This window comes from Odocoileus virginianus, chromosome 30 (assembly GCF_023699985.2).
Source record: "Odocoileus virginianus isolate 20LAN1187 ecotype Illinois chromosome 30, Ovbor_1.2, whole genome shotgun sequence".
NCBI classification, from domain to species: Eukaryota; Metazoa; Chordata; class Mammalia; order Artiodactyla; family Cervidae; genus Odocoileus; species Odocoileus virginianus.
The window spans coordinates 42115774-42176721 of NC_069703.1; the positions used below are offsets into that span (position 1 = coordinate 42115774).

The following is a 60948-nucleotide window of genomic DNA, read 5'->3' on the forward strand; positions in this document are numbered from 1 at the left end:
AGCTTTTCTCCTTCTGGTGGTGTGATGGCCGTCCCTGGCTCCAGCTTTTCTTCTTAGCCTGTCAGTGCCATCCCTCCTCTAACCCCCGCCCCTGAAAAAGAATCTTTCCCATTTGTTCCAGAGAAAACCCTAAGATTGGCTCTGATCAACTACCTTGATTCCATGCCTAACACTGACCCAGTTATGGAGCTTAAGGATGGAATATGACAACTAGCCAGGCCTGAGGGACAGACACACCCTTCCGTGCAGCCCTACCCAGACCACACAGACCGAGGACGGAGGGATGGCTCCCAGGGAAGATTGGAGTACTAACTAAGAAGCGGGGGATGGATGCTGAGTAGGCAAGAACAACAGCCGGCTGATCCAGGGGTTCAGGCAATGATCCTGGTGATTACAACAGCGTGTGATAAATGACATGTGGAAGGAAGTGACTGGAGGAGCACATAGGAAACACCTAACCCAGAGGAAGTAACTGTAAGCTGAGACCTGAGGAGGTCTCAGGACAAGCAGGGGCATGGAAGGGGTAAGAAGGAAACGGGTTGTGAAGGTTTCTTGAGATATGTGAAACTGCGTGTTGTTTGTTAAAGTCACTTCAGTCGTGTTCGACTCTTTGTGACCCTACAGACGGTGTACCCCACCAGGCTCCTCTGTCCATGGGATTCTCTAGGCAAGAATACTGGAGCGGATTGTAATGTCGTCCTCCAGCAGATCTTTTGGACCCAGGTACTAAACCTGCGTCTCTTACATCTCCTGCGTTGGCAGGCAGGTTCTTTACTGCTAGCGCCACTTGGGAAGCCCACGTGAAACTGTGGTCTGAGCATTAAGAGGGACAGTGCAAGTGAAGATGATTGTCTGGATCATGAACTTGGCTAGAGCAGAAAGGAAGGCAAACTGATTTGGGCCTAAGAAGAGATGAAGATGTCAGTTTGGGATGTTGTTTTTGAGGGGCATGAGGGTCATCCTGTTAGAGAGATCAAAGAGTCGGTTGGACATGTGAATGTAGGGTTTAGGAGCAGAATCTCTGCAGGCAGCTCCAGGATGGTCACTGAAGTGTGGGTGAGACACTTCTGGCTGAGAAGATCAAGGTTGAACAGACTCATTGAAACAGACAATGAAAGACTTCCTGGTGGCCAAGCGGTTAAGACTCTGCCTGCCAATGCATAGGACATAGTTTCAATCCCTGGTCCAGAAACTAAGATTCCACATGCCGAGGAGCAACTAAGCCTGTGCTCCCCAACAAGAGAAACCCGAGAACTGCAATTAGCATAGCCTCCACTCACTGCAACTAAAGAAAGCCCACACATTGCAATGAAGACCCAGCTCAGTCAAAAATAATTTTTTTTAATTTTAAAAGTGCGGCCAAAAATAAAAAAAGGACATCCAAATGGCCAATAAGTACATGAAATCAGCATATGAAAACAATATCAATACTTACTAGAGAAACACATGAAAAAAAATGAGATATCATTACATACCTACCAAAATGGATGAAATTAAAGGGACTGAAACTATCAGCAAGAATGCCAAACTAACAGAACTGCCAATGGGAGTGCAAACTGGCACAACCATTTTGGAAAACTGGCAGTAATTTATTAAAGCAAAACATATGTATCTGCTTTGACCTAACGAGTCTACTCACATATATATAGCCAAGAGAAATAAGCGCTTAAGGCCATCCAAAAATTTGTAAGAGAACATTTGTAACAGCTTTATTCAGAAGAACAAACCAAATGTCCTTTGTTATATGTTCATTGAATACAATACTATACCACACATAAGCAAGAACTTAGTACTGACACAGATGAATCTTAACAGTTATGTTGAGTGAAAGAAGTCAGACTCTGTGATTTTATTTATAAAAAGCTCAAAAACAGATATAACTAGTTGATGGTGATGGAGGTCATAAAGAGTAGCTTCTATTGTGGAAGGGCATTCACCTGAAAGGGGGCCATAGGAGGCTTTCTGGGGTGCTGAAAATGGTTTGTATTTTGATCTGGATGGTGATTATAAAGGTGTTTACAGTATAAACATTTATCCAGCTGTTCATTTAAGATTTTTAAGATCTGCACATTTCTACAACATGGAAAACATAGCTAATATTTTATAATAACTCTAAATGGAGTATAACCTTTAAAATTGTGAATCACTATATTATACACATGTAATTTATAATAATATCACACCACAACTATGCTTCAGGGACTTCCCTGGTGGTCCAGAGGTTAAGACTCTGTGCCTCCAATGCAGGGGGGTGCAGGTTTGATCCCTGGTGGTGGAATTAAGATCCCACATGCTGTGAGGTGCGGCTGAAAAATAAAAAATTATACTTCAATTAAAATAAATACTTTAAAGTTTTTTATTTATTTTTAATTGAAGGATAATTACAATAGTGTGTTGGTTTCTGCCATACACCATGAAAAGTTTTTTAAAAAGAGATTAGTGCACATTACTGTTTCTGTTTCAGGCCTAAAAAACCAGGAGGGAAGCTTAGCCCCACCTCCAAAAGACAAAAGAAATGATGATAGCACTGATCTGGAGACTATCGATATTTTACAGTTTGTGCTATGAGATGATGTTTCCTAAGACCCAACTTGATGATGAGATCCCCCAGGGCCAGAAGTCTTTCATTCTGAGCTCCAGTGTTCCAAAGCATCTATATCAGGCCCACAGCATCCAGGACTCGGCGTCTGCTCAGAGCAGCACACTCCAGCCCCTGAGTGCTCAGCTCAACACTTATTTCTGGCATGTCTGCTCTGTGCCAGGCCCTGTGCTGAGAGATGGGAGCTTGAAGATGAATAAAACACCATCCCTGCACACTTAAAAACTGCCAACCAAGAGATGAGTGCTCCAGGATGAAGGGTTCTTGCTGCCGCCAACTTATCCATCAGCACGTGTAAAATAATAATAGTAACAAACAACCACCGTTTATGAACTGCCAGGTGCTTTATGTAACAGATTTCACGCCCCCCCCCCCTCTTAATTGCTATTTAAAACCACAACTGCCTGCAGCTACTTTTGTCTGTTAGGGGAGTGGCATAATTTTTCTCTGGGTATACAGGATCTTTGTTTAGAAAATACTTAATAAGTTGCTTTGGCATGAAGAATGAAACTCCCTGGGGCTAGGCAAGACAAAGGAGCTGAACTGCTTTGCAAATTAGAGTGGGGAAAACGTGGCAGCCGGGCAAGGGAGGGAGGTCTGAAAACAGGAGGAAGGGAGATGTTAGGAAGTATAGTTAGGGAGATCTATGTTGTTTTTGTTTTCCCAGATTCCGTTCCTTAGGGTACCACCCCCTTGCCTTCCTAACCTCATACATTCTTCAGCTTTTATCTTTCAAAAATTACTTCCTCATACCACACGCAGCCTTCAAAAGGAATGCGGCAAATCTCTATAGACATGGGAAAAGGCACAGGATGTATTGTGAAGTAAGAAAAAGTAACCAGCAGAACAGACGCTTAGTAGAGTCTCATTTTTAAAAAGGAGTTCCAAAGACATATTTACAACTGGCTACACATGGAAAATTCCTACAAAACTACATAACACTGTATTAACAGTTGTTACTACTAGGGATAGTGGTAGGGAATATTCAGAAACTTTTATTTTCAGTTTTTACCCTTTTTACCTTCAAGCATTTTATCAAGAGATTTTATCCCGTTTTCAAAAGCCTCTTCCTCCAAGCAGCCTTCCCTGACTGCTATAGTCCATCAGGTCCCCAAGGTGTCCTGTCCTCCTCTGTTGTGACATTCAGATCTTTATAATTCCTGCTCCCGACCTCTCCCCCTCCTCTGCCTCCAGCACCCACTGTACTCTGCCCAGCTCCAAACTGACAGGCACCAGGAACTCCTAGCAGAGTGCCTGGCATAGCTGTTAACCGAATGAATAAATTCTTCCATCTCCCAAAGAGCTTTTCTCCAACCTGGCTTTGGATCTTCCAGAGAGAGGAAGCACACACAGCCCAGCCCCTGTGTATGCTGCTCAGGCTCCGCTCATGGTATTCCAGCTATTCTCTGCCCCGAGCAGGGTGAGATGCCCTCTTTCTTTGTTCTAGAGATAAGTGGAAAGGCAGCAGCTCCTGCCCTCTTCAGAGCCTCAGCCTTGAGTGACACTGAAACTCCCGAGACCAGGGCAAACTGTGAGAAGTGTGAGCAGGTGAGGGAGCCAATTACCGGAACTGGCCAGGGCAGCCTGGCTGACCTCAGCAGGAGCAGGGACGGCTTCCCTTTCCATCTTCCTTTTCTTTCCGGCAGCAGGGGAGGAGGAGACCAAGGCCTAATTGCTTTCACCTTGAGAAAAATCTGCTGCTGACCGTGTGCGGAGAGAATCACTCAGTTATACAGCGGGGGCTCCAGATGATACCAGATCAGGAAGGCTGACATTTTCCCTGAGGCCCTCGCTAACGACTAAGGGGAAGAGACATCCTTGGCCTATTGCCCCCCTCCTTGCTCAGGCCCACCAATCACAGTGTCAGCCCATCTCTGACTTTCTTTCTGCCCAGAACCCTGCAGGGAAATTTCTGAGTCTGCCTCCTCCCCACCAAGGCTGCTGTCACTAAGATGGTGCTTTTGCTGGGTTTTGCCCAGGCCAGAGCGAAAGTTCTGGGAGAGAATTAGAGCTGTCTCACAGGCTCCAGTGGCCAGGTGGACACGCCTATCAATCTAGCCAGGCTTTACCCACCAAGTTCAGACAGGAAAAGTGATGCCGGCCACTGGGACTGCCCGGGAGCGCCACTGGCCAGCCATGGGTGCCGATTCTGCCCAGACACTCCTAACAATTAAGGCAAAGGATGAACTCTCAAGGCTTCCTCCATCCCTGAGGAAAAGCAAATTCAAAAGCCACACAGTGCTCTCAACACCTGCAGTGAAGCAAGGAATGTGATAAAGAGAAAGCACTGTGGCTCAGGCCAGCAGTCTTGAAGTGATGCTATGCAGGGAGTCTGCCACCAGAAGCTCAGCATTTGAGTCACTGAAAATCACCCAGGACGCATGTGATGCTGCATATGATACAATGAACAACATAAGGTCTAGGAGCACTAGCTAGTCACCTATTGGGGCCCAAGTAGAAGTTTCCTTTAGGAAATTCCCTTTTTTAAGTTTTGTTTATTTATTTATGGCTTTGCTGGGTCTTCATTGGGCTTCCCTGATAGCTCAGTTGGTAAAGAATCTGCCTGCAATGCAGGAGACCCCGGTTCAATTCCTGGGTCAGAAAGATTCCGTGGAGAAGGGATAGGCTACCCACTCCAGTATTCTTGGGCTTTCCCTGGCGGCTCAGCTGGTAAAGAATCTGCCTGCAATGTGGGAGACCTGGGTTTGAACCCTGGGTTGGGAAGATCCCCTGGAGAAGGGAAAGGCTACCCACTCCAGTACTCTAGCCTGGAGAATTCCATGGACTGTATATAGTCCATGGGGTAGCAAAAAGTCGGACACGACTGAGCGACTTTCACTTTCACTTTGGGTCTTCATTGCTTTGCTTGGGCTTTCTCTAGTTGCAGTGAGCAGGGGCTACTCTTCGCTGTGGTGCATGGGCTTCTCATTGCGGAGGCTTCTTTTGTTGCGGAGCACAAGCTCCAGAGCGCAGGTTTCAGTAGTTGTGGCACACAGGCTTAGTTGCTCCACAGCATGTGGAATCTTCCCAGACCAAGGATTGAACCTGAGTCTCCTGCAAAAGAAGGCAGGTTCTTAACCACTGGTCCACCAGGGAAGTCCTCCTTTAAGAAATTCTCAAGGGACTTACCTGGTGGTCCAGTGGTTAAGACTCCTCGCCTCCACTGCAGGGTTCAATCCCTGGTTGGGGAACTAAGATCCCACATGCCAGGTGATGTAGCCAAAAGAAAGAAATTTTTGAGAGGCAACAGAAGACCACTGCTCCACATGTAGGCCACTTAAACCACTCTCTAGCTGTGTGACTCTGGTCATGCTGCTTAACCTCTTTGAGCTTCAATCTCCCCAGCTGTAAAATAGGGTTAATAACACCTACTTTAAAGGGTGTCACAAAATAAAATTAATATACATGATAGTGCCAGAAAGTGCTCACTAAATGGTAGGTGTTCATATTATTATTATGGTACCATCATCACACATTCCAGCACAGACACTGCTGAGGTGGAAAGTGGGAAGGTCTTTTAGAAACACACAGACCTGGTTGGAGATCTAGTTCCGTTACTTCCAATGTAAGGCCTTGGAAGAGTTAATTCACTTCTTTGAGCTTCAGTCTCCCTCCATAGGTGGCTCAGATGGTAAAGAATCTGCCTGCAATGCAGGAGACCTAAATTTGATCCCTGGGTCAGGAAAGGATCCCTAGAGAAGGGAATGGCAACCCACTCCAGTATTCTTGCCCGGAAAATTCCATGGACAGAAGAGCCTGGTGGGCTACAGTCCACTGAGTTGACACAACCGAGTGACTTTCACTTTCACTTTCAAGGCCTTGGGAGAATTAATTCACTTCTTTGAGCTTCAGTCTCTCTCTATAAGAAAGCATGAATAATACAGCCTTGTCAATGGGATGGATGGAGCTCAGCCATCACCTGAGACTGAGCATATAGGTGCTCAAGGAACATTACCTGCATTGGTACAGGGTCATCATCCTCTTTCCAGCATCCTCTGTCTAGCTTGTTTGGTAGTTTTTACTGAAAGACAAAAACCTGCATATGGTAATTTAGTCACTAAGTCGTGTCCGACTCTTGCGACCCTATGGACTGTAGCCTTCCAGGCTTCTCTGTCCATGGGATTCCCCAGGCAGGAATACTGGAGTTGGTTGCCATTTTCTTCTCCAAGGGATCTTCCCGATCCAGGAATCAAACCCAGGTTTCCTGCATTGCAGGCAGATTCTTTCCCAACTGAGCTACAAGGGAAGCCTGCATATGGATTTTATGGAAGCCAGTGGTCTTTTTCCTGTTGATTCTTCTAGACATCTCTATACTGTTTGACCCTGGTGGTCACTTCTGAAGTTTTTGAGACCTCCTGCCTGCCCTCTTAGTTTTCTTGACTCTGACCCCCTGATACTTCTCTCTCTCTCTTTCTTCCCAGGCTCTTCACCCTCCTTAGCTTACTCCTTACTCGTCTGTCCTTTGCTTTCCACATTCTACCTTCTCTCCCCCAAGAAAGGCCACAACACAGTCACCAAAGCAAGCTCAGTCTATCCTTGATCCTGATCTCAAAGGTATCATTATTCTTCCAGCAACCACAAGTCAAATCCTAGATTCTTTTGTGTTTCCTTTCCTGTCTTTCTGAATCCACTCAGTTGCCAAGCATCTCTATTTTTCCCTTAAAACATTTCTCACATGTACCTCCTTCTTTTCCATCTTTCCTCTTGCCATTCAAAGACTAATACCAACCCAGATCTTATCTAGTTTAAGTGGCTAATTCCAATCTATCCTGAGTATTACAGCTGACCAGAAAAGATCACTTTAATCATACCAGATAGTCTCTTTTCACCACTCTTTCATCTCCACTCAAAATTCTGTTAAGGCTGTTTCCTTCCTCCAAAGGCACTCAAGGGCTTTCATATCTGATTTTCTACATTTGACTTTCCTTCAGGCCCCAACCCAGATTCTCCACCACATGCATGCCTTCTCTGTGTCTATTTTCTCTCCTTTGCATCTCCAGCCTCCTTGGTCTGGACTGCCATTTCCTGCCCTATTAAAATTCGATCCATTCTTTAAGGCCTAGCTCAAACCTCCACTCCCAGAGGCCTTCTCTGCCCACTCCAGGGTGTAGTTATCACCTTCTCTGAGTTTTTCTGATGATGTTGGTGTGGTCCTTGCGATAGAGCTCTGCCTGTTTGAGGAGTTGGTTGATGCCTACTGGGACACCTGCCTGTGCCTTCAACTCACCCTGCAGGGCAGAGTTGGTATCTTGTACATCCACCTGGATGACACAGCATAGTTCATAGCAATTTGGAGTTGGACAGACATGTTCTCATCCTGACACGTCACTTTACCACTGGTTGCAAGACCAACCTCTCCCAGACTTCCTCATTTGAAAAATGGCTGTCATGATGGCCTCATAGATTTGTTGTGAAGATTAAATGATAATGTATGCAAATAACTCTGCACAGTGCCTGGCACCCAGGCTACATTCAATAAAAGGTAGAGATTATTATAGTTCCTGGCATCTTTCAGTCTAAGCATTACTTATGCATTCCTACTCATTTGCATAGCCAAATAGTAATTTACATAGACTGTGATATTTTACTATAGGTATTTCTGCTTTCAAAACAGCTCTCCTTTCCCAACTTTCCATTTTTATAAATGGCACCACTGTTCCAAGGCTCCCAGGCTGAAACCTTGGCAGTGTACTCAGCTTTTTCTGCTCTTTCATGGGCCAAACTCATTGGCACTTAACCATGGGCTGTCTCTAACTGTTCTGAGAATGTCTTAACTCCCTGTTGAAACTGTAAATGCTTTAAGAGCAAGAACTCTGACTTATACTGCCTTGGTATCTATTACACTGGCATAGAGCAGGAACTCAATACATATTTGCTTTCTGACAAGATTCTATCAACAAATTAATTTACAGGGACAGGTGTGAAGGAGATACTACACCAATCTGAAACACCGATCAGATATTCTGTGATTATGTTTTATCCAACACCCCTTCTCCACTCCATGAATTCCTCCTACTCATTAAGGCCCAAGTCAATATTCTTCTTGCTGTTAAGGTCTCCTTGCTGATATCTTCCATAAATATTATCTCCTTTCTTTCTTTCATTTAAACTACTTATTTAATTGAATGAAGTTTTAACCATTTTTTAAAGTAAAAACTGAAAAAAATTGGAGTTCCTTGATGGTCCAGCGGTTAGGACTTGGGGCTTTCACTGCCGTGGTGGGCTCTATCTGTGGATGGGGAACTAAGACCTCCCACACACAAAGAAAGAACCTGAAAATGATACAGGTATAAAGTGATGATGAAATTTTTTCCTCTTAGTTTTACTTCTCAGAGATAACAACTACGAACACTTCGGTGGCTATCCCTCCAGATCTTCTTCTGTTGCATTAGAAATTAATATCCGCTGCTGCTGCTGCTGCTGCTGAGTCGCTTCAGTCGTGTCCGACTCTATGCGACCCCATAGACGGCAGCCCACCAGGCTCCCCCGTCCCTGGGATTCTCCAGGCAAGAATACTGGAGTGGGCTGCCATTTCTGTCTCCAATGCATGAAAGAGAAAAGTGAAAGTGAAGCCGCTCAGTCGTGTCCGACTCTTCGCGACCCCATGGACTGCAGCCCACCAGGCTCCTCTGCCCATGGGATTTTCCAGGCAAGAGTACTGGAGCGGGTTGCCACTGCCTTCTCCATATCCTCTACTAAGACGGGATAAAAATTAAACTTTTAAAAATGATTGTGTTTCTCTGAGATTTTACATGCCCCCCGAAAATGACCATTTTCTAGGCCATGGGTGAATGGGATTAAAATAAATCCAAGTCATGAAATAAATGAGTAAAATTCAAATTTATTCCATGGCAATTTGACAGTGCCTATCACACTGTACAGTTTGTATACACCTCTGCCTCCCAGCTAGATTCATACCAGAGCAGTAACTGACATCCATTTTTATACTCCCAACACCTATTTTGCACATAGTAAGGATCCAATACATGTTTAGTGAAGAATGACTTAACTGGGGTGAGGGGGCGGTGGGCCCAGCCACAGGCACCACCCTGGGGGCCAGCGTGGCCTGCAGGATGTGCCAGAGCACAAGGACACAGAGAAAGGCAACAGCATCCTGGACAGTCCAGACTCGGCTTCTCCCCAGCCCCAGTCACTGGTCTTTCTCAGGGCCCGGGGCAGTGAGGAGCGTGAACCAGCCGGCGGGGCTCTGGCCCAATGCAGGATCCCCCCACGGCCCTGAATCCAGCTTCTCTCCACCCCCCTGGTCTCTGGCTGCTCACCAAGGTTACGCCCCCTGGCCTTTGGCGAAGGAGTGGTGTTTGACCCCTTACCACCAGCAGAAGTAAGGTGCACATCCTCCATCAAGTATGACTCAGACTAGCACTTCATTGACAACATCCACCTGTCCCTGGGCTTGGCAGTGGCCTCCTGCAGCCAGACCATCTCCTGAATTCCCAGTTGCACATGGCACATCTACAAGGCGGAGGTGAACTTCCAGCCCCGCTCAAGCCCGCCTGCTGCCTCAGCACCACCATCCTCTATCTCAAGTACCCAAGGCGGTCTACACCACCACCCCAGATGACAACTGCCCCAACACCCTGAAGAGGCACCTGTCCAGCGTGGAGCTCGAAGTCAGGGAGCTCCTGGGCGGTGTTTACCTGTTGGAGGAGAGCTGACTCGAGCACGCTGAGAGGCCGGCCAGCCTTCTGGTCCAAGTAGGGTTGGGCAAGGCTGCCCTCGGGTGTCACTCCAGCCCTAGAAGAGTCTAACCCAGAAAGTGTGTGTTAGTCGCTCAATCGTGTCCGACTCTTTGCGACCCCATGGACTGTAACCCACCAGGCTCCTCTATCCATGGGGAGTCTCCAGGCAAGGATACTGGAGTGGGTTGCCGTTCCCTTCTCACCTCTAAGCCCAGCCTGAGGAATAAAAACAAATGTCACAATAGCTTCTAATTATTGAGGGAATTTGGTTTTTGCAATTTTTCCAATTATTTTTAAAAGGAATGTATTTCCTAGTTTGCTATTAACATAGCTTCCCCCAAGATGTATTAGTCACTTAGTCATGTCCAACTCGTTGCTACCCCATGGACTATACAGTCCATGGAATTCTCTAGGCCAGAATACTGGAGTGGGTAGCCGTTCCCTTCTTCAGGGGATCGTCCCAACCCAGGGTTTGAACCTGGGTCTCCTGCACTGCAGGCGTATGCTTTACTGTCTGAGCTATCAGGGAAGCCCTAACCTTCATGACGAAAAATACAAAAATAGCTAGAGCAAAAGGAAAATGGCCACACTTCGAAATAGGGAGAAGGGGAGAGCTCTTTTTCCATTGGTCAGTTTGTCAGAGAAAGAGCAGAAAAATTATCTGAGATGGAAAAAATGAACTTGAAGAAATTTCAACCTCTGGTGTCTTTGCTTCTACAAAAGTGGTGCTAATTCAGTGAGCTGTGACACCCATGTGGATTCTGTCTGTGGAGAGCTGAGTTCCTTTCAGGTTTGTTTTGTTTTTTAATTTCCATTTGCATTTCCTGTTAACCAAACCACCTGGAATCCTCTAAATCTTGTTCACCCTGTTCACAGTGGGGTCAGATCAGCTGGTGGCTGAGTTTGGGGGCAACAGTTTGGTTTCGGCTCCTTCCACAGGTGGGTTCCAAGCTCAGGCTCTGGGGTCATACCTTGAACTCTTGGCATCTGGTAATGTCCCCACAGGCTTGTGTAACTCTCCTGATACGTATTTTGGGGTTTCCAAATACTTCCCTAATTTTCTCATAAGGCAAAATATAGCAGAGGCCCCTTTGGAGAAAAACAGCATTTTTGAAAAAATCCTTAGGGAAAACACTTTCTGGGGCATCCATGAGGAGGGTTTCACTCACAGTGGGAGCTGTCAGCCACACCTAGGACTTGATGCCTCCTGGGAGGAGGTGGACACAGATGTTTCTGATAATCTAGTTCATCAAGGTGAATGTACTTTCCAGTGACCTTGGGTCAACACTGCAGAGGAATTCTGCTGGTGCCTGAAGTCTAAGCAAAAAAAAAAAAAAACAGAAAATTTTCACCCCAAACCCAAACCCAAGTGAATGATGTCACAAGTCAAACACCAAAGCCTGGGTACTGTGATGACTGTGCATATGCATTTATGCGTTCATTTTAGTGCAACAGTCATGGCATTGGGTGTGAACAGAAGAAACTTTGTGAATTCAGGTGATGGGGCCACAGAAGCAGGGACACAGGCTGGGCCAGGCCAGGAAGTCACAGAAGTCAGGCTGCCTCTGGCTTTCAGCAGCTTGCCTGTCCTGCTTCACACTCCATCCCACCCTGCCTCAGCCAACCCTTACTTCTTCCTCCTGCCAATCCTTGTGGATGTCTTTTTTAAACTTTAAACTTTTTGTTTTGTATTGGAGCCAACTAACAATGCTGTGGTAGTTTCAGGTGAATAGCAAAGGGACTCAGTCATACATATACACCTCTGTGGATTTTGAGTAAAGAAAGTGGCAGATGGCTTTTGCTATTCTGATATCAGAGAGAACAAAACTGTGGGTATTTCCTTTGAAGGCATCCAAATGATGTCAGGTGCTTGGGGCTTGCAGAGTCCTGGAAGCTCGGACTCCCGCTAGATCACTGGATTTCTGCTGATAGCTTCCATCTGTCCTAAAAGCTGAATTGAGAGCTCTGTGAGTACCCTGGAGCCACAGCAGGGACTTTTGTTACAAGGAGGGCAGGTGTGATGATAATCAGTGTCATTTAAAGCCATCAGAAGCCTGGAGGGCTAAATGGTCTGCTGTCTTCCTCAGATTGGATAGTGTTTAGCTCATCATGCACCTGATTGAAAGCATCCCTTCTGTGGAGCCTGTGATCGGCTCCATGGTCCCAAGTTTGCCAGCATGAAGCTTAGCAGGGGGACTGCTCAAGGGGGCACTCCAGGACCCCATAGTTTCCTGTCATCATGCAGAGCAGCAAATGCCTTCTGCATTTGCAAGAGTAAATTACACAGCATTTATTGATAAAAATGGGGGTTTTCCCTCTGACTTCATAATCTTGTCATTTAAAACAAATGTTAAATGTAATTTTTAAACTATGGTAAGAGAATTCCCAAGGTTTTGCTCTGACCCAAATGAGACCCTTGATGAGCTCAGGACAATGTCGTGGGTAGTACGGCTGGAGAGACGTCGGGGAGAGAACAGGGTTTTTTAATATGGCACTGTGTTGAGATGCACATATGAGATTTTTTTTAATATGAAATACATAATTGAGGTAAGTAGAAGTGAGCAACTGTGGATGTGTCATGTGAATGGAAAAGCAGATTCTGTTTTGTTAGGTTATTCACTAGAGACCCACCTGTAGTTCTCTTAAATCCTTCCTTTTTCTCCAAATCTGATTTTCTGAAATTGCAGAAAAGGAAGCATGTGAAGATGTGGATCAAATGTCATAGATCAGTGGTGGATTCATGTTGGTTTGGAAGGTGGAAGAGATGATTTTTATTTTTATTTTTTTTTCCTTTATTTTTATTAGTTGGAGGCTAATTACTTTACATCATTGCAGTGGTTTTTGTCATATATTGAAATGAATTAGCCATGGATTTACATGTATTCCCCATCCCGGTCCCCCCTCCCACCTCTCTCTCCACCTGATCCCTCTGGGTCTTCCCAGTGCACCAGGCCCGAGCACTTGTCTCATGCAAGAGATGATTTTTAAACCCACTGATTAAAGACAAACATTCCTAAAAGTGACTGGGAAATACTGCTTGCTTGTGAGTTAAGAAGTCTCTTTTCTCAGACTCTTAAATTATATCTTTTATGTAATAAGGATGATTTGTATTTTCAGAGAATAGTTTTCTTTTGAAATTACAGACCTTTGAAAAAGAATAAGTACCTTCTCATTTGATATGCTTCCCGTTTCTAACCTTAGGGGGAGTATTCAACAAAAATGCCTTTTTAAATTTATCTTTGACATCTATACCACTTCACTTTGCTTCATGACTTCTTTATTTAATAATAAATTATCTTTAGCGGCTTCCCTGGTGGCTCAGTAGTAAAGAATCCACCTGCCAATGCAGGAGACACTGCATTGATTCAAGAAGTGCCTGATTCAAGAAGATCCCACACACCTCAAAGCAACTAAGCTCACGCGCCACAACTACTGAACCTGTGTGCCCTAGAACCTGTGCTCCACAACAAGAGAAGCCAGCACAATGAGAAGCCTGCACACGGCAACCAGAGAGTAACTAAGAAAAGCCCCAAAAGCAACAAAGACCCAGCACAGTCAAAAATAAAAATAAGTAAATGAATAAAATTATAAAAAAGAAACCAGGGACTTCCCTGATGGTCCAATGGCTGAGACTCCATGCTCCCAGTGCAGGCGGCCTCAGTTCTCTCCCTGGTCAGGGAACTAGATCCCACAGGCTGCAACTAAGATCTGGTGCAGCCAAATAAATGTTTTTTTTTAAAAAGAAAGAAACCAATATTACAATTAAAAATAACTTATGTTTTAAAAAAGAACGACTTTCATCTCCCACCCTTTTAAAAAAGATTTATGGCTTGATTTATTTTTTAATAACAAACAGATTTACTTTGAGAATTCTGCATCTCACCTTTAAATGGTTCAGCTATCAGTCAGAGCCTTAGTAGGAAACTGAACTAATTAAAATTTTTCAAGAAACTTTAATGAAGGGACTTTTCAAAAAGTGTGAGCACCAAAAAGGGAGGTTGAGGTAGCCAGAGGCCAGCAATAGCAGGAAATTATTACCATGCTTGCTTGAAAAGGCAAGGGGAAGGACGTGGAGTTTCCTGAGACTGGTGAGACCCTGAGCCATAGATGAGGGATTGCTGATAGGAGCTGATGTCTTGGAAGGATGCAGCCACTCCCAGAAAATAAGAAAGTGTGGCACAGAGCAGGAGGAAACCCGCCAGAGCTCTCTACTCCTGCATGCCACGCTCTTACCAGTGCCTTCCACTGACGGAACTCTCAAGTGAGCAATGAGCCTGCATGATACACTCCTTGGAGATTAGCTTCCTGGGGCAGAGGGCAAACAGGGCAAGGAATGGATGGGGGTGGGTAACACAGAGAGGCACACAGTCCACCAGTTATCAACTGCATTGTTGCTGAGTGATGTCAGCTCAGTTATTCTTCCATCTGGAGCCTAAGCTGCAAAGTTAGCCACTAGTGTTTTTCATGCCAGACAGTAGGAAAGTGCAGAAGGAAAAATAATCAAGATATAAGATACAGTAGTTAGAGACCTTTCTTCAGTAGGCAGCCAGGAGGGTAAGCTGGTACTCATAGCTGCCTTCTTCCACCATCTATTCCATGTTCCCCTTACCTTCTGCCAGCACCTTGGCTGGAGGGGATTCTTTGTTTGGTAGGATGACCCAAACCTTCATTTCCACAGGATTCATGCCCTTTGTGGTTCTGCCTTTATTGTTTTGCTATGGTTTTACATTGATGGCTATTGGCTATGGGAATATTAAGAGGTAACCTGGTTAAGCCACTGGGAGCAGACAGAATTCTCCTTACTGCTATTAGGGTCAGCAACCTAATTTCCACTAGATAATCAGAATCAGTTGCCCTGTCTAATGTAAGCCCCTTTTCTGCCATTGACCCAATAGTATGAGGAGCCCATGACTGGTGAGACCCTGAGCCATAGAAGAGGGGTTGCTGACAGGAGCTGATATCTTGGAAAGGATCAGCCATCCCCAGAAAATAAGAAAATGTGGCATAGAGCAGGAGGAAACCCCCAGAACTCTCTCTTCCTGCACGCCAAGCTGCAGGAGCCCATGACTGCATACTCTTGAGGCAATGGCAGAAAAGGCGCTTACAACATTGGACAGGGTGACTGATTCTGATTATCAAGTGGAAATTAGGTTGCTGACACTAATAGCAGTAAGGAGAATTCTGTCTGCTCCCAGTGGCTTAACCAGGTTACCTCTTAATATTCCCATAGCCAATAGCCATCAATGTAAAGCCACAGCAAAACAATAAAGGCAGAAACACAAAGGGCATGAATCCTGTGGAAATGAAGGCTTGGGTCATCCTACCAAGGTATGAGGAGCCCAACATGACCACTTCCCTGATAGCTCAGTTGGAAAGAATCTGCCTGCAATCCAGTAGACCCCAGTTCGATTCCTGGGTCAGGAAGATCCGCTGGAGAAGGGATAAGCTACCCACTCCAGTATTCTTGGGCTTCCCTTGTGGCTCAGCTGGTGAAGAATTTGCCTGCAATGCAGGAGACCTGGGTTTGATCCCTGGCTTAGGAAGATCCCCTGGAGAAGGGAAAGGCTACCCACTCCAGTATTCTGGCCTGGAGAATTCCATGGACTGTATAGTCCATGGGGTCACAAAGAGTAGGACATGACTGAGTGACTTTTACACTTTCACACAAGATGACCAGGAGGAAATATCAGCTTCCAATTTAACAGAACTAATTTATTAATAATTCCTGAGTTACCTGGAGGAAGCATTCCTTGAGAAACAGAACCTCAAAACCCACTGAACCCAGAGTTGCAGGGACAAAAAGCAAAGTTTCTAAGAGTGAATTATTAAGTATAAATGTTAGAAGGATCACTCCCACTTTCACCTGGACTTTTGTATTCCAGCCATGGAGAAGATGGCATTATATATTGCTTGCTTGCTTGCTTAGGGCATGTACCATATCCTTTGACATTATCCCAACTTTGCAGGTTGCTGCCTCCTAGATCGCATTCCCAGAAATCACCTGCCTGTGGTTTACTAGTATACATCTATTAATATGTAAGGTGTGACATCCGAATTAGATTTTTTTGCTGGTGTTTTTACCATTTCTTTTCTTTTTTTGGCCATACCACGTGGCATGCAGATCTTAGCTCCCTGACCAGGGATTGAACCCATGCCCCTGCAGTGGAAGCGAGGGAGTGTTAACCACTGGACTGCCAGGGAAGTCCTTTACCATCTTTCTGTGAAAGGGGTATTTTGGTAACTTGAGAACACCTTGTATTTTTATCACCCAAACAAACAAAACAACCAAGAAAATAAAAACACTCTTGTTCCATAATGATCTTTTTAGGTTACACAGGTAGACCCTACCTAAGATATTGGCTTTTGCCATGCTCTTTGATGCCTGATCATCACTCATATCTCATCTCCCATTGCCTCACCCCATCTAGTGGAGAACATGTCCACTAAGCCTACATCAGCAATTTCACAGGGATGTTTTAGATCTCCTATTAAGAACCATTGCTGATGACAACCTCATAATTACGTGGCATCATAAAATGTGATATGCTCTATAATACATCAAAAAGTGTCAAGTAGGCCCTGTATTGAAGTCAAGAAAAAAGATAATGGCCCCAAATGCATCTCATCTCATATTTTGATCTGATAACTTAAACTAAGGAGCAGTTTGGGATGAAAGAAGAGCATGAAGCATCCTCATTATAATAATCATCCTCATGTACTTCTGTAGGTATCTATTTCTTGGAGCAAAGCTCTACAACTATTTACAGTTTAAGAGCTTGGACTCAGACAACCCTAAGCTCCACACCTAATTCACTATTTCTGTGATCTGGGCAAATTACTTAAACTCTCTGAGCCTCAGTTCTTCCTCTCTGTAAAGTTAACATAACTATAGTCCTTTCTCCTAGGCTTAAAGGCTTATATAGAGCCTGGCATATACTAAGTCCTTAAAAAATGTTAATAATTGTGATTTGTAGTATTTACATACTTAGGCATTATAGGTGTTGGGCTCTAAGATGAATGAAAGATTTGAGAAGAGAGATTTGTAATAGGAATATTTACCAGAAGAAAAACACTGTAAGTTTCCTATAGATTGCCTTTTTAGATGCTTCAGTCATTTTCTCCTCCTCCTCCTGCCCCCTCTAAAGATCTGATAAACTTTAAGAAAGCAAACACAATTGCTTAACATAAACTTTATCATTGCAACTGAATGTTATTATATAATAACACATTATATGCTTTGAGAACAAATTAATTCAATTTAGGCCAACCTAATGATACAAAGAAATTCTGTTTTTATGCTTTAGACACGTTTTATGGTAGGCATAATATTAATGCCACTGTATAATCACAAAATTCAGTATTCAGTTCAGTCACTCAGTCGTGTCCAGCTCTTTGTGACCCCATGAATTGCAGCATGCCAGGCTTCCCTGTCCATCACCAACTCCCAGAGCTTGCTCAAACTCATGTCCATCAAGTCAGTGATGCCATCCAATCATCTCATCCTCTGTCGTCCCCTTCTCCTCCCACCTTCAATCTTTCCCACCATCAGAGTGTTTTCTAATGAGTCAGTTCTTCACATCAGGTGGCCCAAGTATTGGAGTTTCAGTTTCAGCATCAATCCTTCCAATGTATATTCAGGACTGATTTCCTTTAGGATTGACTGGTGTGATCTCCTTGCAGGTCAAGGGACTTTCATGAGTCTTCTCCAACACCACAGTTCAAAAGCATCAATTCTTTGGTGCTCAGCTTTCTTTATGGTCCAACTCTTACATTCATACATGACTACTGGAAAAACCATAACTTTGACTGTATGGACCTTTGCCATGAAAGTAATGTCTCTGTTTATAATTACATCCAATTTATAGAACTAGAGGTCAAAATTTACCAAGTTACACAATTTTAGGAGTTTATGATTGTATCATGGTCTTTAAATTCCTAAATTGGTCACATTCATGGTGCAGTGCTTAGAGTTCTGGGCTCTCAAAAGAACAGAGTCGGAGGAATCACACTCCCTAACTTCAGGAGACACTACAGTCTATAGTGATGAAAACAGTGTGGCATGGCACAAAAACAGACTCACAATCAGAGGACAAGAATCGAGAGCCCAGAAATAAACCTACACACTTACGGCCAATTAATCTACGACAAAGGAGGCAAGAATATACAATGGGGAAAAGACAGTCTCTTCAATAAATGATGCTGGGAAAACTGGACAGCTACATAAGAATGAAATTAGAACATTCTCTAACACCATATACAAAAATAAACTCAAAATGGATTAAAGACCTAAATATTAGACCAGAAATCATAAAACTCCTGGAGGAAAACATAGGCAGAACTCTCTTTGACGTAAATCATAGCAATACTTTTTTTTAAATCTGTCTCCTAAAAATAAAGGAAATAAAAGCAAAAATAAACAAATAGGACCTAATTAAACTGAGAAGCTTCTGCATAGAAAAGGAAACCATTGAAAAAACGAAAAGATAACCTGGGAGAAAATATCTGTAAATGATACGACTGATAAAGGATTAATATCCAAAATATAAAAACAGCTCACACAAATCAACATCAAAAAACAAACAACTTGACTAAAAATAGGCAGAAGACCCAAACAGACATTATTCCACAGATGAAATGCAGATGGCCAATAGGCACATGAAAAAAATGCTCAACATGGCCAATCATCAGGGAAATGCAAATTAAAATCACAATGAGCTATCACCTCAAAGCTGTCAGAATGGCCTATCATCAAAGAGACCACAACTAACAAATGTTGACAAAGATGTGGAGAAAAGGGAACCCTCATGCACTGTTGGTGGGAATGTAAACTGGTATAGTCACTACGGAAAACAGTATGGAAGTTTCTCAAAAAACTAAAAATAGAGCTACCATATGACCCAGGAATTCCACTCCTGGGTATATATCTATAAAAAACAAAAACACTAATTCAGAAAGATACATGTACCCCACTTGTCATAGCAGCATTATTTACAGTTGATAAGATATGAAAGTAATCTAAGTGTCCATCGACAGATGAATGAATAAAGAAGATGTGTGAGACATATATAGAAAATGGAATATTACTCTGCCATTAAAGCAAAACCTTGCCATTTTAAATTACATGGATGGACCTGAGGGTTTTATACTTATAAAGTCAGGCAGAGAAAGATAAATACTGTACATTTTCACTCATATATGGTTTTAAAAAGAAAACAAATGAATATAACAAAACAGAAACAGACTCATAGAGAATAAACTGGAGGTTACCAGCAGGAAGAGGGAAGGGAGGAGGAGAAAAATAGGGGTAGGGGATTAAGAGGTACGAACTGTTCTGTATAAAACAAATAAGCTACAAGAATATATTGTACAACACAAGGAATATAGCTGACATTTTATCATAACTATAAATGGAGCATAACCTTTAAAAATTGTCCAAGCTTTGCAGCACAGCTCAAAAGAAAAAATAAAATAAAAATAAAATTGTGGGAAATTCCCTGGTGATTCAGTGGTTAGGACTCCACACTTTCATTGCCAAGGGCACGAGTTCAGTTCCTGGTCAGAGAACTAAGATCCCACAAGCTGTGTGGCATGGCCAAGATAAATAAATATGTAATAAAAATTGTGAATCACTATATTATACACTTGTAACTTATATAATATTGTTGAACTATACTTCAATAAAAATTAATTAATTTTAAAAGAATTTGGGCTCTTGAGTCAGATTACCCAGGTTCACCCTGGTAACCGTGAGCAAGGGATTAACCTTCCTGTGCTTTTATTCTGTCAACAGTAAAATAGGAATAAGAGTACCAGTGTCATAAGGACTATTGTGAGAATTAAATAAACTGAACAAATGAAGATGTTGGCTATTATTCCTTCTTATTTCTCTGATTCCAAGTCCCTAGGCCCTAGTAAAGAACAGCATGTCCTATCAGAAAAGGTATCTGAAAAGTGCCCTAGTGAGTTTGTCTCAGAAAAAAGTCTGATTACACAGGCAGTGAACCATTATCCCAAGAAATGCAAGCCAACTGTGACAATAAGGAATCATTTTATGCACAACTACCCTAGAAGTTAGGGACAAATTTAATGAGTCAACTTATTGGAGCACAGAATCAACTGACTGGTCCTGTTCTTAAGTAAGCTGGATTTGTCAAGCTTCCATAGAAAAGCGTAAAGTAGGCCTTAAGTCTCTGCCACACTGCACCCCCGGGCTATGACCTCACAGATGGTAGGATTTAAGTGGTCTCAGGCAATTTTGAAGGTAGGTCTTTTCCATTACTCAGAGAGTAATGATTTTCCCCTCCTCTGTTCCTCTTTATCTAGTTAGGGGAGAACAGAGGTGTTCAATGTGCTTTGTGTTCTGTGTTTTTCAACACTGAGTATAATACCAGGATGCTTTGTGCTTTTCAACACTGAGTATAATACAGCTCAACAGATTATTATCAAGACTGATTTGAGGATACTGGGGAGAGAAGCAGTTGAGGCCCCTGAACCATGTCATCCTGCTGCTGAAAAAGTCTTTCCTATACAAACTCAAAATGTTTACATTTTAAAAATACAAAACTTAAAGACAATTTCCTTTTTTACAAGATGCATACCTCTAAGACCCAGTCATTCTAAGCTCCTCAAATTCACCAATAATCTACACTCCCTCAAGCCCTGCGATGTTCTTCTCCAACCCTTCCCATGGCTAATTCTTGAGACCTTTCAAATTCAGCTTAAATGACACCTCTTCCAAGAAGCATTCCTTAACCCCTCAGACCAGCGCCTCTCCTCTGTACTCTCACAGCACCTTGTACTTTACCCCATTCCAGCATTTACTGACACTATACTGATAAGCAATTGCCAGTTTATTTGTCCGTGTCCCCCACTGTTTCGGCAACCTGAGGACAGCAACCCACATCTTATTACTATTATGTCCCTAGCAACATGCACAGTTCCTGGCACATAGGAGATGCTCAAGAACTATTATTGACCCTGACTTCAAACTATACTATAAAGCTACAGTAATAAAAAAAAAAAAACAGTATGATACTGGCACAAATACACATACATATATCACTGGAATAGAATAGGGAGCCCAGAAGTGAACCCATGCATTAATTATATGAACAGGTAATCTATTACAAGGGAGGAAAGAATATACAATGGGGAAAAGAAGCCTCTTCAATGGTATTGGGCAAACTGGACACCTATATGAAAAAGAATGAAAAAATGGATTAAAGACTTAAATGTAAGACATGAAACCATAAAACTTCTAGAAGAGAACATAGGCAGTAAGCTGTTTGACACTGTTCTCAGTTATAATTTTTTGGCTATGTGTCCTCAGGTAAGGGAAACTACAGCAAAAATAAACAAATGGGACTACATCAAACTAAAAGGCTTTTGCATAGTAAAGGAAAGGACCAACAAAATGAAAAGATCACCTACTGAATGGGAAAAGATAATTGCAAATGATATATCTTATAAGGGGTTAATAGCCAAAATATACAAAGAAATCATACAATTCAACATTAAAAAGTATAAATTGGTACAGTCACTATGGAAACAGTATGGAGATTCCTCATAAAAATTAAAAGAACTACCATATGATCTAGTGATTGCACTCCTGGGTATTTATCTGAAGAATACAAAAACATTAATTAGAAAATAACTATGTACCCCTTATGTTCATTGCAGCATTATTTACAATAGCCAAGATATGGAAGCAATCTAAGTGCCCATCAATAGATGAATGGATAAAGCATGTGTGGTAAAGATATACAATGGAATATTGTGTGCCAGCTAAGTCACTTCAGTCGTGTCCTACTCTGAGTGACCTTATGGACTGTAACCTGCCAGGCTTCTCTGTCTATGGGGTTCTCCAGGAAAGAATACCAGAGTGGGTTTTCCAGGCCCTCCTCCAGGGAATCTTCCCCACCCAGGGACCAAACCCACATCCCTTACGTCTCCTGCATGGGCAGGCGGGTTCTTTACCACTAGCGCTATTTGGGAAGCCCCACAGTGGAATATTACTCAGCTATAAAAAAATGAAATCTTGCCATTTTGACAACATGGATTGACCTAAAGGATATTATGCTAAGTAAAATAAGTCAGAGAAAGGCAAAAACTGTATGATTTCACTTAGATGTGGAATGTAAAAAACAAAGAATCAGAAATGAGTTAGAGATACAGAGTACGAATAGGTGGTTGCCAGAGGGGAAGGGGGAATAGAGGAAGGAAAGAAAAAGTAAGGAAGATTAAGAGGCACAAACTTTCAGTTGCAAAATAAATGAGTCATAGTTATAAACTGTACACTGTGGGGAATATAGTCAATAACTCTGTAGTATCTCTGAATGGTGACATATCATAACTAGACCTACATGACCATTTTTAAATATATAGAAATATCAAATAACTATGTTGTATAACAGTAACTAGCATAGTGTTGTAGGTCAATTATATTTCAAAAACAAACTCATAGAAAAAGAGATCAGATTTGTGGTTACCAAAGGCAAGGAACTTGGGGAGGGGGAATTGGAGAAGGTGGTCAAAAGGTACAAACTTCCAGTTATAAGATAAACAAGTACTAGGGATATGCTAACAAATTTGGAAAACTCAGCAGTGGTCATAGGACTGGAAAAAGTCAGTTTTCATTCCAATCCCAAATAAAGGCAATGCCAAAGAATCTTCAAACTACCACACAATTGCACTCATTTCACACACTAGCAAAGTAATGCTCAAAATTCTCCAAGCCAGGCTTCAACAATACATGAACTGAAAACTTTCAGATGTTCAAGCTGGATTTAGAAAAGACAGAGGAACCAGAGATCAAATTGCCAACATCCACTGGATCATAGAAAAAAAAAACAAGAGAATTCCAGAAAAACACCTGCTTCATTGACTATGCTAAAGCCTTGACTGTGTGGATCATAATAAACTGTGGAAAATTCTTAGAGAGATGGGAATACCAGACCACCTGACCTGCCTCCTGAGAAATCTATATGCAGGTCAAGAAGCAACAGTTAGAATTGGACATGGAACAACAGACCGGTTCCAAATTGGCAAAGGAGTACGTCAAGGCTGTATATTGTCATCCTGCTTATTTAACTTATATGCAGAGTACATCATGAGAAATGCTGGGCTGAATGAAGCACAAGCTGGAATCAAGATTGCCGGGAAAAACATCAATAACCTCAAATATGCAGATGACACCATCCTTATGGCAGAAAGTGAACAGAAAGAGCCTTTTAATGAAGGTGAAAGAGGAGAGTGAAAAAGTTGGCTTAAAACTCAACATTCAAAAGATTAAGATCATGGCATCTGGTCCCATCTCTTCATGGCAAATAGATAGGGAAACAATGGAAACAGTAACAGACTTTATTTCCTTATGCTCCAAAATCACTGCAGACGGTGACTGCAGCCATGAAATTAAAAGATGTTTGCTCCTTGGAAGAAAAGGTATGATAAACCTAGAGAGCATATTAAAAAGCAGAGACATTACTTTAGTGACAAAGGTCTGTCTAGTCAAAGCTATGGTTTTTCCAGTAGTCATGTATGGATGTGAGTTGGACCATAAAGAAAGCTGAGTACCGAAGAATTGATGCTTTTGAACTGGGGTATTGGAGAAGACTCTTGAGAGTCCCTTGGACTGCAAGGAGACCAAACCACTCCATCCTAAAGGAAATCAGTCCTGAATGTTCACTGGAAGGACTGATGTTGAAGCTGAAGCTACAATACTTTGGCTACCTGATGCGAAGAACTGACTCATTAGAAAAGACCCTGATCCTGGGAAAGACTGAAGGCTGGAGAAGGAGATGACAGAAGATGAGATGATTGGACAGCATCACCAACTCAATCGACATGAGTTTGAGAAAGCTCTGGGAGCTGGTGACGGACAGGGAAGCCTGGTGTGCTCTAGTCCATGGGGTCACAAAGAGTCAGACATGATTGAGCAACTGAACTGAACTGAAAGTACTAGGGATATAAAGTACAACATTATTAGTATAATTAACACTACTGTATATTATATATGAAAGTTCTTAAGAGTAAATCCTGAATTCTCATTATAAGGAAAAAACTTTCTATTTCTCTAATTTTATATCTGTGAGATGATGTTTACCAAACTTACTGTGATAATCATTACCTGTAAGTCAAATCATTATGCTGTACACCTTAAACTTATACCGTGTTGTGTGTCAGTTTTTTTTAAAAGCTGGATGAAAAATCAATAACAATAAAACACAAGTTAATTTCTGTACTAAATAATCAAAAATTTATTGAATATTGACTGTAATAGCCATTTTATTGGTCTCTGTGCTAGAAGAATACAAGCCAGAGAAAACACCTTACTGCAACTTGCATGGCTGTGCTGGATTCTAATCCTTCCTACCTCATCCACTTCACTCTTATAGCTACCCGCTGTGCTCACTTACTTTCCAACCATTTGGTCCTTTTCTGTTCCTAGAATTCACTCAAACAGTTACTGCTTCAGGGGCACTGCACTTGCTGGTCCTTTTTTTCCCAGAGTGTTCTTCCCTCAACACTGGCCATGACTAGCTTCTTCTCCCTCAGAGGGATCTTCCAGGACAATCCCACCAAAAGTATCCAGCCCTCCATCCCCATCCCAGTCACTCAATCACAGTATCTTGCTTTATTGTCTTTCTAAAACTTATTTCAGCCTTGTTAGTTTACTTGGTGATTACCCATCTCCCCTATTTAGAAAGAAGCACAAAGACCCTGTCTATCAAGTATTGTTCTTGAAATAGATGCTATGGATGGGTGTGTCTCCCCTTCTTCTGACAGTGCTATCATCTGTCAAAAATGTTTGAGGATTACTTTAAAAGTTACACAAGTAAATCAGATTCACTACTCTGTAGTCATACTGGATTTTTTATTCGAAATCTTTATCCCAACTTGATTTCTATCTTATTTGCTAACTTCGGCTCTGAATTATTTGTTTCTCAAAATGAAATTCACCCTCAAGCATAAAAAGTTGTCAACTTCAATGTTAAATGCTATTCACATTACTGCATAAATTGAATGTGTGTTAATTCAAAAAGTCAACAGTAAATACATAAGCAAAAACAAGAACAAAATTTTCACCTTTGATAATAATCAGAAGAATGGGCTTTAGGCTCTGAAGGCAATCTGAAAAGAGGAATCAAAAGCCTCTGATTTCAATGGGTAATTTCTGCAGTGTTATGCTGATTTAAAATTATTATTTTACAGTGAAACCTCATACAATGGAACAACGATGTTTTCACCTCTGGATTCGTTTCTTGTTTTAGTTATTTTGAAGTAGTTCCATTTTAAAGCATTCAGTTTCTAGAAAAGAACCCAGTGGCATTTAGATTAAAAAACAACCTGTGGTCTAAACAATTTGCTTTCTTCTCTCTCATAAAAATCACTCCAACCTAACCCTTCTGTTTCACACAGAAATCTCACGCAGTCTCACCAGCTCCTCCTGTTCTTCTTTCTGACTAGAATGGACTTTCCATGTTCCATCCAAGTCCCAGCAAAATTTTATTATTCCTTCCAGGCCTAGCCCAAATGTTTGCCTATGAGAGTTGCATCCTTCAGAATTAATTTTCCATCATCCTCTGATCTCCCACACCACCTAGGTATAAACTATATGAGGGCAGAGGCCATGTCTGTTTTCTTCAAGACTGTATTCCCAACACCTAGCACAGTATCTGGCATGCAATAGGGATTCACAATATGTTTGCTGAATGAATGAATGCTTCTCTATTACCTAGCACTATTTAATTATTTAAATGTCTTCCTCTCCAACAAGACTGTCAATCTCCTCTGTACTAAAGACCATGGTTTTGTCTATCTTGTATCTCTCTGAGATGTGGAGAGGGCAAAGGCAGGCTCAGAAGAAGGTAGTTTTTATCTTGTTAAAACTCCAGTATCCATTCACTTACTCTCAAATCAGCCAGAATCACAGTGGATTTCCTGTTTTGTTTTTATCTTCTCTTTAATCCAAAGCCTTTGACTGTGTGAACCACGACAAACTGTGGGAAATTCTTAAAGAGATGGGAATACTAGACCACCTGACCCGTCTCCTGAGAAACCTGTGTGCAAATCAAGAAGCAACAGTTAAAAAAAAAAAAAAAAAAAAGAAGCAGCAGCAACAGTTAGAACTTGACATGGAACAACACACTGGTTCCAAACAGGAAAAGGAGTACGTCAAGGCTGTGTATTGTCACCCTGCTTATTTAACTTGTATGCAGAGTACATCATGAGAAATGCTGGGCTAGATGAAGCACAAGCTAGAATCAAGATTGCCGGGAGAAAAACCAATAACCTCAAAAATGCAGATGACATCACCCTTATGGCAGAAAACGAAGAACTAAAGAGTCTCTTAATGAAAGTGAAAGAGGAGAGTGAAAAGGTTGGCTTAAAACTCAACATTCAGAAAACTAAGATCGTGGCATCTGGTCCCATCACTTCATGGCAAATAGATGGGGAAACAAGGGAAGCAATGACAGACTTTATTTTTTGGGGGCTCCAAAATCACTGCAGATGGTGACAGCAGCCATGAAATTAAAAGACACTTGCTCCTTCAAAGAAAAGTTATGACCAACCTAGACAGCATATTAAAAAGCAGAGACATTAATTTGCCAACAAAGGTTTGTCTAGTTCAAGCTTTGGTTTTTCCAGTAGTCATGTATGGATGTGAGAATTGGACTATGAAGAAAGCTGAGCGCTGAAGAATTGATACTTTTGAACTGAAGTGTTGGAGAAGACCCTTGAGAGTCTCTTGGACAGCAAGGAGATACAACTAGTCCATCCTAGAGGAAATCAGTCCTGAATATTCATTGGAAGGACTGATGCTGAAGCTGAAACTCCAATACTTTGGCCACCTGATGGAAAGAACTGACTCATTTGAAAAGACCCTGATGCTGGGAATAATTGAAGGCAGGAGGAGAAGGGGACGACAGAGGATGAGATGGCTGGATGGCATTACCGGCTCAATGGGCATGAGTTTGAGTAAGCTCCAGGAGTTGGTGATGGACAGGGAAGCCTGATGTGTGCAGTCCATGGAGTCGCAAAGAGTCAGACATGACTGAGTGACTGAACTGAACTGAACTGAACTGAACTGAATCTAAACAAAGGGATTTGCTGGTGGTTCAGTTGGTCAAGAATCTGCAATGCAGAGACCCGGGTTTGATCCCTGGGTTAGCAAGACTACCTGGAGAAGGGAATAGCAACCCACTCCAGTATTCTTGCCTGGAGAATTCCATGGACAGAGGAGCCTGGTGGGATACTGTCCATGGGATTGCAGAATCATGACGGAGTGACTAACACTAATGCACACTTAATTCAAACAAAGCTTCTAATGGTGGAGGAGGTCCCTAGGATCTGAAGCTTATTCCCCTCCCCAACTCTAAGCCTGAGTTCAACTGACTGAGTCCAGATGTAGGGTCCCTTTGGCTTCGGTGTCTCCAAGTTGAACATTAACTCCCTCCACTCCCTGGGTTCCTCCCACTGCCATTGCCCTCCTCCACCCACTCTCCACCCTCTCCAACCTCCTCTTCCATTCCCCTACTGGAATGATCCCTCTAAAACTGGGTCACAACTCAAATGCTTAGAGAGTCAGGCTAGTAGAAAATGGCCCAGGGAGTTAGAGGCAATGCCCTTTAAAGGTGGAAACTAATTACTGCTTGCAGGAGTACAAACCTATTGTTCCTAGAACAGCTGATGTTTTGAGAAATTTTTTTAAGTTATTGTCATTCAGTTTTTAAGTTACATCTGACTCTTTGTGACTCCCATGCACTGTAGCAAGCCAGGCTTCTCTGTCCTCCACTATCTCCTGAAGTTTGCTCAGATTCATGTGCATTAAGTCAGGGATGCTATCTAACCATCTCATCCTCTGCTGTTCTCTTTTCCTTTTGTCTTCAATCCTTCCCAGCACCAGGGTCTTTTCCAATGATTTAGCTCTTTGCATCAAGTGGACAAAGTATTAGAAGCTCCAGCATCAGTCCTTCCAATGAATATTCAGGGTTCATTTCTTTTAGAATTGACTGGTTTGATCACCTTGCAGTCCAAGGGACTCTCAAGAGTCTTCTCCAGCACCACAATTTGAAAACATCAATTCTTGGGCTGTCAGCCTTCTTTATGGTCTAACTCTCACATTTGTATATGACTACTGGAAACCTTTGTATATGACTATACAAACCTTCACTGACAAAGTGATGTCTCTGCTCCTTAGTGCACTGTCTAGGTTTATCATAGCTTTCCTTCCAAGGAACAAGTGTCTTTTAATCTCACAGCTGCAGTCATGTCTGCAGTGCCTTTCGAGCCCAAGAAAATCAAATTTGTCATTGCTTCTACTTTTCCCCCTCGTAGTTGCTATTTTTAAGTTAGGCAAGCCAATTAAAATATATGCACAGGCCAAATATGGCTTGTAAACCACTGGTTTTCTTCTCTGCTCTTCATCTCTGATGATCTGACCCTGATGCTCCCCATGGACATTCTATTTCCTTACTTGAGCATCAAGACATGCACTAATTTTTGGGCCTAAAACATCTCCTGCCAGTTTCCATGCACCTCCCTCAGACCCCAGTCTAGATCATACCATGTGACTTGCCATTCCAGGGCCCCATGCCAAGCTTTGTAATCCTTTCATATCTCTGTACGTGCTGTTCCTATTTCTTCAGTCACTGAGCCAACCACTCTTTGTTGATCAGCCAACTCAGACAATCCAGTATGTGCCAGTTGCTGGGGACATAACTCTAAGCACCACAGACAAATCTCCTGCCCTCATAGGGCTTACATTCAACTGGCAGAGGTAGATGTTACTCAAGTAATCCCATGAAGAAGTAAATTTAAAATGTGGTAAGAGTTAGGAATGAAGCCCTGAGAACATGTAACAGTGAAAGCTAAGCTGATTGGCCCTGCGGATCTGGAAAGGCTTCCCTGAAGAAATGACATTTTTCATAATTCTGAAGGACAGATAGGAATTAGCTTTCCTGGTGGCTCAGGGGAAAAGAATCCTCCTGCCAAGCAGGAGCCGCAGGTTTAATCCCTGGGTTGGGAAGATATCCTGGAGAAGGAAATGGCAACCTACTCCAGTATTCTTGCCTGTGAAATCCCATGGACAGAGGAGCCTGGCGGGCTACAGCCTTTGGGATCACAAAGAGTTGGACGTGACTAAGTGACTAAAGAACAACAACGATGAAAAGAAGCGGAGTGAGGGGAACTTGAGTGCGGGGAGGGAAGACATATTTGGAGTTTAGACGAAGGAACCAGAAAGTGTGCAGACTGGGGGAGGCCTGAGTCTGACTTGTTTGAGGAACTGAAAAAGGGCCGGGTTACCAAGCACAGGAACTGAGGAGAAGAATGGCATGAGATGAAGCGGGAAAGCCAGGCAAGGCTCACCATGCAGGCAGGGCTGGATCAGATGTGGTAAGGGTAAGGGTCCTGGTCTTTATTCTAAGGACAACGGCAAGCCACTGAAGAGGTTTAACTAAGGACGTTTATATGTCTGTGAGACAGACAGACAGACATGATCAGATTTGCATTTGGAAAACACTATGCTGGCTTCTGGGTAGAGAAATAGAGAAGAGGGGTAGGAGCAAAAGGAGAAGCTGGGAACCAGCTCAGAGGCTACAGAAGTTCAGGTGAGGCATCATGGCACCTAAGATGGAGACACAGATAGTGGAGACAGAGAAACACAGAGAGGCAATATTTATGAAGTAAACAACAAAAAGGTTCAGGCATGGATTGCATAGGGTGGGCATAGAGCAGTGAGGCAATAGGGAGAAGTTAAAGACAACTCCCAGATTTCTGGCTGTGTGGTAAGTTGGGGGTGCTAGTCCCTAAGACAGGGAACTTGGGAGGAGAAGCAGGCTGGTGGTGAAGGCAACAGGGAGAAAGAGAGTTTAGCAATACATGTTTATCAAATGCCTGTTCTGTTCCAGGCTCTGTCTGTATATAAAGACAGAACTAGTTCCTGCACATAAGGGGGACAGCTGTAAAAAATTATTATAATCCAAATATTACACAGGTCTCATAACCCTGTGAACTCAAACAAAGCCAGCCATATGAACACTAATCATTCCAAGTTCCTGTTGTTGCCCCTATGAAGTTCCCTTTAAGTATTTGGGGACACTTCTAGGGACTTTTCACAAGTGACTGTCAGACTAAGCGGTGGGACCAAGTCATTGGGCATGTCAGCCCCACTCTGACCCCCTGCCCACTGCCCCCAGGAAGGGTGCCTTCTGTAGCAATGCTAAGAGTACCCCTGGACTAGAGTGAGGCAAACAAGCAGCCTGGCCCTGGAAGTGGATTCCTCCTTAAGTGTTGCTGGCACAGGATGCTCTCATGTGCTGGAGCAGGCCTGGGTCTAATTGAAGGAGTTAGTTTCTCAAGTCATCTGAGCCCTGAAGCAGCATTGCTAGTGCTGCAAGTTTGAGTTCTACTGGGGACATGGTGAGTTTGATGGGTCTCTGGACAACAATAGGGGGATGTAAAAGGGATGCAATTGGCTATCTGGATTTGGAACACAGAAGTTTGGGTTAGAGATCTAAGTTACAGATCATGGAGTAGGGATATGAAGCACAGGACCCAACTCTGAACTCCCAACATTAAAAATGCCCTGACTCCACTTCACCTGGCAACTTTCACCCAAATCTCACCTTCCCGCATTTATGTTGGCAGCTGGCCAGTCACTCCTTCCTGTGCATTCCAGCAGCCCTTGGTATAGTCCTCTATGATTAAGCACTTTTCACACGGCCTGGTAACTCCCGATTTACACATTTGTCCTCTTCACTCTACAGTAAGCTCCTTGAGGGCACGGACTCTTATCCAGCGTTGGCCCTCATGCCATGTTCATCCACCACACAGGCAAAGACCAAAATTAGGGGAAGAAAAATAAAGGAGATGTGGTACACATATGCAATGGAATATTATCCAGCCATTAAAAAGAGTGAAATAATGCCATCTGCAGCAACATGGGTGGACCTGGAGATTATCATACTGAGTGAAGTAGTCAGGCAAAGACAAATATCATATAATTTCACTTATATGCAGTCTTTTAAAATGATACAAATGAACTTATCTACAAAACAGAGAACTAGTTTATGGTTACTGGCAGTGGGCAGAGGGGCATAAGATTGTGAGTTTGGGATTGACATTACACACTGCTATGTTTAAAATAAAATGCCTTTCCATGAAAAAATAAAATCAGGTTAAAAAAACTATGGGACGAGAATAGCCAGAATTGATTGAGGAGGCGGGAGAAAAGGATGTTGCTTGGTAGAGTTTTATTGTGTTATTTCTAGGAATTTATGCCATGAGTATATTGATATCAGTGCAGAAAGATGTTCTGTAGGATGATGCTCATTGCAGTATCATTTGTAATACTGAAAAGCTGGAATCAGCCTACATTTCCATCAGAAGATAATGAGAAGTATTGGTGGAATAATATCCTACCATGGAAAATGAAGTAGATTTACATATACTGATAAGGGATGTTTGAATAGAATAGTTCATTTAAAAATAAGTCAAAAACTGTTCATATAGTATATTGCAGTTTGTATTTAAAACAAAAAGGACAGACTCACATATAGATGTCTAAAAATGTCTAGAAGTTTACATAAGCAACCACTGAATAGTGGATATATTTACAAAAGCACAGTCAAGTGAATGGGCCAGCTTTTAAGGGGAATTTTACTTTTCACTTTATTCCTTTCTTATGGTTAATTTTCCTTATAACTAGAAGCATATTATTTTTATAATAAAATGTGCTATTTATTTAACATTTGTAATCTTCTGGGCATTACTCTACTTTGTAAAAATGTGCTCTTTGAGTCCTCATAACATAACAGCCCTATGAAGTAGGTAGTAGGGGTATTTTTTTGTTTGTTTGTTTGTCCTTTTGTTTTTGGCTGCACCACAAGGTTATGTGGGATCTTAGCTCCCCCACTAGGAATCAAACCCATGCCTCCTGCAGTGGAAACGCAGAATCTAACCACTGGACCACCAGGGAAGTCGCAGGTGTAGTTTAATAATTCCCTTTTATAAAAGAAAAAAGGAAGCACAGAGGTGCTAAATAATCAAAACATAGATTTTTAATAATTAAAAATTCTTAAGTGGGGGAGGGATAAATTGGAAGATTGGAATTGACATACACACACTACTATACACAAAATAGATAATAAGGACCTACTATATAGCACAAGGAACTCTACTCCATACTCTGTAGGTGGCCTATATGGGAGAAGAATCTGAAAAAGAATGGATATACATATGTGCATAATGGATTCACTTTACTGTGTGCCTGAAACTAACAAAACATTGGAAATCAAATATACTCCAATAAAAAAATTAAATCTTAGAAAAATTTTAAATATTGAATTTTGGTCTCACTTTCTCCTTCCACATCTTCCACATATTTGGCACCATAGATGTTTAAGCTTAAACAGATGGATAGTTTCTCTGAAGAGAAACTCTCCAGCCCAGGGAGAGCTGGAGAGCTCCAGGCTGGAGCCCTTCAACTCTTGGGAACTGACTGCAAAGCAGGGAAGGCAAATGGGGCCGCAGATCCTCCACTCATGGATCAAGCACAAGTCAAGCAGCTACATGCAAAAAAAAAAAAAAAAAGTCCTTCCAGCCCCTCTGTTAGGGACTCACATGAAAGTGAAAACAAGCAATAAGGTACTCAGTAAAATAATAACAATGGCCACTATCGCTTGTCAGGCACCTACTAATTGCCAGTTCCCCTGCTGAGCGCTTTACAAACACTATCTGTTTAATCCTAACAGCCCCAAGGTAGGTATTGTTATGACCCCTTGTTTATCAAAGAGGAGAAAGCAAGGCTGAGGAAGTTTAAGTAATGCGCTCAATCATCCAGCAGGTAAACCAGATTTGGACCTAACTCCATCTGAATCACAATGCTCTCAATTAATCTTGCGTCCTACACCACAGAAACTGAATGCAGAGAGGAAACAGGGTGGAAGAAACTTCTCTTCCACCTCCAAAACAAACTCTAGCTACAGAGAAAATGTGACAGATTAGAGAACAGGCCTTTCAGATCCACCGCTAACATGAAACACCCAAAAATCATCACTAGGCGCTAAATGGAATGATAACTATCCTGATTCTGCTTATAAACCCAGGAGGTTTACACTGTTATTTGTTAATGTTCACAACAACTCTGCAAGGTAGATGTCATCAACTCAACTTTAGAGAGGAAGAAACTAAGGCTCAGACAGGTTATAGTTTTACTAACGGTATACAGCAAGGACAAGGCATAGCTGGCTTTGAATTTGTCTGCCTCACTCCCAAGTCAGTTTCTTCACAAGGCCATGCTGTTAATACCTTCAGGTGGAGCTGGGGCACAGTATATTGTGGTCAACGCAAAATGAAATCCAGACCTCCAGTCTTTCAGGTCAGGAATTACTCTTCCCTGACCCCATGTAAGACCCCACCCCCACCCCCAAACAGAAGGCTGTTGCTTCGCCTACTTGATGAACACACTGCAGCGTCACAACATATCACCTCAGAGATAACCGTTTTTGCATCTCACTAGGAAGGTTCAAACTTCTCTTCAACCCCACCTTTAGACAAAGTAAGTAAAGGTTTGACAGCCTCCCAAAAAGAATGTTGAGTCTAGTCTAGAAACCCACAGATAGCACTACCCAGCGCCTTCTCAGACACTTCTTTATCAAAGTTTTATTAGCCTCAGCTCAAGGTACCTCCAGCTGAGCATCTCATTACAGAGTAAGGACACTTCAGACATTTGTAACACCACTAACCAAGCAGGAATTTCAAGGACAGCAGCAGAAATTAATCGCAAGGGAGCTATAAATCCTCTTCACCCCCTTTCCCCTCCTCCATACACTCGCTCTCTCAACTCACCTATTTTTTCACCACAAATGGACTACTCCCATACCTTAAACACATCTGTGACATTCTCATCTCTGTTCATATATTCACACTTTCCTTTGCCTGGAATTCATTCTCCCCTGGCTGAAATCTATCTTCCACTTTGAACTCTAATCCCACCTATTATTTACTTATCTTTGGGCATTTGTCACATCACATTCTTCATTACAATTATCCAAAAACATTCCTTTCTTTTTTCCTCCTCCTTGATTATAAACTACCTATGTGACCTCAAAGTAAAGTACTGACTGCCTAGACACTGGAGATATAAATACGTGATAATTTATGGAGAGATCTGTGTTTTGTTCTCATTCCTGCTGATGATTTATCTCCCTACCCCCAAGAAGGCAGCCAAGCCTTAATGTTCCCTAAGCTGAAGGCTTCTAAGTTTCAAATCTAAAAATCAGCAGTTTTTAGGCATCCAGAAGACAATTTCCAGAAATGCTTTTGGAAAGCGTGGGCTTATTAAGGGAACAGATCCAGAAGGAAAAGGGATGAGAGCGAATGCTTTGAATGAGAGAAACAAAAGAAATCTGTGGGGGGAAGGGTTAGAGAAGGTACCAAGTGTTAGAGTTTATGGAAAGTAAAGACCTAGCCTTCATTTGCATATAGCACCCCAGGATAAGGAGAACGCTGTGGGAGACCGTCCACTATAATACCTTGTCCTTGAGAGCTGTGGTAAGGGTCTATCTCTTTGAGCAAGTGTGGAAAGATGATTTACAGTGACGAGCAGGATTAGCACTCACATCAGTAGAAGGAGCCACCCGAATGATGCAACCACCACAGATTAAGGAGCTGGCCTCTACCCCACTTTTTTTGTGAAAGGAACACAATCTTCAGAAAGCAGTACTATATGCAGAGTTAAAATGCTTCACCTTCCAGACGACTTCTCTGATCAACAATGGCTAAGTCTAAGAACCTACTATACTGGAAACGACAGGATACGGCTTCTAGGATTCGCTGCTTCGGTCTGGGGCCCATTTCCTGGCTGGATATCAGGTCTCCGATCTGACCCCTCCCTCTTAGTTTAACTCTTCCAATAGCCTTCAGTCTTTCCACTGACCAATCCTTCCTCAATGGCCCCCTCCAAGTCTGGCCGCATCTCCACCCCTCAACCCTACGTCAGACTCTCCCTTAGTCGTTCCTTCTTCACCCTAATCTCCCTTGTGCCTCTCACCCTCGTCTCCTTTTGCCCAATCAGCCCCAATTCTCTCTCCTTCCCCTCCCGCATCTCCCGGGAGGGTCTCCTTTCATTCTTCAGTAACCACCCCCCTCCCCCCCGCAACCCGTCCCTGACCCACCCCACTGAGTACAGGCACCGCCCCCCCCCCACCCCCAGCTCAGCCGTTGGAGAAGGCGTGGCCCCGCGAGTAACAGGTCTCCCGCCCCACACTCCGCGGGCTCGCGCGCAGACAAAGACATTCCACAGCCCCCGCCCCCTCCGCGCCCTCGGCCAGAAGGGGGAGGAGACACGTGTCCCGCTAGCGCCGAGTCACGTGGAAAAGAAACGAACGGAGCCCGCGGCCTCCCGCGCACGCGCACAAGTCCCCGGCCTGGAGGGCTCGGAGGGAAAAGGGGAGCGGGGAGGCGACTTCTTCGGACTCCGCGGCGGCGCGCAGGCGCCGTGGCCAGACCGGGGACTTTGTTCTCCGTGGAGAGACCCAAGGGCGGTGCCGGTGACTGGCTGCGCACGCGCGCCGCCTCATTTCCGGTGCTCTCTTTCGCTGGGTCGCTCGGGTCGGCTTCGGTCGCTGTCGCTCCCGCTCTCCCACCCCCGCCAACCGCCGCTTGGGCCGCCGCCGCTCGGGCCTCCGCCGCTGACGCGTCGCTTCCTCGACCTCTTTGTCGCACATCCTTCCCAATGCAGCGCCGGGACGACCCCGCCGCGCGCATGAGCCGGTCCTCGGGCCGCAGCGGCTCCATGGACCCCTCAGGTGCCCACCCCTCCGTGCGTCAGGCGCCCCCTCGGCAGCCGCCGCTGCCTCACCGGTCCCGGGGAGGTGGAGGAGGGTCTCGCGGGGGCGCCCGGGCCTCGCCCGCCACGCAGCCGCCACCGCTGCTGCCGCCCTCGGCCACCGGTCCCGACGCGACAGTGGGCGGTCCAGCGCCGACCCCGCTGCTGCCCCCCTCAGCCACTGCCTCCGTCAAGATGGAGCCCGAGAACAAGTATCTGCCCGAACTCATGGCCGAGAAGGACTCGCTCGACCCGTCCTTCACTCACGCCATGCAGTTGCTGACGGCAGGTAAGCGGGCGTCTGGGATCCCTCTGGGTCCCCCGGCCACTCGGGGGCATGGGTGGTAGCGGCTTTGTTCCTCTTGCTTCGCTTCCCCTGAGGACCCAGGCAGTCGTGGACTCCTCTCATTCTCATCTTCGGAAGCTTAAGATTCCACGTTCCCATCCCGGCCCAGAGGGCGAGGGAGAATTTCTAGGCTGCAGTGGAGGCCCGGAGGGAACTTGGCGATCTCTTAGCGCAAAGATCTTGATGGATAGATGCCGCGTTCCCCGCCCCCTTGGCCGACCCTTTTGCCTCCCCTCGCAGCTGCCCTGCGTTCCGAGTGCTCAGATTCTTCCAGAAAGGAACCTTCATCTCCCCCTTCCCCCAAAGGGGAAGCTTGTTTGATCGCTGGTAGCGGTCGGCGCCTCAACTGAGAGTGTAGGAGGTGAAGACAGCCTGAGCCGGGAGGGACCGTGAGAGGGAGGGGGGCGAGGTGAGATGGGGTGAGACTGGGGTGCCCTGTCCAGCGCGCCGAGGCCGCCGGGGCTGGGTCGGACTTAGCGGTAACTGGAGCTTGAGTTGCTTGGAGGCAGGAGCAACCTGTGGGAATCCGAGCTTGAGGTTTTCCGAATCATATTTCCGACCTCGGCAGATAAGATGGTAATTGCTGCCGAACCAGACGTTTTTGACCCCTTTATTTTATAATGTGTATTCTGCACTCACAGGGGAAAAAAATAAACCTAAAGACGGTGAAAGGGGGTGATAGAGGGAGGTTTAAGGATGGTTTGCGTGGCATTCCCAATCAGCTGGGGGAAAAAATTGACATAAGTTTGCGTGGCCTCCTCCCCCGCTCTTTTAGGTAGTGAAATAGATAAGGAATAGTAGTCTTTGTTCTCGGTCTGTAGACTAGCGCTCCTTTTTTGCGCAAAACTAGCCATCATCTAGTAGCTCTGATCTCCCGAAAGCCGCCTATTTTGCCCTCTCTCCTTGTTAAAACGGTTTAGTAAGTGTCTTATGATACCTAAATTTTATAAGCAGATACAAATCCAAAACCTTCCAACACTGAGTGAGTAGTTGGACTCTGGCAGGATTGAAATAATGGACAGGTCCCATATGAAAATATCCTTTCCCCTCTGTTTGTTCTCTATCTCCCAACATTAGAGGAAATCTTTTAAACAGTAAACAAAGCCCAAGACATTCAAGAATAGCATTTAAATAAACTGCTTACGGTTTCAACTCTGTGCTTTGCTCTTCTGTAACACAGTCAGATTGTTTGAAACATTACTGTTCATTGTGTTCTTCTGGCAAACTTTGAGGGCAAGGAAAGCTTTTTTAATCTTTGTTTTTCATATTGTCTTGCATATAGCAAATACCAGTTGTCTGAATCTGAAAACAAGTACATATAGGTTCAAGAACCTCAGACAATGCTAAAAGTTGACTGGATCTTATTTTTATTTTCTTGCATCTTCAATCAGTCCAGGTTAAATGTGTGAGAATAAAATAAACTTTAGAACTGTAAGGTGCTGACTTGGTTTTGAAATTCTAGCTCTTGACTAGTCATCTACTCTTGGGAAACTCTGAATCTCACTAAGCTCATCTGTGAAGTGGGGTGGTGAGTTGTGAGGATTAAATGTTGTATAAAAAGCTCTGGCACAGTTGTTTTGACCTATAATCATTAGATAATAACTTGCCATCAGTTTTCTCCTAGTTGTAAATTCATGGTAATGAGTTTGGATGAAAACGCAAAATTTTTCTTGCCATTCTGCACACATCAGGTGTCAGTGCTAATCTAGTCTTTTAGGTAGAATATGATTTCTTAGGATAGCTATCAAAAACTTGATCCTTACAGTGAAGGTGTTAGTGGCTCAGTCGTGTTCGACTCTTTGTGACCCCCATGGACAGTAGCTTACCAGGCTCCTCTGTCCATGGGATTCTCCAGACAAGAATACTGGAGTGGGTTGCCATGCCCTCTTCCAGGGGATCTTCCTTACCCAGGGATTGAGCCCAGGTCTTCTGCATTGTAGGCAGATTCTTTACCATCTGAGCCACCAGGGAAGCCTGATCCTTAGAAGTTACATAAAATTTTCACCTCTCTCTTACTGCTTAACTTTTGTCACAAGAGAGCATGCTTTAATTTTTTTTTTTTAATTTGAGCTTTTTTTCCCCTCTCACTTTTAAAAAATATATATATTTATTTGACTGTGTCAGGTCTTAGTTTCCACAGATAAGCTTCATTCCTCTGTGCCTTGTGGGATCTTAGTTCCCAGGGCCAGGTATCAAACCTGGGTCCCCTGCATTGCAGGATGGACTCTTAACCACTGGAGAAGTCCCAAGCTTTTTTATGTCTTTTTTTCTTTTTTTTTTTTTTTTGAGAACTCTTATGATTTATTCTCTTAACTTTCATATATATAGCAGTATTATATTTATTATGTTGTACATTACATCCCTAGTATCTATTTATCTTTTTTTTTTTAATTTTTATTAGTTGGAGGCTAATTACTTTACATCATTACAGTAGTTTTTGTTATACATTGATATGAATTAGCCATGGATTTACATGTACTCCCCATCCCAGTCCCCCCTCCCACCTCCCTCTCCACCCAATCCCTCTGGGTCTTCCCAGTGCACCAGGCCCGAGCACTTGTCTCATGTACCCAACCTGAGCTGGTTATCCGTTTCACCCTAGATAATATACATGTTTCAATGCTGTTCTCCTGAAACATCCCACCCTCGCCTTCTCCCAGAGTCCACAAGTCTGTTCCATACATCTGAGTCTCTTTTGTCTTTTTTTCTTTAACCAAATTGAATTTTAATTGGAGAAAGGGGGTTGAGGTAATGCTGGCTCACTGAGAGAACTGACTTGGGAAAGGTGAATACTTCTTAGCACGCATGCGCTGTGCTTAGTGGTTCAGCCGTGTCCGACTCTGCGCAAGTCCATGGACTGTAGCCCGCCAGGCTCCTCTGTCCGTGGGCATTCTCCAGGCAAGAATACTGGAGTGGGTTGCTATGCCCTCCTCTAGGGATCTTCCCAGCCCAGGGATCAAACCCAGATCTCCCACATTGCAGGCGGATTCCTTACTGTCTGAGCCAGCAGGGAAGCCCAAGAATACTGGAGTGGGTAGCCTATCCCTTTTCCAGGGGAACTTCCAGACCCAGGAATTGAACCTGGGTCTCCTGCATTGCAGGCAGATTCTTTACCAGCTGATGTACCCGGGAAGACTCTTAGAATGGATAAATGTTGATATATGTTGGACCCAGCTTTTAAGGTTTTTTTAAGTTGAGTATAGTTAATTTACTTTAAGATATTTTTGAATGATCTGGAAAAGGGATTGTAGTAAAGTTGACCAATTGTGAGGAAATGAGACTGAGAAGACAATAGTAGTTAAACTCTGTGATGATACTATGTGTAGGGAAAATATGACTAACACTATGCTAGATGCTGGACACTGGTCTGAGCACTTTACATCAACTATTAACCTTACTAAGAGGAAGTTTACTCTTATTACTCTTATCTTTATTTCTACATATGAGGAAACCAAGGCAAGCAGATTAAGTAATTTGCCTAAGGTAACAAAATCAATAAACAGCATAAGGAAGATTTGAAGTCAGTCTAAGTCTGGATCCTCACACTTAAACCTCTTTGCTCACCACTCCCCCATTCCTCACTATAGTGCCTATAATAAAATTGTACTCAAAAAATTTTGTGTGTGTGCTAAAATATTAAAAGAAAATCTGAACATATCATAGTCTAGCCAACAGATCAGTGAAGGTGACAAGACCAAGACACAGAAGAAGGAGGAAACCCAGAGAGCATAGCACTTGGGACTGTGACTCCTCCACGCAACTCTGCCCATTTCCCAAGAGGTGCCACAAGACCCAGACCACTCTTGCCTTCCCAGCCCTCCCTCTCCCTTTCCCAGCTTAACCTTATTTTGTACTTACCGGCATCTGACGCACCATATGTTGTAGTTAATGTGTTTGCTTGTTGGTTACTCCTCCATTATGACCAGAATGTTAGCTCTATCAGGGCAGGGATCTTTTGTCTGCTTTGTTGACGGCTGTATCTTCTGTTTCTTTATGAATACTGCATAAGGTGGCCTCTTACAAAATAGTTGGTGAATAAATATTCATCTTCATTGCATGATGGAAGAATATCAACACAATTCTGAAGGATTTAGATTTTGAATACAGACATCTATATTAGCCAAATTGATAATCAACTATGATGACAATTAAATGCATTTGCAGATGTACAAGGACTCTCAGGGTACCCATGCTTGTTTCCTGAAACAATTTATCATATTATTTGTGTTACATACTTACATAATAAACATAAGATGTTTTTATATATATCAGTGTTCTTTTTCTACTTTTTATAACTGGGAAAATACAAGTCAGTATAAATGACTCAGGAATAAGTGAACGTTTTGAATAGATTAGCAATCCCCAGATGATCTTGAAAGGATACTCAGCAGTTCATTTTCCAAAAGCACCCAGTGCAGGGACTTCCCTGGTGGTCCAGTGGTTAAGGCTCTCTGCTTCCACTGCCCAGGGCATGGGTTTGAGATCCTGCATGCAGCATGGCAAGGCAAAAAAAAAACCACGTCAGCGCAGAATCTTTCCAAACAGAAACCTATTGAAACCTCAAAATAGTTAATTTCTGTATTTAATTTGCAATTGCTATAGAAATACATCTTTTTTGATGTATTTAAATACATCTAAGTCATGTCTGATTCTTTGTGACCCCATGGACTGCTTCAGCCAGACTTCCTTATCCTTCACTAACCCCGGAGTTTGCACAAACTCACATCCATTGAGTTGGTGAGGCTATCCAACCATCTCATCCTCTGTCAGCCCCTTCTCCTGCCCTCAGCCTTTCCGAGCATCAGGAATTTTTCCAGTGAGTCAGCTCTTTACATCAGGTGGTCAAATATTGGAGCTTCACTGTCAGTCCTTCCAGTGAATTCAGGGTTGATTTCCTTTGGGATTGACTGATATAATCTCTTTGTACTCCAAGAGGCTCTCAGGTGTCTTCTACAGCACCATAATTTGAAAGCATCAGTTCTTCGGCATTCAGCCTTTTTTATGGTCCAACTCTCACATCTGTACATGACAACTGGAAAAACTGTAGCTATGATTGTACAGACCTCTAGCAAGACCTATTAAACCCAAAAAGTGGAATTGCAGAGGAACTATAGACCAAATAATGGCTGTCTATATCCACAGTTTCTTCATGTATGTGAATTCAACCAACAGTGAATCAAAAATATTCATGGGTAGGGGGATTCCAAAATTTCCAAAAAACAAGAATTGACTTTGCAGTGGTTTACCTTGTATTTACAACTATTTACATTATATTAGACGTTATAAGTAATCTAGAGATGATTAGAAGTATACAAGAGGGTATGTGTATGTTATCTACAAGTACTATGTCATTTTATATAAGGTATTTGAAACCCTCTTATTTTGGTATGGGGGTGTGGTCCTGGGACCAATCTTCTTGGGACACTGAGGGATGTCTTGTAGGTATGAATATAAATACTAGGGAAGAAAGAGGCAGAATTTACCATTTGCAACAACTTCATGGTTGGTTATCTAGGAAAGTATAAATGTATTGGGAATATGCTCAAGCTTTTGTTCATGAGTGCCTCAGTAATAAAATGGTGTACCTTATTTCATCATTGATTAGATACTGAGAAATTTTCAAAATGAAATACTTAACACAGCAGTGAAAATGAAAACTATAGCTGGGAAAAAAAAACAAAACTATAGCTGAATGCCACAACATGGAGAGATCTTAGAAATCTAATGTTAGGTGAAAAGGTCAGTCCCGTAAGGCTTTACCCAAGTGGTATAATATTGTTTTTATGGAACATGTAATGCCAGCAAAATTAACTAAAATATTGTTAGCATGCATAAATTTCAGATAAAGCAGTTTTTAACAAAACTCAACATGTGTTTACCATACAACTCAGCAATTATACGTGTGGGCATTTATCCCAGAAAAATTGGAACTCACATTCATAGGAATTCCTGTACATGAATGTTCATAATAGCCGAGAACTGGATATAAGCCATATCTGTCCAGTTGATGACTAGTTTTGCTGTGGTACATCCATACCATGAAATACTACTCAACAGTAAAGAAAGAAATGAACTATTAATTAATGCAACAACTTAAGATATCTCCAGAAATTGAGGGGGTGGTGGTCAAGCCTCGAAGCTTGTAAGATTCCCTGACCAGGGATTGAACCCCAGCCCTGGTGGGAAAGCACCAAGCCCTAAACACCAGACAGCCAAGGAATTCCCTCAAGAGAATTATGCTGAATGAAAAAGCCAATCTCAAAAGATTACATGCTGTATAATTCCATTAATTTAACGTTCTTGAAAAGACAAAATAATTGAGTTGGAGAACATCAGTGATTGCCAGTGTGAAGGAGAGAGGAAGGGAGGTGACTGTGCCTATAAAAGTGTAGCATGAGGGATCTTTGTGTTCTGTGCTGTACTGGAATTGTTCTGTACTGACCCTGGTGGTGGTCACATGAATCTGATTAAATTGCATGGAGCTAAGCACACACGCTCAGACACACATATGTCCATGCAAATCCAAATTTGGTGAAATCCAAATAAAGTCAGTAGATTGTATTTGCATTTTTTGGTCATGATATTGTATTATAGACATGCAAAATGTTACAGAGAGTAGTGGGTGAAGGATATAGGAGATCTCTTATTTCTTAAAACTGCATGTAAATCTACAATTGTCTTAAGATAAAGTGGTTTGTTTGTTTTGTTTTTAAAAGGAAAAAAAGCCCTAAACTGTAAGTTGTACCCTAAGAAAGAGATTTGGGAGACCATGGGCAATAGGCCATGATAGAGTTTGCCGTTATCTTGGAATATGAGAATATAGAGGGCTCTTGGGCTTCCCCGGTGCTCAGACAGTAAACCGTCTGCCTGCAGTGCGGGAGACCCTGCTGCAGTCCCTGGGTCGGGAAGATCCCCTGGAGAAGGAAACGGCAACCCACTCCAGTACTCCTGCCTGAGGAGCCTGGGAGGCTACAGTCCCATGGGGTCGCAGAGAGTTGGACACGACTGAGCAACTTCACTTACTTTCTAGAGGGCTCTTAACTCAGGTTTTGAAGGATTTTTTTTTTTTTTTTTTGAGCCAGTACCCACCCTTAGTCAACATTGTTTGTGAAATACCGTATCTGTTTTTCTGGGGAGCTAGTCTGTAAGGGCTCATGACCCTAAATAAAATTAAAAATCTATAGCTCTGTGTTCTTGCTTTACATAATAAGTAATTCAAAAAATGAAAAGAATGGAGTGGCTTTATACAAAGTAAACTTACTGGACTTGTGAATCCAAAAGGATTTACCAACAGGATACAGGGCAGAGAGCTATAAACTTGGGAGTAGTAAAGTTATATGAATTGTTAAGGGAAGTTGGGAATGTTAATGGTATATTTCTTTAATTTGATATATGTTTATGGATGCTTGTTGTCTATTAGGCATTGTATTATAAGTGGCAGATAGTTCAGTGATGAAGTGGTCCAGAAATTGTTGATAACAGGGGAAGGAGTGGCGTTGTTATTGTGTAGATGTTTGAACTGAATACATTGATAGTATGGAGGAGGCATGACTCCTGACCTTTTGGAGCAGGTACCCTATGAATCTTGCCCTTCTAGAAACACTATCTCTGGTTGCCTTAGTCAGAAAATCATGACTGTCTTGCTCTCTGTAGCATTTATTAAATGTTCAGTTAATGGATTGTACATGATAGTCATTTTTAGTTAAGCCAGTCCAGTTGATAAAATCTTTATATAATTTTTTCAAACTTCTCTAGTATTAATATTTTTCTGTTCATGAAATCTTTTTTCTGTTAAAAAAAAAAAATCTTCCTTTTTAAAAGTAAGAAGGAAGACTGAGGTTTAACAGCTTGTCCCAAGGTCACACAGCAAGCATGTAGCAGAGTTGGGACTCACACCCAGTTCTGTTTAGCTTCAAAACTCAGGTTCTTTCCTCTCAGATATACATTTAAAAAGCAGTTCTCATCCTTTGGCACTTACAGTCTGGTTGTATTAAGGCCTACCAAAAAAAAGGAAAGATTAAGTTGTAGTAGAAGAGTAGAAGAAATGCCACAAGTCCGGTTGAATTTGCTAACTGACATACAGAATAACCTGGGTTTAAATACCTGCTCTGTCATTAATTTTGTGATGTTGGGCAGGATTTGTTCACCTGTTAAGTGAGGATAATCCTCATTATAAAGACAAAGGGAAACCCAAAAAGGTAAGATAGTGATTATGGTCAGCATCTGACTCTGAACCAAACGGGTCACCTCTCTGTGTTGTTTACAGGATACTTTTTCTTTCTTTGACTCTTGGGACATCCAAGGTCTCCAGAGACCCAAGCAAAGATCTTTTAAAGGAGTCAGTTTCACAAAGATTGTCTAGAAGTACTTTTGCCTGCGGGTAAGGCATTTTTAGGAAGCTTCACCTTTTTTTTTTCCTGTTCCCTTTACAGCCTGCTTGTTAGCTCTCCGCAAGCAGTGAGACCAAGGAGAGAAATTGAAAAAGAAAAAGATCAGGCAGCGGAAAACATCTGAGGTGTCGATAGTGCCCTTTTGTTGCATTTAGCTGGATGACAGTGTCTGGGGGTATAAGCTGAACTTCCCAAAACTTTACAAAATCAGCTCTTGTTTTGCTTAAATAAAGTGTGCCCCCCTCTCCCTATTGAGAGGCAATAATAAAAGCATGAGGTTTGAAGTTAGAGAAAGCCTGGGCATTAATCCTTGTTTGGGTACTACTTCAGCAGCTTTCTGACTTTGAGATTTAACATCTCTGAGTTTGTCTCTTCAGTTGTGAGATAGGGATAGTACCAGCTGCTTCACCCAGTAATGTGTGAGTATAAATGGGGTCATATTTGTATAGAATTTGATGCATTGTAGGCACTGAGTAAAGGATTGTTCCTTCCCCTTCCAAAAGTGGAAGGTGACCCTCTTTGAAAGCTCAAATTGCTTCTTTTGCTTTCTAGGTTAACCCTCTGGTTGATTTGTCTTTTCAGTCCTGTTTTATTTAAATCATTGTTCTCAAAATTCTCTAAGAAATGCTTTAACACTATTTTTTAAATTGTAAGGTAAATGGACAAGGGGATCCTAATTAAATCTACTTCATTCAAAACATAGCAGAAGGATCTGTGTTTTAAATTTTTGCTTATTTATTATTTTTCATTTGTTTGTGCCAGGTCTTAGTTGGGGTGTGTGGAATCTAGTTGCCCAACCAGGGATCAAACCCCAGGCCCCCTGCATTGGGATCAGAGAGTCTTATTTAAACACTGGACCACCAGGGAAGTCCTAGATCCATCTTTTAGAAAGGCCTTATATTCACAGGGCACATTTCATTGATATTAAACCTTTCTACTGGGTCCAATTTTTGCAGCCCTGCTTCCTGTGGGAATACAGATTAACAGATTTCGAGTCTTAGCTTCTTGTTTTGACCAATTAAAGTTTCCGGAAAGTGGTATAAAGTACAGCTGAAGGGCCTAAGTAGATGGCAGCAGTTAGAACACACAGAGACATAGATGAGATGACGTATATAACTTGTTCCACATTTTTAGAAGCTCCTCCGTGGTGTATTCTGATTTGAAATGTGGCATCTTTGTTCCTAAAGGACATTTGAAGATTTTAAGTACCCAGTTTACCAGCCCAGAAGTTCTAGAAGAGGTGTGTTCAGAGATGGTAGCTCAAAACCAGTGACTGCAAAGTTAATATTAGCAGTAAGTGGGAAGGGGTGGAGGTCAGGATACACAGGCAGTGAAACAGTAAACAAATAGGGTGTTGAATGAAGCATTTAGTCTGTGGATTGTAAGGTCAAATTTGCTTTCTACTCCAAGCAACGAAAAGTAGGAATGCAAAGAGCACTGTCATTTACGGTTCTATAGTGTATAACGTCTCAATTTAGGTTTTTTAATAAACAGAGAAGCCTTCAGTTTGGAATTCTGAACTCTGTGAGTCTTAGTAACTTTCCTTCATCTGTGTACATCATGGCTAGATTTCGTCTAAACAATTATTTTAAAAGTTTGTTAAAGGTTTAGATTTGCAGAATGTGTTTGAAGTATTATGTCTTTATATACTGAAGGTCCGCCAGGCTCCTCTGTCCATGGAACTCTCTAGGCAAAAATACTAGAGTGGATTGCCATTTCCTTCTCCGAAGGATGTTCCTGACTCAGGGATCGAACCTGGGTCTCCCACATTTGAGGCGGATTCTTTACTGTCTGAGCCACAAGGGAAGCCCTTATATTGAACTAGTGGTTTTCAAAGTGTGAACCTTAGGGCAGCAGTATCTGCATCACCTGGTCACTGGTTTTAAATGCAGATTCCTAACACAATCCTAAATGCAATCCCAGACTGGGATTGGGTCCCAGCAATCTAGTTGAACAAGCCGTCGAGATGATCCTGCTGCATATTGAAGTTTGAGAACCCTTATCTTAAAATTATGGAAGATAGGGACTTCCCTACTGGTCCCATGGTTGAGACTCCATGTTGCCAGTGCAGAGGGCACAGATTGGATCCCTGCTTGGGGAACTAAGATCCCACATGCCCTCGGCATGGCCAAAAAGTTTTTAAAAATATGGAAGATAGAAACACTGGAAATGTTGTATAAGGAGAACATTGTGTTAGTTAGAGTGTTCCACTGATTTTAGGACGTATAAATTTTTTGTTATTCTCAGTGGACCATAGTATAACATCTTAGTTGCTGGTATTCATTGCCTCCATGCTTTGCCCCCATCTCTGTTAGTACTCCTTAGTTAGTACTAACTAACTAACTAACTCTGTTAGTACTAGTTAGCTGTTAACTCTTCTTCATTGCCAGCTTTGTATACCCCTTGTATATAGACATAGTGGAGATTGGGACCATGTCTGACTGGTTGTGTGGTTTTTCCTATACTTTACAGGGCCAGGTGCCTGGCCCTTAGTAAGTTTTCCATGGTGCTTAGTGATCATACCTGTATCTGTCCCTTCATGTGCCTCACCATAGGAAGCACTCAAACACTTGGAATCACTGAATGAATGAATAGAGTTCCCTAGTGATAGGAATCTTTTGGGATACTAAGATTCTAGCTGATGAAACTGTCTTAACCTGTGAATTAAAATTACCTTGGTGCATTTTTTTCCTTTAGGACACTGAGTGAATTTGGGCTAGAGAGCGTTAAGTAGCTATTAAAACACTTCCTAAGAAATGTGCTTTTAGGACTTCACTGGTGGTCCAGTGATGAAGACTCCGGACTTCTGCAGGGGGCAGAACTAAGATCCTACATGGCCAAAAGGAAAAGCAGAAAGAAAGAAATGGGCTTTAATTAGCGTATTTGCATATTTTGTTTTTTTTATTTGGCTGTGCCAGGTCTTAGTTGTGGCATACAATATCTTTTTCATTGCCACATGCAGGATCTAGTTCCCTGACCAGGGATCAAACTTAGGCCCTGCTGTATTGGGAGAGAGGAGTCCCAGCCACTGGAACACCAAGGAAGTCCCTGCATTTTATTTTATTCTGTCTTTATAGCAACCTCTTGAAGTAGATATTGCCTCCATTTTACAAATGAGGACATCAAAGATCAGAGCAGTTAAACTTTTCAGAATTCACACAACTAGTGAGTGGCAGAGTAAACCCAGGTCTTTCAAACTTTTAAGGACTACTACTATCCAAAGCACTACTGTTAAAAATTTTAATAGGACTCTCAGTTGTGTATTTAAATTAACTTTGTCTCTTCATTAAGATAGAACTTTAGGGACTTCCCTGGTGGTCTGGTGGTTAAGAATCCACCTGCCAGTGCAGGGGACATGGGTTTGATCCCTGGTCCAGGAAAATTCCACTTGCCTCAGGGCAACTAAGGCTGTGCAGCACGACTACTGAGCCCATTCACCTTGTGGTTGTGCTCCACAGCAAGAGAAGCACCGCAATGAGAAGCACAAGCCCTGCCACTGGAGAGCAGCCCCCGCTCACCATGCCTGGAGAAAGCCCAGGTGCAGCAACAAAGATCCAGTGCAGCCAGAATAAGTGAATAGAAGAAGAAGAAGAAAGATATGGTTTTGTACTTTTTCTTGATGCAGATTTTAATTTTTTCCAGTTTGTTTAATCCCCATTTCCTCATGTCACTCCTGCCTGTTCTTAAGAACATTTGACTGTCTTTGTAGCGGTTTCAGGTGAAAGTGGAAGAGCAAACTACCCTTATTAGAAGGAGGCTTTGAGACTTCCCTGGTAGTCCAGTGGTTAAGACTCCAGACTTCCAATGCAGGGGATGTGGGTTCAATCCCTAGTCAGGGAACTAAGATCCCACATGTGGTGAAGCAACTAAGCCTGCAAGCCAAAAAACTAGAGAGTCATGTGCAGTGAAGGATCCCACATGACTCAAAGATCATCCACATGCCACAACTGAGAGGCAACACATCCAAATAAATAAAAAGAAGCAGGCTTTCGGTTTCCTAGTCAACTTCATCTAGCTTCGGTGCTGTCTCTATTTGAAATTAAGGCACTATTCATCTGAACTGTTCATTAATATTTGGCCTCATTACACAGTATTCCATCTTACGGCTTTAAGTAGACTCAGAATTTTGCCTTTATTTAAAAGAACAAAACTAAATTAAATTTCTGTTTGTCCTATTCAGAAATTGAGAAGATTCAGAAAGGGGATTCAAAAAAGGACGATGAGGAGAATTACTTGGATTTATTTTCTCACAAGAACATGAAGCTGAAGGAGAGGGTTCTGATACCTGTCAAGCAGTATCCCAAGGTAAGGGAAAGAGTGCCTCATTTCTTTGAGTTGTTTTTGTAGTATGGGAGTATATAGTATGTGGTATGTCTTGTAGGACAGGCTGTAACAAAAGATTTACAGAGATTGTGAACCTGGTAAAGGTTCTGTCCCATACTTGTAATGACTGTATCTAGCAGTTGAAAATACAGGTCCATAACTGATAGCATAGCTATAGCCAGGAAGGAAATATGATCATCTTTTTATTATAAAAAAAGGAATTTCCTTCTCAAATGTTTGTTTAGCTTCCAAGTTTAAAGGAAAAAAATTGAACCCTAATTGTTCTTTGTCAAAAGATTGAGCTGAAGTTTAAATGAAGGAAATACAACACAAATCCTTGTGACACAATGAATAAGTTAATTTTATTTCTTACTCAAAGTTTTTTTGCTCTTATTTGTTTTTGATTTGGGCTGTACCACTTGTGGTATCTTAGTTCCCTGACCAGGAATGGAACCTGTAACCTTTGCAGTGGAAGCACACAGTTTTAACCAGTGAACCTCAAGGGAATTCCCAAAGTTTCACTTTTAAATAAATGGTTTCTACTACTCCTTTTTGTTTTTTTTGAAAACAACTAGTTTTAGTCAGTCAGACCAGTACTACCAAAGGGTACCATATGTCTGTTCTGTTCTGAAGTAACTGCCTTAAAAACGTCTGTGTTTATTAAATTACAAAGAGCTGCAGTGTGATGATATGGAAAGAGCCCCACACTGCATCAGGAAATTCAAGTTCTAGAGCTGCCACTTTGCAGTTTTGTGCCATGCCATGCTCAGTTGCTCACTCATGTCCAACTCATTGTGACCCCAGTGACTGTAGCCTGCCAGTCTCCTCTGCCCCTGGGATTTTCCAGGCAAGAATACAGGAATAGGTTGCCATTTCCTCCTCGAGGGGTCTTCGCAACCCAGAGATCGAACCCGCATCTCCTGCATTGGCAGATGGATTCTTTACTCCTGAGCCACCCAGGAAGCCTCTTTCCAATTGTATAACCTTTGGCTAATCAATTTTATCAGTACCACTTCAGTATATCCTTCAGTAAAATGGGAATGGTTAGTACTCTACTTACTTTACAGGATTATTGAAGATAAATAATACATGTAGAAATATTTTATAGGAACATATACATTTAGAAATCTGTCTTTATTTTCTATCAGTTCAATTTTGTGGGAAAGATCCTTGGACCACAAGGAAATACAATCAAAAGACTGCAAGAGGAGACTGGTGCAAAGATTTCTGTGTTGGGAAAGGGCTCGATGAGAGACAAAGCCAAGGTAAGCTCATATTAATGAGGCAAGAAGACACCCTAATGCCTTCCAGTAGCCTAGAGTCCAGTATGGATACCTTATGGAAGCTAGTTCTTATGTGTGTACTGAAAGTGATTCCCTTAAATTTACATGGGATGTGAGAGATTATAGACCAGTTAATTTACTTTGGCAACCCCAGAAGAACCTTGATATGCCCTGGTAATTGTTTTCTTTCTGACTTCACTGTGTAGTAATGGAAATAGCAGTAGCAGCTTTGGCCTTAATAAGTTTATCTAGGAAAACTTGGAAGGGGAGGCTGAATGTACTGAAACCCAGACTAAAGACACTAAAATGTGAACAGCATTCTGTTTCCAGTTAGTGTGGAAAAGTGTGAGCAGTAGTGTTGTGAGTGCAGGTGAGTTTGAGGATTAGTTGGCTGGTTGGTTTTATAGCCAGCTGGAATGTGAGGCGTGCTAAAAGAAGATGTTACAGAAGGAACCATGAGTAATCCTGACAATAGAATCCAGAGCTTATTTTTTCCCATGCCATAGCCCCGTATTCTTTATACTCAGAGTTTCTAAGTGTGGAGAAACTTCCCACCAAAATAGAATAGTCTTAGCTTTCTAGAATCAGCTTTTTAGATGAGACATAACCTGCTCCAGCCTAAAAACTTACTGTTTCAGGCCTCCTTGTATGCAGCCTAATTGATGAACATTTTCTCAGACCCTCTTCTTTTTCCTCCCAACATTTCTCACTGGATGAATACAATTAGAGCTGAAGTATAAGACTCTATTTAATGAGGTGTACATGAAATTTTCTTCTCTCTGTCCTGACTTTTTTCCTTCTCTATGCAAGCAGATCAGAAGAGCTGGTGATTAACAGCTCTACCTGGGATTTATTAATAAAAGCAAATGCTTGGCAATTAATGAATGAATGGATGGATGCTTGGCAAACAGCTGTTATCTGAGTGGAGACTGGAATTAAGTTTGTCTCTTCTGTACCTTCTAATAAGAGCTCCCATGAATACACCAGCCATTCAGAACAACGGTTAGCTTTTAGCAGCAGACCAATTGCAGGTTTAGCAGACTGTGTAAATTGCTATACTCCAGAGTTTGTTTTACTTTTTTCTTGCACTTTACTGGGGTTTTTTTAGGTGTTGGAGTCATTTCTTACTGTCCCTTTGGCCTAATGGTAAAGGTGTCATTTTCTCCATAGTCCAAATGATAATGATGTTTTTGTGCATTTTTCCACAGGAGGAAGAGTTGCGCAAAGGTGGAGACCCCAAATATGCCCACTTGAATATGGATCTGCATGTCTTCATTGAAGTCTTTGGACCCCCATGTGAGGCTTATGCTCTTATGGCCCATGCTATGGAGGAAGTCAAGAAGTTTCTAGTACCAGTAAGGAAATCCATATCCTGTATCATTTGAGCAAGAGAAACTGGGATCTTGTGCTTATTGCTAAGGCAGGGGTTCTTAACCAGGGTCTCTGCATAACCTGAAATTGCATATCCAATTCTTCATTTATGTTCATTTTTCTGAGGTAGTTCATTACATGTACCTAGTTCTCAAACCACTGTGCCCCAAGGCCATTCTACCACTCCTGGTCTGATGTGATTTTAGTTGTATGCCAGTATCTTTTGTCAATATCTTGGATCTACAGTGTGCCTTGCATTCTAACATCTGGTTAACAAAGATTTAACAAGGTCTTCAATAAATTAAGTATTTTGGTGCTAGTATGGAACCAGGAGGTTATGATAAGAAAATGATGAAGGTGGTTGTAACCCCCTGCACTTAAGGAGTTATAGCATAGACTCCTGAGAGTCTAGATGATGATAAGCAGCAAGAAGTGTTATCTGGCCTCCAGTGTTAGTGGGTTAAATTCTGACCTGGGTGCATTCAAGACTGTATCCTGGAGGAGTTTACTCAAGTAAAGTTGATTTGAAGGAGGCATGATGGTTGTAGGCTTAACTGTTGATGACATTAAACAGATTGGTGTATAGCTTCTTTCAGAATGTAATTAAGGCCTTGGAAGAGTTAGAACAGACCAGGTTACCTGTCTTCCTTATTTCCACCTGGTCAGAGGTTATTCATTCTTTGAATAAGTAGGAAATGATGACTTTTTGCCTTTTGACAAGACCTGGTAGTTTTCAGAGTTAACATACTACTTACTGTTCAATATTTAATAACCAAAGATGACTCTGGAACCTTAGGAAGCATTTGGAGTACTATTCAACTAGAATTGAGTAAGCATTATAGTTTCATCACTGAGAAGAGGTGATACATACTTCTTGGTTTTCTTATACATGTAAAATGAGGGAGTTGGAACTGTCAGAGGATGTGAGAATTGGCAGAGCAAAAATTTATAGGCAGTGTGTCTCTATAATGCTGAGCTCCAAGGATTCCAGCACTGTCTCAAATGTCTAAGCAGCTGCTCTGCTTCTAAGTATGTCGTCATTAGAATGTTCAACTTGAAACAGCATATTTAAAATATCCTAGAAAAAACTCAGAGCTGGTTAAATTTTCCCTTGAGGGACTTCTTTACTCTTTGAGGTGTGTATTGAAGTATTCTGAGTCATCCGTTTTCTGAAGAACTGCAGAGGCATTCCCATCTTCTCTTTATCATTAATCTCAGCATATTTCTGAAAAGAGCTACATCTCAAGGCTTCCATGTAAGTGGGTCTTTAAAAAAGAAGCCTACCAAGGAGATCTGGGTTTCCTCAGTGTTGCTATGGCAGCTAGAGAAATCTGAGCAAATGGCCCATCATTGGTCACTTGATTCTTTAATGTGAGTCTCAAGCAGTAGAAATGTGTAAGGTAGGAAGAGGTGAAGAGTCATGGGGTAGAGGGAGCATCTCTGTGGCGACTAGAATCTTCTAGAAGGTGTATACACCTGGGATGTATAAAAGTGCACTAAGTATTGAGACTGAATGACTCTCATCAGGAAATATATGAGAAGATTTACAAATGACATTTGACTCAGTTCTTCCTCCTTGTGAAGAAAACAAATGAGCCTATTTTTGCATCCATGACCAGAGCCTTCTGTTTTCCCCTTAGAAACTGGTACAGTAGGAAGAGCACTGGGCTAGGCGCTTTGTCTGAATCATCTTGGATAATCACTTTTTTGAGCCTCAGTTTTCCTTGTCATCCCAAATATTTGTTAAGTATCTGGTAGGTGCTGAATACTATGCTTGGGTCTGAAGTTACAGAAATGGCTCTTGAAGAGCTTATAACCTAGTGAGAAAGACAGATAGATGTTTTTAAAATGATGTGATAAGTGCTTAGAGAAAATTACATTGTGCCGTGGGAAAAAGAGGAGTGAGGAGCTGCCATCAAGAGAAAGTTTTTCTTTTTCTTTTTTTTTGAGAAAGTTTTTCAAAAGAGGTAAGGTAATACTTTTGATTAAATCGTGTAAGAATTAGAGTCCTTCAGGTGGACCCAAAAAGGCAATAATATATTGATTAATTGAGACATTAATGATTCAGAGACTAGATTTTGGAGATAAGTAATTCTGAATTAACATAGAATCTGCCACTCACTAGCTCTATGTCTGTCCTTATATTGATTGCTTTATGCTTTCTGAATCTGTTTTCCCAGATGGGAAGATCTGCCTACTTCAGGATTATTTTGAAGATTAAACTGAAAACCCTATGTAAGGCTTATTATATGGTACCCAGCTGTAGAGCTTAATTAATGGTAGTGGCTTTTATTATTCCAGGAAAAGGAAACTGTTTGCAAGAATGGATGTGTATGAGTATGCCATGTTCTGAACTGCAGGTGTTCAGCATGGCTTGAAAGGAGGTTATACATGGATAGAGGATGGAAGTGATCGGAGAGCTAGGCAGGGACCACATCATGAAGAACTTCATCTGAATGATGAGGGGCCTACCATCAAGATTTTCCTCAAAGAGGTGACAGGTAGCGTGCCATTTGACTTCAGAGAATGAATAATCTGAGATTTCATCTGGGCTTTCAAAGTTGTTCTTCGTATCCAAGGCTCATGTGGGCTAGATGACTTCTCAGCAGAAGGTAGAGATGTTGCACAATACTCCTTCTCATTATCTTTTATCCACAGGATATGATGGATGATATCTGCCAGGAGCAATTTCTAGAGCTTTCCTACTTGAATGGAGTACCAGAGCCCTCCCGTGGACGTGGGGTGCCAGTGCGAGGCCGGGGAGCTGCACCTCCTCCTCCACCTGTTCCCAGGTAAAAAGAGACAGCTAGAAATGGGATGTAAATTTGACTGCTAGTGCCATGTCTGTCTTACTGCTGCTCTTATTTCCAGCTTAGAAGGGGTCTCCGGATGTGTATGTTGCATCAAGAGTGGAGTTCTAGGGTGTTCCTTGGTGGTCTAGTAGTTAGGATTTGGCACGTTCACTTCTGTGACCCAGGTTCAGTCCCTAGTCAGGAAAACTGAGATCCTGCAAGTCATGCGGAACAGCAAAAAAAAAAAAAAAGTGGAATTTTAGATCTTGGTTACTTTGGCTGTAAGCAGGTGCAGCAGTCCTGCTGAAACTTTTTTTTTTTTTTTTTAACTTTTGAACAGTTTTCATCATTTTTAAATGGTCTCTGACTTTAGAATTTTACCTTTGCTGACTGACCTTTATGGACTATTCAGACTCTTCAGAGAGATTCTCCACTAATAATATGTTAGCATGTCCACCTTGGGCCTGGGGAACCTTCCGGAATGGGTCCTTTACCTACCTACACATTCCTCTGTGTTTTTGTTTTGTTTTGGCTGTGCTGCACAACTTGTGGGATCTTAACTCTAGGACCAGGAATTGAACCCTGGCCACAGCAGTGACAGCACTGAGCCTTAACCACTGGACCCCCAGGGAAGTCCCCATTCCTCTGTTTTGAAGGCGTCATAAAATCTCCTACCTAGCTCCAGAATTTTAAGACAAGTCTGAACATGACCTATTTATTAAAAATATCCATTTAAAATAAACTCTTTAAAAGAAATAAACTCTTTTTTGCAGGGGCCGTGGCGTTGGGCCACCTCGGGGGGCTTTAGTGCGTGGTACACCAGTGAGAGGAGCCATCACCAGAGGTGCCACTGTGACTCGAGGAGTGCCACCCCCGCCTACTGTGAGAGGTGCTCCAGCTCCAAGAGCACGGACAGCAGGCATCCAGAGAATACCTTTGCCTCCACCGCCTGCGCCAGAGACATATGAGGAATATGTAAGATGTTTGGACAATGTGCCATTTCTTAACAGCTAGCAGGTCATCACAGGAAGTTGAGTCACAGGGCCTTGGCCCTTGATGTAGGTGGCAGGAACTGCCTATAAGGTTTAGAATCTGCCCTCTTCTGTTGCAGTGATTGTTAAATTATGAGAGAAGATTTTTCCATTTTAAGTATGATTTACTGTATACATATGTAGATGAAACAGGAAATAAGCTGTGCCTTGATGTTTAGTGTTTTACTAAGGGGACTCCCCCTACTACTACTGATAATGCTGATTAAGTTCAACCTTGAACCTTGTTTTGCCCAAGCTGAAAGGGTTTTTTTAATTTGATTAATCGTTTTCTTTTTTTTAATTCTTTCTTTCTTGACTGTTCCGCAACAGATGTTAATACTTCGGAGGGAAATTCCATGTTCTGTTCATTCAGAAACCCTCCATATTACCTTACCTACTTTGTGTGATTCTGACTTTTTCTATTTTATTTTGTTTTAGGGATATGATGATACATACGCAGAACAGAGTTATGAAGGCTACGAAGGCTATTACAGCCAGAGCCAAGGGTGAGTCAGGCAGTGGAAGTGCTGTTTCATGTCCTTGGGATATAGAGGGAGTTGGAGGAACTGAGAGATTTAGGCAGCACAATTCTAAGGAGCAGATGGCTCACCTTTTCAGCGTGTCGCCTCTGCTTTTAACATCTGTAAGGCACACACTTGGATCTGCAGATTTGGATAACTGTGAATCTTAAATTATAATGTAGAATCTGAGGTTAGCATATGAAAAATTCCTTAGCTGTGACTACATGGGAACAAAGGGAAAATGCCTTAAAATTTTTTTGATTTGTTATTTTAAAATGTCACAACTACATTAAAGTTGCATAGAAGTTTAAAAGGGTACTAGATTCCCACTACTTAACTCAGGTTCTTTTCTGCTCTTTTTTTAAAAAGCATTTTTTTGTGTATGTGTATATATGTATCTTAACTGTGATGGGAAAGGCCTCTCATAATTCTGCAGTGGGGACAGGACAGTTCTTTTCATATTTGCTTATTCTCTTCCAGTGAACCATGTGAATGCATGTGTGTACACTGGTTAACACTGAGCTTTTGGGTTGAGCTTTTTCACTTTAAATTGTGTACTATTCATTTTTCTTTGCTGAAGTTGTCATAATTTTTAAATGAGTATCTAGTATATACATGTTTTGGAAATATTCTACAGTCTGGAGATTGGGGTGGAATGAACATTTTTGGTTTGCTTTGCACCCTCAGTAAGATGGTTGACATATGGAAGCATTTGGGGGAGAGGTAAAACTGGAACATGGTTGCTGCATAGCTCTAATGCTCTGTCTTTGGCTTTCAGGGACTCAGAATATTATGACTATGGACATGGGGAGGTTCAAGATTCTTATGAAGCATATGGTATGTCTTTATTTCTGTGGTGGGACAAAATGTGCAAGTAAGTGCCCAGGAGAAGGCTGGTGACTGGATTATTGGGGGTCAGGCAGTCATACACCTAAGGAGAAACCTCATTAAAAGATCAACATGTTGATGTGACACTAGAACCTGCTCTTATTTAAATCGTGTGGTATGTAGCAGAAAGAAAGACTATTGAAATGGGTTAGGTGTGCTGTTACTCTTGGCTGGCTAAGCGGATGTCCTAAACTACTGCTAAGGTCCGTGTTGGCTGGTTGGAGCAGCAGGCTTTTCGGCTGATGCTGACTTTGTTTCTGCTTTAGGCTGGGAGATGGCTAGACCTGCGTTATATTGCTGAGCCTTTGCTACAAGATACCTATGCCACATTGATGGATAATAAGAATGGAATCATATGCAACTTTTCTGACCCACCTCATTTTTAAAAACAATTTTGGATCTCAGTGTAAAGCATCTCAGTGTAGAAGAAGTGCTCGGTGAAAGAGCCCTAATGACTAGAGCAGTTTGAGAGCAAGAAGAGTGCCTGTTAGATTAGAAACTGGGGACTGGAGCCAGTTTGAGACAGTTCAGCTTCCTTACTGTCTTGGATACATCTCAACTTAGTCCTTAATTCCAAGATTGCTGTAGATGCTGGAATGGCAGCAGGACCAAACTGCCTTTCCTGAGGCCTGGTTGAAAACACATTGCTCAAGAAGTATCCTCAGGAGCCAGTTATGGCCCTGTGATAATGGGCCCCAGAGGGAGTGCCATGTGGCAGGAGATGCAGAGAGAGCAGCCTTTTAAATAGGAGGTGTTTCCAGGATACTTGTGGGAAGTCCAGAGACCTTGGCAAGGGACTCAGCAGTTGACAATTTAAGATAGTAGTTGACATTCTCCCTTATACCTACTGAAAAGAGGAAAGAGCCTCTTAAGGTTCCCACAGATAGACTCCTCACCTCCTCAGCATAGTATGTAGCAGCCAGTAAGCTGCTTGTCCAGGGGAACAGTTTTTACCAGCCCTAGCTAAATGGTCCTGGACAGTTGCCATCTGTAACACTGCACTGCTCTGCTCATATGCCACTGTTTAGAAGGGTGGTATGATTGCCCCAGGGTATTTCCCATCATCCGTGAGCAGTACAGTGGAACCTCTGTAAGTGTTTGACTAAATTACATTTCTGTTTTGCTAGAAAAAAGACTGCACTGAAACAGGCAGGCTGCTCCTTGTGCTCCTGGTATGATGCTGCCAGGGTTAATCTGTTCTGATTTCTGCCTTTATAAACAGAGTAGAAAAATATACTGTCTTATTGGTACCCAGAAGTCACTTAGAAAGTGATGGACATATCTGTTGTACTAGAGGTATAAACAGGCTTAGATAGCAACTTTACATCCATGTAGGGGTTTTAGACCTAGAATGATGGAAGCAGATGTTTGTGAATTCAAGCAGCTAGAGAAATAACAGGACTGGATAAAGTCTGGGGGTGAGCGGAAAGAATAAACTTAGAAACACAACTCGTGTTCATGAGAGGTCAACTCTAAAAGTACATGATTGTTTTTGCTATAGGCTTTTCCCCGTCACAAAGGAAAACCATTTGAGGATAGCAGTCACGTTGTCTAGCTTTTCTGGACTATTCCACAAAAATGAGATAATGAATTCTCCTAATGAGTGCTGTTGACACATTTGATTGTACTTCCCACCGCCAGAGCAGTGGGCCAGCTGTGCTGGTGGAAGGTTCTTGAAGTGTGGCCCTTGCTTGCTCTTCCCGGGGAGCCAGAGGATCCTTCTCCACGGGCAGATCTGACTTGCTGTCACATGGAGAGGGAGCTGCCTCTGTCGCTTCCAATCTGGGAGACTTCCAGAGCTTGTCACCGTACTTGAGGCTCTCTCCTGACCTTCTTTGAAAATAGGAAAGGGCATTGCAGCCCCAGTGAGATTGATTTCCTCGCTGTCCGTAGCAAGGTGTTGGGTTTACCCAGGTTTGGGGGCTGGAGTATAGATCATGCATGTTGCCTGTGGACAGCTTCTTTCCTGGACATCACCCCAAGTCCTTTCTGAGCTGTTTCCTTCTGGCCTTCCACTCAGAACTGCCCTGTACCCGGGAAGTTGCCTAAGCTGCTTGGGAGGGAGGGCCAAGCAAAGTAAAAAAGTAAGAACCACAAAGGAGGTGGCAAGGCATTGGAAGCAAAGCAGCATGTTTGGTGATCTTTACCAACTGACCTACACCTGCCCATTCCAAAATGCCATTGGCACATGGTTTATAAACTGTTCTTGCTTTTCCCCACAGGCCAAGATGACTGGAATGGGACCAGGCCGTCACTGAAGGCCCCTCCAGCTAGGCCGGTGAAGGGAGCATACAGAGAGCACCCATATGGACGTTATTAAAAACAAACATGAGGGGAAAATATCAGTTATGAGCAAAGTTGTTACTGATTTCTTGTATCTCCCAGGATTCCTGTTGCTTTACCCACAACAGACAAGTAATTGTCTAAGTGTTTTTCTTCGTGGTCCCCTTCTTCTCCCCACCTTACTCCATTCTTAACTCTGCATTCTGGCTTCTGTATGTAGTATTTTAAAATGAGTTAAAATAGATTTAGGAATATCGAATTAATTTTTTAAGTGTGTAGATGCTTTTTTCTTTGTTGTTTAAATATAAACAGAAATGTACCTTTTATAATAAAAAAGAAGTTGAGTAAAAAAAAAAAACACAAACCTGTTAGTTTCAAAAGTGACATTGCTTGCTTAAAGGTTCTGAAGTTAAGGCTTGTTAACTTTCTCTTAGTTTTGATTTGAGGCATCCCGTAAAGTTGTAGTTGCAGAATCCCAAACTAGGCTACATTTCAAAATTCAGGGCTGTTTAAGATTTAAAATCACAAATGTTAACGGCAGTAGGTGCCACCATGTAAAAGTGAGCTCAGATGTCTCTAAAAATGTTTCCTTTATATAAAAAAGCACATGGCGGTTGAATCTTAAGGTTAAATTTTAATATGAAAGATCCTAATGAATTAAATAGTTGATGCAATTTTTAACGCTAATTGATTTAAAAACAAAACAAAATTAGGTTCGTAAAACTGAATTTTTCATTATGTGGGTTTTGAAATCTAGCCCCAGGCATACAGTGTTGAGAGATACTTAGCGGGAAGTAGTTTCTAAAGAGGTTGATTTGGGGAGAGGGGCTGGCCACTTGAATTGAATTTGATGCAGAGCTTTTTAGTCATGAACAACCTTTCAGTAGTAATTCTAATAATGAACATTTCAGTATTTCAAAAGACAAAGTATTTTGTCCATCTGAGATCCTACACTCCATGAAAAACTCACTTGGACACTGGGGCCAAAAGCTGATGATATCCTTAAGTTGACGGTTGTCAATATTGAACTGTTCCCAAGGAAGTTAGTCAAGTATGTCTCAACACTAGCATGATATAAAAAGGGACACTGCAGCTGAATGAAAAAGGAATCAAAATCCACTTTGTACATAAGTTAAAGTCCTAATTGGATTTGTACCGTCCTCCCATTTTGTTCTTGGAAGATTAAATGCTACATGTGTAAGTCTGCCTAAATAGGTAGCTTAAACTTATGTCAAAATGTCTGCAGCAGTTTGTCAATAAAGTTTAGTCCTTTTTTAATCAAAGTAAATGTGATGAATTGTCATTTTTTTGGGTGGACAATAAAATAGTTTTCTCTTTCAAATAAACTTAAATTAACTCTAAAGTTAATGGGCTTGTTAAAAGTTGGAGACATTCTTAAAAGTGGTTGGGGGGGATTTTATTTTAAGTTTACCAAAAAAAAAGTTTATGAGTTGTTAAGTTTTAGTTTAAAAATAACCAAAGCTTTTTCACCCCCTGGAAGTTGTTAAAAGAAGTTTTATCCAATCCTTATCACAAGCTCTGATTTCTGTAGAGAAGAATCAAACTAAGCTAAAACTTGGATTGGTTTCC

The 60948-nt window shown here is 42.2% G+C and overlaps 1 protein-coding gene, 1 long non-coding RNA gene and 1 pseudogene across 2 annotated transcripts; 2 read left to right on the forward strand and 1 right to left on the reverse strand.

The window, feature by feature from the left end:
- Positions 1-9423: 9423 nt before the first annotated feature.
- On the forward strand, positions 9424-11293 carry LOC139032159 (refilin-B pseudogene; annotated as a pseudogene).
- A 13863-nt stretch (positions 11294-25156) lies between these two features.
- Positions 25157-35429, reverse strand: LOC139032253 (uncharacterized). Its single transcript, XR_011484787.1, has 3 exons — positions 30927-35429; positions 26208-26357; positions 25157-25605 (listed from the first exon to the last, which is right to left on the reverse strand). It is a non-coding gene; the product is annotated as an uncharacterized lncRNA (long non-coding RNA).
- Positions 35430-35747: 318 nt separating this feature from the next.
- Positions 35748-60646, forward strand: KHDRBS1 (KH RNA binding domain containing, signal transduction associated 1). Its single transcript, XM_020896135.2, has 9 exons — positions 35748-36419; positions 49047-49171; positions 50338-50454; positions 51681-51827; positions 54502-54635; positions 55409-55610; positions 56105-56172; positions 56966-57024; positions 59298-60646. Exons 1-9 carry the CDS (start codon positions 36038-36040, stop codon positions 59393-59395), a joined length of 1332 nt encoding a protein of 443 aa, XP_020751794.1. The 5' UTR covers positions 35748-36037; the 3' UTR covers positions 59396-60646.
- Positions 60647-60948: the final 302 nt, after the last annotated feature.

Excerpts from the sequence above, each read along its gene's own strand:
- KHDRBS1 (XM_020896135.2), top strand. The coding sequence starts at position 36,038 with ATGCAGCGCCGGGACGACCCCGCCGCGCGCATGAGCCGGTCCTCGGGC. Across the intron at positions 49,172-50,337 it reads CTGTCAAGCAGTATCCCAAG|TTCAATTTTGTGGGAAAGAT; the intron begins GTAAGGGAAAGA and ends ATTTTCTATCAG. Across the intron at positions 50,455-51,680 it reads CGATGAGAGACAAAGCCAAG|GAGGAAGAGTTGCGCAAAGG; the intron begins GTAAGCTCATAT and ends ATTTTTCCACAG.